At 33.3% G+C, this 72089-nt stretch overlaps 3 protein-coding genes across 5 annotated transcripts; 2 read left to right on the forward strand and 1 right to left on the reverse strand.

Annotated features, from left to right (window-relative positions):
- Nucleotides 1-14830: 14830 nt before the first annotated feature.
- On the reverse strand, nucleotides 14831-23348 carry LOC129002355 (regucalcin-like). The gene is made up of 6 exons (XM_054430095.1): nucleotides 23263-23348; nucleotides 21728-21890; nucleotides 20047-20286; nucleotides 18334-18570; nucleotides 15803-15936; nucleotides 14831-15238 (listed from the first exon to the last, which is right to left on the reverse strand). The coding sequence occupies exons 1-6, from the start codon at nucleotides 23278-23280 to the stop codon at nucleotides 14942-14944; spliced, it is 1089 nt and encodes a 362-aa protein (XP_054286070.1). The 5' UTR covers nucleotides 23281-23348; the 3' UTR covers nucleotides 14831-14941.
- Nucleotides 23349-35381: 12033 nt separating this feature from the next.
- Nucleotides 35382-36596, forward strand: LOC129002361 (uncharacterized protein K02A2.6-like). Its single transcript, XM_054430106.1, has one exon. It carries the CDS (start codon nucleotides 35382-35384, stop codon nucleotides 36594-36596), a length of 1215 nt encoding a protein of 404 aa, XP_054286081.1.
- Nucleotides 36597-59025: 22429 nt separating this feature from the next.
- Nucleotides 59026-70618, forward strand: LOC128983125 (glutamate-gated chloride channel-like). 3 transcript variants are annotated; one of them, XM_054402293.1, is made up of 10 exons: nucleotides 59026-59094; nucleotides 60875-60947; nucleotides 61405-61511; nucleotides 62204-62271; nucleotides 62704-62770; nucleotides 63530-63683; nucleotides 64898-64980; nucleotides 65626-65760; nucleotides 68117-68493; nucleotides 70327-70618. In XM_054402293.1, exons 2-10 carry the CDS (start codon nucleotides 60892-60894, stop codon nucleotides 70549-70551), a joined length of 1272 nt encoding a protein of 423 aa, XP_054258268.1. In that variant the 5' UTR covers nucleotides 59026-59094; nucleotides 60875-60891; the 3' UTR covers nucleotides 70552-70618. The 3 variants fall into 3 exon arrangements, with proteins under 3 accessions (XP_054258268.1, XP_054258269.1, XP_054258270.1); XM_054402294.1 differs by having other exon boundaries at nucleotides 59047-59090; XM_054402295.1 differs by lacking the exon at nucleotides 59026-59094 and adding an exon at nucleotides 59166-59201.
- Nucleotides 70619-72089: the final 1471 nt, after the last annotated feature.

Consider the following 72089-nt stretch of genomic DNA (forward strand, 5'->3'; position numbering starts at 1 on the left):
TTTCAAACCCATTCATTTTTTATGATAAGAGCTCAAGATATAAAAGTTTGAGAAATTCGTTTTAATTTTGCAACCTGTTAAGCTAACACCCGTTCCGAATACTGTAGTACATTGATGATACACTAAACCGTCACGAGTCAGATTTCGCTACAATTCAGAGATGACGTATATTCGCTTTATCTCATCAAGCCCTCTTCTAGTGTGAGGAGTGTAAAGTTTTACAGTCAGTAGTTGATTCGCCAGGGACGAGCACAGTAATAACAAGATTTACCCCTCCACCTTACACCTGACCACCATCGGCAACGTGACTAGGGGCTAATCGTGGTTTTAGAACATTAATTTATTACAAGTGACTTAACAACATTTTATAACCGTAAACGAGCTTACCTATATAATAAACAATAAAATGAAATTTAAATTATTTTAATATGTAATTTCATAGTTTAGAGTTAAGTGCATAAGAGTAACAGTTTACGAGTTATTTGTAAATCAAGGCCTGTCTATGAATGTTTAATTTTTTTGTTATATTTACTATATACGAATTTTACTAACAGTTTATGTAGTTGCAGTTTTCTGAATTTCATAGTTTCTAAAGTTTAAGTTTTAAAGTTTATGCAGTTTGGTAAATTGGTTGATATATTCGTAAACATGCATATAATACTTTTAAACATTTTTATACAATTCTTACACAAACAACAATTAATATATAAAAAGTAATAAATCAGTTAGTAAAATTTACTTCTATAATATTTTAATTAATCTTTTCAACTAACAATTAAAACTCCTCTTGACAACTCCTAAGCAATTATTAGATTGTTATTTTTTTACATTTGTAAATATCGTGAGAGTTTTAGATACACAAAGTAGCATTGTACTCGGGGATATGGTCAAGCTGAATGTAATAGTGATGTAGATAAAAGTCGTCCTGAAATAATTATAACCAGAAAATATATTTCAGAAATAGCTTTGTATTAAAATTAGTAAAAAAATAAAACGATCTATTGAAATTCAACTAGTTGATTTACTAATTCAACAAGCAAGTTTAAGGGCTTTGCTTCACAGCCACACAGAAACAGGTAATACATCTGTACATAGTGATACATAATACACGTGAGACTACAACTCACGGGGGTCAATCCCAAGTTTACAGTAATTAAAATAATGAAATGTGACAAAAAGGATATAAATCCCTTTTTAAATTAAAACACGATACGTAGTGAAAAAATATTAATATATAATTATAAATCCACCCCAACCAAATGGTCACGCACAACCTCATTTGAGAGTCAAAGGTAATCTTCGTTTGACATGGCTGAGGCAGAAATGTTTGTTACTGTAGTATTTTCCAAACAACAGTAAGAAGTTGTGTCATTTGCCACAGCTGGCAGTTTAAACCGGTGTAATATGTCTGACAATGGCCTCACAGTGGACCTTTGTTGGCATCTTTATCCAAACGAGGAATTTAGAGACAATAATGTTTAACTTATTTAACCTGAAAACAGGATAAATAATTCCTTTGACAACAACTTTGTGTGTATATTAAATTTTATATCGATGGATGTTATACAATTAATTGTCATAATAGATTTGAATCACACGTTTCATATCTAAGAAGAGATGTAAATAAAAAATAAACAATATTAGTGATTTTTAAAACATTGAAATTTTTTTCCTGTAGAGCAGTTTTCATTTAAAAAATCCCAATGAGATAAATACAAATGAATTATAAGAAACCCTTTTTTACCAAAGTTTATTTTATCAGATCCAATTGTTTTGCAAAAGAAATGCCAAAAATACTAATTGTAAGGAAAACGAGTAAACAGTAACATGTTTTGAACACTGAAAGAGGATGTAACTATACTCAACGTGTTCACCGGAGTATTTGGATTATTCTGTCATAATCATTAAATATAACACTAACACATTTAGCTTGATGATGCCCTTGAGAATAATCAACCGTACAGTACCATTTAACCGGTATCTCCTAAATGATGCCTCATTATAACATGGTAAAATTATATTATTGAGCCTAATATATGTCTATAGGACTATTCAATTCGAATTTATGATTGCCTTCACACATACACTTGCAAGATGTAATGCTTTTCTGTTAGCTACTGAGTACAGTATGAAAAAGTGGTAATGATAATTAGGTTATATGATGCATTAAATAACACGTTTTGCCATTGGTCTGGTTGGTTCGAAAACTCGTAATATATTAGGCTATGCTAGGTATTAAACAGTTGTAGCCTTTTCTTTAAATAGTTTAAGTTAGATAACTAAAAGATACCATTAAATTCCACTATCTGTATAAAGTGGTTCATATAGGTATTTTTAACTTCTGTTTCGTATTACTTATAAAAATAAGTTCTAAAACCCCGATTCACGTTGCCGAGGGCAGTCAGGTGTAAGGTGGAGGAGGTAAATCTTGTTATTGCAGTGCTCGTCCCTGGCGAATCAACATTTACTAACTGCAAAACTTTACGCTCCACACACTAGGATGAGGCTTAGTGTTGCACAAAGAGTGTGCGTGATCTCTGGAAAGTCGTGCATTTTAACGTTATTTTAAAAATATATTGAAATATACAAAAGTGTTCAATTAAGTTACAACGTTACACATTTTAGTGTATTTTATTCATCATATATAATGCTTTAATTTTATTTAATACTCAATATATGTTAATTTATTTTGAAATAAAATATTGAATCTGTAAAGACCCTAGAGAAGATACATTTCAAAATGCAATACAGTACAGTAATCTGTTTAATCCAACACAAGAACAAGTCTTGGCCATACTATAAATAAATAAATAAGGTCTTATATATAATATATATATCTTCTATTAAAAGGGTTAAATAGGTACCTATAGTACTTGTCAGTGATCCTGGAATTTAGGTCAGCACCAGGACCAGGATCACTGACAAGTACTACAGGTATTTAACCTTTTTATAGTAAATTACGTGATCCAGAAGCTAAACATGTTAAATATCTTCTATATAATATTCATGAGCGTAGCTTGAACTTGTGATGCAGAGACGTCTACGCAAGTTGCTGAGGCCAGTCTCGGGCGAGGACAGGTAGCCAGGCATCATTACAGGACAGCGGTCGTTACAGTAATAATCGTCGTTTAAATATTAGCTTTATTCCACTCTTTCGGTTGTTATGTATTATAGTAAATAAAAAGCATTATTAGGTGTTCTTTTGTTTTAGGTCATGGCAAGAAAATGTTGACCCATAACAAAAGAGATGCGTTGCACATTGAAGGTGACTGGATGGTCCAATGAAGAAGGAGGTGTCTGCAATGGATGCTACTTAGACTAAACGTTGAAGGTTGGTCGTCAAAATTCACTATAAGAGGCAGTGAAGGGATGAACTGCAGCCAAGATTTGTTGATCTGCATGAAAGTTAAACATCAGTGTCACCTAGTTTATTTGCAGCACGAGATGATGTCTTTACTTTTCAAAACAAAGGGAAGTTTATAAGGCAAATCCAGTCAACCATGGTAGTTGCAGCGAGCAGAATTTCAGTACACAATCCCAAGAGGCTGTAAAGATGCACCACTGTAGCTTACTGAGAATTTTGTGAATTGATACTTTTTTTATACCTTTTCAACGAAATGGCGACCACCCAAGTTGGTATTTTAAGCCAAGTATGAATGGAGAAGAGTGTAGGATGAGTGGTGCGGTCTTGTAGTCTTGTTAGTGACTAAGGCCGACATATTCCTTAGACACAGCTGTGAATTAATAGCCCCAACAGCTAATGGCAACTAAGGGACCTACAATTTATAGTGGAATCCGAACCATATTTTTCCATGGTATATACGAATTGGTCTAATTATCAGGATATTACTGCGGATAGTCGTAGTACTCACTCGTGCGGACGTTAATCCACACCAGGGAGTATCACATCCACAGTGCATGCCTATAAATATCCACAATTCGTGACCTCCTAGTAGCTGGATTACAGGACGACGCCACCCGTCCAACAAATATATATTAAAATATATTAAACATGAGTTACTACCCCCAACTGCAGCCAATTGCAGCAACAGTACTGGATGAGGTCACTATAGTTTTTAATTTGTAAATTTAAATATTTCTAACCAAATAAACTGAATGATCAGAATAATTATGATGTACCAATCATCTTTTCACCTATTTATTTAGCTAATAAGGGTCATGAAATTATCGAAGCTAAGTCTCAATGAGTGATACAGTAAGTTTACTATCGCCCTTCTTGAGCATTACTATGAGGGTCAGCTTGACACAAGCCCCATATTAAACAGTGCTTACCTGGATTAAAAGGCTAATTCGTTTTTCAACCACAACGCCTGTGATGTTTCTGCAAATATATTCATTTTCATATTGAATTTCAAAAGGATTTCTCTATGTTACTTGACCACTGATAATTTTAAATTTCATATGATTGATAACTAGTACAATAACACTGTATAGGCAATTTTATCACATGGTCTCAAAGTACTTATGAATTATAATAAGATTTTTCAACAATTCTTTATCCAGTTTTTTTGTGAATTTCTCTATAGGGAAGTAGCTATATTACAACCCTAAAGGTATAGCCTACAAATATACAAGCTCAATATTTGTCACCTTAACATTTTTGCATTAAAAAAAATATTTTCAGAATATTTTTAATACTTCATATCGATTATCTTAGTTAAAAACCTAACTAAGTGATGATTTTTTACGTAAGAGTTCATAAGCTAGAAACTAAATAATAAAATACTCTTCCAAATGAATCCGTTGTGTAATATTCAACTTTACAAACAAGCAAAGAATTCAATTTGATCTCTTACGAGTGTCCAGTTACAACAGTATTGGTCAGTTGGGAATGTCATAATTGGACTGACCACAAACTCGCACGAGATACAACACAATCATCAATATAAACAACTTTTAAGATAAACATGGGTTGTTTATCTTTCCCCTTCGTGGAATGTTTAGAAAAATAAAATTATATTTAACTAGGAAAAACACTATTTTCTTCGTAAATTTGACAAAAAGAACACCGTATAATACGGTGGTGTAATTATACCTGTGCTATAGTTACAGTAAATTTACTCAGCTTTCAACAACAGGTTGAATTTTTACATCCTTAGGAATTTTGTTTAAAGAGAATGAGGTTAGTTTTCTAAATGGGTGTTTCACACTTCACAGTTATAATTTTACACAATATGGTGCATTCCTAGAAAACGTGCATTTTCGTCAACAATATCAGTTCAGTATTGGGTAGAAGTGACACATTGATCTGATTGTTAGTTCTGATATTTCAGAAAGCAATTACTCTGGTCAAATTATTATTTCATACCAAATCCAATTCCCTTAAAATAATAAGATGATATGGTTTATAGACTGTACATTTTTACAGTACAAATAAAGTTGTGGATGCGTATACGGTAATTGTATGGCTTTTCTAGTTACCATAAGCATCATAGTTACCAAAATGATGTAGAAGTCGTCAAATATATTGTTAAAATAATTATGAAGGATTTATTGATAAAGATATTGGTAATACGTACTTTAATACTTTCTTATGTAATGGTGACCATATACTAATGTAGGTATTTTAACCCAAGTATGAATGGAGATGAGTGTAGGATGAGTGGTGCGAACTTGTAGTCTTGTTAGTGACTAAGGCCGACATGTTCCTTAGACACAGTTGTTAATTAATAGCCTATGCAGCCAATGGCAACTAAGGGACAAACAATTTATAGAGGAATCCAAACCACATTTTTTCCATGGTATATACGAATTGGTCTAATTATCAGGATATTACTGCGGATAGTCGTAGTACTCACTCGTGCGGACGTTAATCCACACCAGGGAGTATCGCATCCACAGTGCATGCCTATAAATATCCACAATTCGTGACCTCCTAGTAGCTGGATTACAGGACGACGCCACCCATCTAACAAATATATATTTTAATATAAAAAAAAAATTAAACAAAAAAAACATTAAAAAATTAAACAAATTAAACATGAGTTACTACCCCCAACTGCAGCCAATTACAGTAACAGTACTGGATAAAGTCACTATAGTTTTTGGTTTGTAAATTTAAATATTTCAAACCAAATAAACTGAACGATTAGAAAAATTATGATGTACCAATCATCTTTTCAACTATGGATTTAGCTAATAAGGGTCATGAAAGTATCTAAGCTAAGTCTCTATGAGTGATATAGTAAGTCAATAAATTATCGGCCTTCTCCAAAATTACCATGTGGGTCAGCTCGACACAAGCCCCATATTAAACAGTGCTTACCTGGATTAAAAGGCTAATTCGTTTTTCAACCACAACGCCTGTGATGTTTCTGCAAATATATTCATTTTCATATTGAATTTCAAAAGGATTTCTCTATGTTACTTGACCACTGATAATTTTAAATTTCATATGATTGATAACTAGTACAATAACACTGTATAGGCAATTTTATCACATGGTCTCAAAGTACTTATGAATTATAATAAGATTTTTCAACAATTCTTTATCCAGTTTTTTTGTGAATTTCTCTATAGGGAAGTAGCTATATTACAACCCTAAAGGTATAGCCTACAAATATACAAGCTCAATATTTGTCACCTTAACATTTTTGCATTAAAAATAATAGTTTTCAGAATATTTTTAATACTTCATATCGATTAGCTTAGTTAAAAACCTAACTAAGTGATGAGTTTGCGTAAGAGTTCATAAGCTAGAAACTAAATAATAAAATACTCTTCTAAATGAATCCATTGTATAATATTCAACTTTACGAACAAGCGAAGAATTTAATTTGATCTCTTACGAGTGTCCAGTTACAGTATTGGTCAGTTGGGAATGCCATAATTGGACTGACCACAAACTCGCACGAGATACAACACAAGCATCAATAGCAACTAATAAGATCAAAATGGGTTGTTTATCTTTCCCCGTCGTGGAATGTTTAGAAAAATAAAATTATATTTAACTATGAAAAACAGTATTTTCTTTGTAAAATCATAGACAAAAAGAATTGTATTTATCCATGGTAAAATGTAGAATTTATGATTCTATCCTTTTTTAATTGTTTAAAGTCATTATAAGATTGTAAAATTGGCATTACATTTTCTATTTAGGGTAATATAAACCTAATATTAATTTTACAGTGTTGTAATTATACCTGTGTTACAGTTACTGTAAATTTACTTAGCTTTCAACAACAAGTTGAATTTTTACAACCTTAGGAATTTTGAGTAAAGAGGTTGAGCTTAGTTTCCTAAATGGGTGTTTCACAGTTCACAGTTATAATTTTACACGATAGGATGCATTCCTAGAAAACGCGCATTTTCGATAACAGTTTCAGTTCAGTATTGTGTAGACGCGACATACTTAATTCTGAGATTTCAGAAAGCAATTACTCTGGTGGAATTATTATTTTATACCAAATCAAATTCCCTTAGGCTACGGCCGCACGAGCGTTTTTTCACGCGGTAAAATGTAGCTTATTTTCACGCTGCTTGAATTCCCGTTGTTGTATGCCACACGTGCGTTTTTTTTTTTTCACGCAGTAAAATGTAGCTTATTCTCACGCCGTTGAAGTCCAGGAGCGGGAAAATGCACTCGGAACCCGCAGTTGATTGACGAATTAACGTAATTATGTTGTATATCTTCCTTGGCCGAAATAGTAACCTTGTTTCTTACTAGTGAACAAGAAATATGAATGGTATATTAATTTTGGTACGAAAACAACACTAAAATTATTTTATTTTGTTGACCTTTCATTTAATTATTTACATTTAGTACAAAAAAATAATATAAATATTTTTATTACTTTCACCAGATCTTTGAATATTTTACTACATAAATGCCTCTTTACATTTTTTAGTCCAACTAAATTACTTTCCTTTTAGTAACAAGTTATTAAGTAGTACAGTAAGGTCGACCTATGTTTGAGATAAAACGTGTAGGCATACCGTGTAATTGGCTAGACCCAAAAATAGTTTACGTTATCCTGGAAAAAATTAAATCCATTTATCTTTATTTTAACTTGCTAGAACGACTTGATCAAAGCTGCGTGTTGCTCCCGCCCGTGTGGCCAGGGACAGAGCGTGAAAACAAGCTTCAAAAATGCACCCCAGTCCATCCTTCTGCGGGTCCGCGGCGGGTGATTTTGCAGACGCGCCACTTCTGCGTGAAAAAACGCTGCGTGTGGCATACCTCATTACATTTAATGCTGCTCATATTTCTCGCTTTTTTCACGCTGCGTTCTTGTGTGAAAAAACGCCCGTGTGGCCGTAGCCTAAATATGATGATATGGTTTATAGACTGTACATTTTTAGTGTACAAAAAAGTTGTGGATGCGTATTCAGTAATTGTATGCCTTTTCTAGATATCATAATCATCATAGGTACCATAATGATGTAGAAGTCGTCAAAGAAATTATCAAAATAATTATGAAGGAATTATTGATAAATATATTGGTCATACGTACGTATTAAAAGTATTAAAACTTTCTTATGAAATGGCCATTCGAATGAAGGTTTTTTAAGTCAATTATGAATGGAGAGGAGTGGCACGATCTTGTAGTCTTGTTAGTGACTAAGGCCGAAATGAGATATATGAAGCAGTTCTAAACTATGATCCGCGTGTGAAGTGATTCAAGTGAAACATATTAATAACTATGCATGGTTTGTGCTTTGCTTTACGAAACTATGGTGAAATCTTAATGAAGTGCTTAAAAGCAACGATTGTATGAGATCATTAAGAATTTATATAATGCTCTATGAGAGCTTTCAACGTACTACGAAAAATAAATCAAGTATAAAAGCGAAGTATTGTTTACATAAATATATATTCTAAAATTTAAAACCATTAGGAGTGTATAGAGTTTTTTGCTAAAAAAGCATGACACATATATTGGAACAAATATAAATTAATTTATTTATTTTTATTTTACCTTAAGCGGGTTGAGTTTTATTACAAACTTCGTGTGTTGTACAATCATATTTTTAATTCACGTCATAGTCATAAAATTTTTATGAAATGAGACCTTAAAAGATTCAAGTTTTAACTTTCAAGCAGCCTTCTTTTTATGATCCAAAACTTCATGTTACTGCCTGATAATTTGAACATGAATTTATTGATTGCTTACGTCTACTCTTAAAAAAAATTGGCATACTGCATAGTTTATTTTGTGGATAGATTATAGCCATTAATTGTTATTCAAAAATATTCGCATAATCATCTTTTCAAAAGATAATTAGGCTGAAGCTATTTATTGAAAACGCTTCAAACATGAAAACACTCGTAGTGTCGTGTTTGTTTAATTGAAACCAAGTTAATTGGATCTTTTATAACACTTTCAAAATAACTAATTCATTAAAGACCAAAATAATGAATAAGCTTTGTATTTCGTTAGTAATTAAACGTCATCAAAATTATTGGGGATCAAGTCCTTTTTATATTTTTAACCAATAAACCACATTATATGTTTACAATGGTTATGTAACTTGAAAGAAAATAAGTATAAATAATATTTTCAATGATTATACATATAATAGTATTGTACACCACAACAAATTGATTGCGCAGTTTATGTCTTTATAAGTTTAATGAAATGTTGAGCCATGTGCGAGGAGGCAAAACAGAATGTGTAAAATGTCTCAGACGTGTTTAGCTTGGTTGACTGGTTTAAAAATAAATAAATTCCAAAACCAACGTTAAAACTAAGTGGAGATGAGGTACGAAACCTCATCTTTTACATTACCTTAGTACATTTTCATCACAATTTTATCGTTTGTGTTCTACATATACACTACATTTTGTTTGAATCTGTAGTGTACCATGTGTTCTTTTAAGCAATACTCGTATTTCATAGTATTTTACGTTATACCATTGACTATTGGATACAGAAGTTGTTGTGTTAATAGTCAAAAGCTATACATAACACATTGTATTTATATATTTTTTAGATACTATATAGTTTTCAAGTTTATTAAATTTAGGTAGTAAATGTTGCAAAACTTTAGTTTTAGGCGTTTTCAAATATTTTACTTAATGTGGTCTTTAGTAGGCCTTTTAATCTCACAAAGCATGCTTGTATAATAAAGAAAAAACAATTTAAATATGTTCTCTTATTCATTAAGAGGATATTTAAATTAAAGGGAATATTAAAATTGAAGAACTATAGTATTAAAGTAGCAGGTGAATAAGGTTCTTACTAACAAAAAACAAATGCTTTGAAGTTTTTAAACTTCAATATAAATCATCATTAATTATTGGTTATTTCATACTTAACCTGCAATAAAAAATATAAAAAAAAAACAGTCTATGAGTTGAGCAAGGTTTATTTTTTCGTAGTAAAGCCCATTCAGTTTAAATTAATGCACGCTGAAGGGTTGGCAAGATATAAAAAATGTTGATAAAATTATAACTTTTTTATTGTAGGTATACTTCTCCATTTTTTTTTATTTTTTTTTATTTGATACTTCATTTCAGAAACACTTTGGACTAGGTCCAAGCATATCAATGGCAAGAGTAAGTTGTCATTGTTATTCACTGGTAACTCCGCTAACATGGATCACACACTGAATTCCAAGTACAATCTCTAAAATCCCCAATTTGAGGTAGAGAAGAGTATTTATCGCAAGGCTTGGACACTTCCATTGTCAACTGTCGATTGTCCCTTGATACCCCCTTTGTGTGCTGAGACAATGACCTTATTATAGCAGATACCCGTCCTGCCCACCATCAATGTTCAAATGTAACCACGGGTGTCTTGTAATATGGTGTCAAATGAAGCTCTAAACCGACATATCCTGCCATAGGAGCCTAGACGTTGTAACTCGTAAAACAAAACAAAAAACTACAAAGAAAATTTCTTATCCCACAGTTTACCAGGTATTGAAACTGCAATCACTCTGGTGTACAAAGATATTTTGAGATGGTAAATAACTCTTCAGCAACTGTTTTGAATTATCCAAGATGGCCGCCAGCCTCCAAACATTCAGGAACTAAGGAAGATGTTAGTTTTAATCGTTACCGACCAAATGCTTTACTGGCAGAAATATTACTAAACTGTTTCCTACTCCTTGGTATAATAAGCAAAGAGGGTATTGTTCACAAAATAGCACCGTGAAAATAGGATACGATCATAAAATTGACATAAACTTACAAAAGTACAAAACTTACTGATTGTTATTTACTGATCGCTCCTTTATCAAAATAAACTCCAGATTTCACAATAGGAAGTCTACTTCCTCTATCAAAAGACAATGCTCTTACTTTTATCTATCATACAGATTATAAATACAATTCTAACTTTATTCTAGCAAAATGAATAGTAGACTTTCCCAATTAATATGGTATTTTTGCTTGTGGACCCAGTTTCAAAAATATATTCACTTTAACTATTGTAAGATAATATAAAGTACTAATAAATGCTACAAATAAAGAATGTGTTTATTATTCAACAAGAGTCATCATCACCACAACAACAAACTAAATTATAAAACATGTTAAATGCAAAGGTATATGAATGACACTACAACTATTTACTTTATTCTGGTTTGTAGGATATATTTAAATGATACCGATAGTTGTTGAACTTCTTAAAGTGCATCACTTTCACGAATATAATATCAATAATATATTTGTTTCGATACAAACAGTTAAAGTTTTCCTTTATTTAGGTAAGGCAAAAATTGATTGTGGTGGAGCAGAGAGGAATATAAGACTTAGAGAAAGACCGAGTTTTGACCGCAGCTCGAACTTTAGAGAGTGAAAAATCGTGTAGTGGTTATTTGGTTTTAGCTAATTGTTTTTTTTTTTTTTTTTTCATTCTAGTTTTATAAGTCGTTATTAGATATCAAAACGCTAACCTAAACCAAGGGAAATGTGTAGTCCTATTAGAAATAAACAAAAAATCTTCTTTACCTAATTGGAAATAAAAAAACCATATAATGTGGGATCATATATCTTACCTTCTTACCTTTGATCTTACCTAATTATGGCTTTTATTTTGTAGGCTTATTCTTTTTATTACAAGCATCAGAAACTATCATTTTTTATATTCATATTAAGAGTATGTTCATCGAGGGGAGCGAAGCGAAGTGAGCGAACTCTCAGTACACTCCTTCTTTTGTTTTACAAATACTCCTCTTGAACGGCCGAAGCGATCGGCGCGAAATTTAGCACAGCCATAGCAACCAGCCATTGCAAGGTATGAATCTAAAATGGTACAAATCGGACAACAGAACTTTTCCCAACTTGAATTTAAACTTTTAGAAATTTAACATGGGGGGGGGAATTCGTATGGGTTAATTGGTTGCCATGACGGTATTATTTGCAAGATAATAATATAAAGGTAAACAAAAGTTGTAACATGTGTTTATCAATAAATCATCGTAACTATCACATTACAAAATAGTACAAAAGGGAAGAACAATCGAACTGATACAGTTGAGCATTATTTGCTACATAATGTATAACCAATAAGGAATATAAACCATAGGCTTTTGATATTACAAGTAGACATTTCATTTACATGAACCAGACGTACAATTTACTTTGAATACTGCACATAGGTATTCAATTAATGTGAACCAAATATATCATTAACTTTGGATAGCCCACAGCAATAAGACATTAGATTGACGTGAGCCTGATGCAGTATTTACTTTAGATAATAGAAGTATAAATATCCTATGTACAAGAAACAGAGACATTGACTTTGGATACTGCAAGTCGACATTTAATACTTATGTAAACCTAATGAACTATTGACTTTTATACTGCAAGTAGACATCCGATTTACGTGAACCAAATGTACCATTGACTTTAGATAGGTACTGCAAGTAGACATTCTATTTATTTGAACCAGACGTGCCATTGACTTTAGATACTGCAAGTAGACATTTAATTTATGAGAACCAGATGTACCATTAACTTTAAATACTTAAAAGAGACATCTAATTTACATGTACTAGATTTAGCATTGACTTTGGATACAGTAAGTAGACCACATGAATGTCATTAATGTATAACAGACGTTTTGATTAATATGCTTGCTCCGCTCAATATTGCAAGCAGACAACTGCATTGTACACCAAGTATTAGTAGAGTATTAAAATCGCAAAGTATAACAACATGTTTACCTTAAAAACTATTACTATCAATAGACTTTACAGATCCTATACATGTAGGGGTGTATATTGCAGATGGTGTATATTATTAGTATATCAGGAAAATCCTCAACATTTTACCTCCTCAGTCAAGTATGCCTATTTAGAATAATAAGTTTAAATGAAAATGTATTTCAATGATATTATATTAGTTATTTTAGATAAAAGATAATTGTAGAATATGCTGCAGAAGAGAGCCATACTATTAAAGTGAAATAGTTAAAATCTATTAGGTTGCTACTAATATCCTTGACCTTGGTTATATTCTGTTTCACCTCATATACACACTAAACACTTAAGGCCAACACTTCTTATTTATGACAGTATAAACTAAAAGCAATTGCCAGTAAAGTAGGAATAGGGAAAGTCGAAAAAGCTATTTATTTGTTCAATATTCTCTTTGTCTTTCACAAAAGCAAACTTAAACACCAAACTTCAAAACAGTGTTACTTCAAGCTTAGTTCGCGATACTTTTATGAAACTAAATTAGCATTGTTCTTACTTTCCTCTTGAAAGTATTTCCAAAACAAGTAATGAGTTTGTTAAAAGTTTCACGGTTCTCCCTAATGATTCATTTTCATACTACAGCGAAAGTTTTGTACTGCTATAAAGCTTATTGGCGGACAATCTATTACAAAAGGCTGTTTAAATTACTTTCTGAGATATTGTATGTATATATTTACAAACCTAGTGCTACGCATTACAAGCATGTAGGGTATTGCAAAAAAAACTGTGTAGCCTCATATAAGCTATAGTAGGTAATAATGCTAGCTATTATTAATTTCATTATTGGGATTAGGCTTGAAAGTTCAAATTTTACATCGTGGATCGTGGGTCACGTCTTGGTTTTATGGTTTGGTATGAATACAGCGACTCTGTAAATTAAACTTTTAATATCATTCATAGTTTTCTCCTTCATTAGTAACAAAAACACTAGATTTTAAGTGTTAATATCACTTTAAATTCACCGGCTCCTTCTTGGTAGGTGAGTCTAGTTAGTAAAAACTAGCTGCTGTACCCGTGTTTCGCAACGGGAAGATACCTAATCCAAACCAAATTGTTAAGTAGTTCTAATTTATTAACAAAAAGCCACCAAATGTTTAAAAAGAATATATATATTTTAATTGTCCTATTGTTTACATGAAACTTGATCAATAACATTATTTTCATAACTTACGATTATGAAATATTTTTTTATATAATCAATTACTTAGTTTTAGAATAAATAATCTATAACAAATTTTTAGACTAAACAAACCTACAACATAGTCTTGTAAAATAGTTTAATTTGTTTGGATCAGCTGTCTGAAATTGTGAAATAAGTATTTGGCAGTTTTGATTGACATGTCAACGCAAAGGTAAACATTGTGAATATTCTCATGCTTCCATGGAGACCAATTATTAATATTTACTTTTGAAAACCTCACCTCAAAACTTTGGACATCCAAAGAGCGTAGCCCAAGAGTAACTTAGGAAAGTGAATAGGCCTTTACAAATTCTCAGACATTGTGGAACACTTTTGTGCTTAATTTTGCTCTATTGGTTTAGTATTTTAGACGTACCAGCTGTCCAGATGGACAGACACCACCTCGATTTTATAATAGTAGGCTATAGATGATTCATAACATTCAGAGCAAAAGCAGAGTTCTATAGGAAATGAACTTGATTAACATACAACAGTTTTAATCACAAAACAAATTAGTACAAAATATGCAAATAAATTAATTGAAAGCTAAATATGTCAAGGGCATAAATATGATAAAAATTTGTTAAGGGTTCAAAATGTAGTAACTAGTTCGATTTTCAATTTTCTTCGAATATCTTTCAATAGAGGTTTAGGCAGATCAATTGGTCGGCTTGGACCAGCTCCTTTCGCTCCAATACTGGTTATTTGGAACAATTTTCCAGAATTAGGATAAGATGATTCAAACTCGTCATTCCAGTCCACTCGAGCACTGGTCACAAACAACGTACTGAGGTCCTTTCCGCCAAAACACACAGATGTCGGCTGCAGCACCTTATCTAACACTATCTCCGTCTCTGTTTTGCCGGTGTTTGGATCTAATCTTATAACCTGAAACACATATTTACTTACAATTTAATGGGGGTAGACTTCCGTCTCTGTTGGCACAAACAACCGAGTGAAAAAACTGATCGATATATCTATTATTCGATGTATCGTTTAGTTAGTTATGTAAGGTTATCCTAACTTCACTAACTAAACGATATATCGTATGAAACAATCGAGTAATCGATATTTTCATTCGGTTGTTTGGGCCAACAGATACTAAAGTCTACCCTTTAACGGGATTAAAAGATTTATTAGCTGCGAAATGTATCTGTCCAGTAAGTTTTACCCTTCTCCTACTGATTACTCACGTTATTTTTCAAAGTTTGTTGAAAAGAAAAAAACATAAGAAGAGAGGCTTCAACTTCAATACAGAAAAAAGTTTTGTTTGTTCAGATTATCGGACCGAATCGTTTTTAGGTAATTTTAATGTTATAGTTCAAGTAAAAAAACTAATAACTAAAATAAAATGAATCACTGATATTTCTTGGTAAATAACAATGATTCACCCATGACTAAATGGAACACTGCAATGATTTTTGGTCATAAGATGCAAATATAACGCAATACCTTTCCAGTTCCATAGATTGCTAACCACAGTTTGCCTTCAGAGTCAATAGTCATTCCATCTGGAAGAGAGTTCGGTTTGTCTTCAGTCCCAGCCAAACTATTCTCTTTCAAGTCGTAGAGAACTTTTATTTCTTCTGTTGTGCATAACAAACAGTTTAGATATACTTAAAAGATCGTCTATTTTAATTGTGCAGTCATTTTTGTATACAATTTCTTCATACAGCTTTGATACCTTAGATATAAATACTTAAATTACGGTTGTGTAAAACGAAACAAGTTGATGTAAGATTCAGCGTGTTTGATTCAACAATAGAATATAATTAAGTGATTATATCATAACTAGTGGCCTGTAGGGGCCATAGCCCCTAATTTAGACTACAATAAATAAAACCATATATAAAAAGACAAATATTCGAAATATTTTTTAAAATTATCAATTTTATGTTACTTAAAATTAACAGTGTTTCTTGTTTTATATCTTGGTTTTCCTTCCGTTGGAGTCGTAGGCTATATTAGTTGCTTCTGATGTGTCAATGAAATACAATTGTAAAATAATGATTGAATCAATAACACAAACCTATTGACAAATGGAAACGTGCACACGATTTGGCCTTAGCCCGGAGAACGACGAATCAGAGCTGAAATCATACAGCCAAACATTGCACATCTTTTCTAGTTTAAAATTGAAGATTTGTTTTGTAATCTTACGAATTCTCTTTTAGCTTCCATTTTGAGAACCAAATGTAAAGGTTAAAATTATTATTAATTATTATGAAGGCAACTCCCCATTTTGCGGTAGTAAGTCAGAAATATATCTATGCATTTGTCCCTGAATTTTAAGACAGTAAGGCCCAATTCCCGGAATCTCTTTTTGTGTAGCGGAAAGCGACGCAAAAGCCATTGCACTGTTGTATTGCCTTATGTTTTTTATGAATTTCGAATCATGTAACAGTTCTTTTAGTTAGTCATTTACTTGTGGTTGTGGCATGTCCATTGTGGCAACATGCGTTTAAATGTCCATTTGTGGCCTCCTCTGCGAAGTGAAATGTGCCACAATGCATGCAAGTGCTTTAAGAGGACCTAGATTGTGAGAAGCAACACTCAACTCATTTTCCAGCGTTCTTGTAAAGACAGGTTGTAAAACAGCTTCTGGATTTCTTTCACAGTTAGGCCCTACATGACGTTCTCTTTTGCATTTCTTAAGTCTGTTGAATTCCTGGACACTCTTCCACGTCTTTGCTTCACTCATTATAAAAACGGAAAACAAAAAAATTAAACACAATTCATTTTGAAATATTATTTTCATCACTCCTTAACGAAAGTAACTATTTTCGATAACAGCTGACATCAATGAAAGTAGTCGTTTCCCAAGCTCTAACTTAGGGCGAGGGAAAATCGATCAGCTGATTTTCCCTCGCTCTAAATTTACTTTCCCTCGCTCTCAAATAGTTCTCCATTTATTTACTACGCGCGCTAGTGTTTTGTTACGGTTTAATTTAATGATTTTAATCAGCTGTATGTATTTTTAAAAGTTGTGTTGTTCTTTTATTTTGATGTTTAAACAAAATGTATTGAGAAATATAATACGTAGGTTTCTTTTTAGAAGATTTTATTTTATTTTGATGTTCAATCAAATTAATTGAGAAATAAAATTGTTTTAATATACTGTGTTTGTGTATTTTTGCGTCGTGATGAAAAGTGTCGTTCATAACTCGTACCGAAAGTTATTATCCGGCACTTGCTCCATTATTCCCGTCCTCGACTTCGCCTCGTACGTGAAAATAGCTCTCACATACTCGGCTTCGCCTCGCACATGAAATTGGGGTTCCCTGTGTTCGGCTTCGCCTCACACAAAAACTTGAGCGCGCGCCGGAAAATGCCACTTTCGGTCCTAGTAATGAAATATACTATTACCAACATTGACTTTCGGAATAAATGTAAAAATTGCAAATAAATAAGTAACAGCTGACAGAATGCAGACGTTTTTCAGTCCCCATGCATTTCTTATGGTGGATATTTTACGTTATATCTCGTTTTCTGGTAATTTTATGGGAATTCTGCTATTTTTCCCGAGTCCCTGGGGTCAAGACCTTTAATTTAAGACCTCTCCCACTTTTCTGCGACTTTCCAGACGTCCACAATTTTCTGGTAAAAATTTGGTCTTACAGAATTATATATATAGATGGTATTTTAACGTTTTAAGACACTGATATACTTTGTGTAAGTATGCTAAGCTGTGTAAGTATGTGAGGTGAGTGTAGAGGTAGTTGACCTTTGTATCTTCTTGACAAAGGTCAAGGACATTTAAAAAGATTAATGATCAAGGACAGCTGGTCCCGTTTCTTACGGATTAAGTGCGGCATTTCCTCAGGGTCAAACCAACGACTATCTTGGACTGAAGTAGAGCACAGTAAACATTTTCTTCCCAGTTATAATTTTGTAACTACACATGAATTTACTTGAATTAATTTTCCTTATGTTCTGTACTCAGACACGAATGTGTTACATAATCTGAAGAGGAAAACACCTACCTATTGTACCATCTTTATCATCATATGAATACTCCGTCACTTTGAAGGTCAAGGAATCGACCAAGTAAAACTTGGTATTATCCAAACTCCACTCCAGGCCATTCGGAATTTGCATGCCTTTTACCATTTTAGTCTTCTTCTTCTCCATCCCAGTAAAATCCACCCGGAACATTTCACCCTTGTCTTTTTCAAACTCGTTTCCCTTTGGATCTGATTTGGTCTGTTTTCCCATTGTGCCTAAAACATATAATGGTGTTGTATAAGTTTGGTCTGTCCCCTAAAACAAAGATAATAAGTGTCACTGCTTTGCTATTGGGAAAATCTGAAACACCACTTCTTTTCTGAGCTACAGACTCACTAAAATGTACTCACATACGATTACAAATATTATAATAAACTAGCTGCTGTTTCTGTGCTTCGCAACGGGAAGATGTTCTATATCACTTAATCCAACACTTGTCAAGTAGTACAAATTAAAAAAAAACCACCAAATTTAAACAAAAAAGTATAACATACATTGTATTACTGTCCTAATGTTTACATAAAAATATATAAATAATATTCCTTTCATATCTTAAGACACTTTAATAAATCTAAAGTAGTGTCTAGGTTGATACAGCACCGGTTATAGAATAATTTTTTTTATCCATAATGAGTTACATAGTTTTAGAGTAATTAATGACAAATTTTTATAATAAATAAACCATAATTAGATGTGTGAAATTCATAGTATATTTAATTTGTTTAGATCACCTGACTGAAATTGTGAAATACGTATTTGGCAGTTCTGATTGTTTACACTGAAATGCCAACGCAAAAGCAACCATTGTGAGTTTTCTCATGCTTCCATGGAAACCAATTATTAATATTTACTTTTGAAAACCTCACCTCAAAACTGGTCCAAGGCGCGTAGCCCGAGAGAAACTCACGGAAGTTAGGCTCGTCACACACTGCGTCCGGTCCGGTAAAATCGGATCCGGCATGCCGGATCAGGTGAATTCGAAAACCATTAATTCAAATGGAAGTCCCCACACTGCATCCAGTCCGGTGCTTCAGGTCCAGTCCGGTAAAATTATTTCGGTCGAGAAGCGATAGGCTTCCGGCAAGCTTCCGACGCCGGAGAGCTCGCGCATGCGCAGACAACTTCTACTCACCTCGTGACAGTGACAGTGGGCACTGACAGTAGCAGCAGACGTGGTTTTGTGGTTATTGTTTACGCTGTACGACTTGTTACAAAATGTCATTGGAAGAGAAACTGATTGTGCTAGTACAGGCGTACCCTGAGCTACACGACCTAGGCCAAGAGGACGTTTAGCAAGGGCTGCTGCAACTACGAAGATCTCTTCACTGTCACTGTCACTCATTGCTTTAGGGAAATTTTGTTAACATAAACTACTGTGTGTTGTTGGTTAAACACTTCTTCAGGACTGGTCGCCGGAACTGGAACGCCTGATGCAGTGTGTGGAGATTTGCCGGATCCGGTGAAAAACACCGGATCCGATTTTACCGGACCGGACGCAGTGTGTGACGAGCCAATTAGGCCTCTAGATACGTGGGCAATCTTTGTGCTTAATTTTGGCTGTATCGGTTTAGTATTTTCACAGGTGGCCAGACAGATAGACATCTCAATTTTAAAATACTATAGCAGATAGATAGTCAATCTTAACAACTAATTAGTTACTGTTTAGGGTATGAACACAAGCTGTTTCTCACCAACCCACAGTCGATTGGATGGATCCACTTTGCCGTCGTTGCACCTCGACCCACTGTTCGGCTCATCTACGATGTCCATCAGGTGTACAGGAGTTACATTCACCGTGCTGGTTCCATCCCACTGTATCACGGCCAGGGCTCCCTTCAGAGCGACCACGAACAAGTCTTCCGTGTCCTTCACACGTACAACCAGCGTGACCGGCGTCTGCTTGCTGGGGTCTGAAACTGAATATTCACTATCTGATTATTGTATTTGTAAAATAACCATATTAATTATTGATACTGCCAATGGCATAGAACAGGTTGTGTTTTGTATGTACCAAGGCTCCCCTTGAAATATAAAATAAGTTGAAAGGTCGTCCATCGCTACGTACTATTAAAAGATCAATTGTCTGGGTAGCTGGGTAGTTAAAGTGCTCACCATCAAATATGAAAGTCGCTGGTTTTATTCCATGTCATGTTATTTTACCAGACCCAATTACCAGAAGCCATTTTGGATTAGGCTATCAATGATGCAATCTAACAACAGGTCAACAATAGTAATTAGAACGGCGTTTGAACCAGTCCCTTACAAAGAACGTTAATCAGTGCGACTGGCGTAGAAAGATGCAATAACAAATCCATCACTAGTATTGCATTTTCGGTAGGCCTAAACCATATAGAAATAACTGCGATTTTGTCTGAAAAAATTTCGTGAGTCCTGAGCTTACTAATCACAGTCTACTGTCTTTTACACCTGTTTGAGCTTTTAAAAACATTTATCCGTTTAATCCAATGATATGTCTGAAAACCGTCACAACGTTATTGTTATTAACAATTATACTATTTTTTTATTTTTACTTCAAAGACAATCAAAAATTAAAATGTGAAATAACGATTAATATTTTTAAATAATGTAATCTTATTAGAAAATCTAAGCTAGGTTTTGATATATGTTGATGTCTCACCAAGCTCATACGTACGTGGAAAAGTTCACGGTTGTAGCTGAAATCCTGAAATACAGCATAAAATGTCTGAATGACAAACTCTCATGACAAGTGTAATCCTTTGTGTGAAGATCAGCCAGATTATACTTTCTTATAGAAAAAAAAAACTGTGTTTGATAAGGTGAGCTTTATCCAATAATATATTTCTCATTACTGGATGTAGAATCGTCCAGTCACTAATTACAATGCATTTATTTTCGGTGCATTACTCACCTTTACATATTTTACATAATGATTATTTACCTACAAAAAATAAGGAAGGGAAACAATAGTATTTAAAACAAGAATATTATGAATGATTTTTGTCCCAACAAAAGCTAACTGTGAATGGATGCTCAGGCCATCGTGTATAATACTCTTCAGTTATACATCGATGGCTAAGGCGTAACCAAAAATGTAAACATTCGTATAAAGAAGTGGGTATTATCGGAGAGATAAGAAACAGGACACTTAGTTGGACTGGACACGTACTAAGAAGATAAGATGAACCTATCCTGAAAATCATGAACCCAGGCAACTGTAAAAGTAGAAGACCCAGGGGAATATCAAAAACTAGATGGTGGGATAATCCAGCAAGACATAAGATTCTTGAGAACTCAAGAAGAAGATGCTGAAGACAGATGGAGGCGCTATGTTGCTTAGTACCGACTGGGGTACAATCGGCTATAGAAGTAAGTAAGTTAAGTGTTACCAGCCTTTGATCGTAGCTTTGTGTATTGTGTGGGTCACTGGATCATACGAGTTGACGGTCATGTTCCTCATGTCCACGTAGTAGAGACGCTGGTGACCAGAGTCCCAGTACGGGCCCTCAGCTAGTACACTCCGCTCCTCGATAACCTCCATCTTGTATGAGGGACTCTGGAGAACACAAGTAAAATACATAAATCACATATTCGTTAGTTGTATTTATCCATTATTGTGTGCACCTCAGTCTTTTAACTTTATTAATTGGAATGTTTCTAGTTGGTTAAGGGATTAATCATCGGTGCAGTGATTCATGACCCGCCAATCACAAACGGCTCTTAGTTGTGAGATAATGCTACCCCAATAGCTCGTACAGGTGAGCTGAACCATGAACAAGTAGAATAAATAATATAGACTGTTAAAGGAAGGCTCCGGCATTCACCGCTAGGAGTGCTGTGTAGTTACGGCACACACCGCTGTAGGCGAGGAGCGCAGGAGCCGTATGCTACCAGAAGACGCTGCAGCGGTATTGGGTGTGTTAGTTACCTAGTGGTTAGCGTCTCAGACGTCTGTGCGGGAGGGACGGGTTCAACTACCAGCACATCCACAATACATACTGTATGTTCCCTAAAAGCGTTTAGGTACTTCCTACTGCAATTCCTCGTGAAAAAATTCCAGCAGCTCAGAAATCAAGAAAGAACATAAACAAGTGTTAAATCGAAACTCGACACATTTTAAAAAAACCTAGTTGAACCGCATATAAAAGAACATATGTAAAACATTTAGAATCATACGAATGACATACATTAATTTGGATAGTTATATTAAATTAATCCATTATGCAAGTACAATATACAACTAATTGGTATATCTTTCAGGGAATAAGCAGTTCAAATTTAATGTACGAAAAGGTATGAGTAGCGTTTTAAAAATAACATCAAAAAACTATATAACACACAGTTAGTGGGACAGTAAATTTGGATTATTGCAAAAGACATCTTACCTTAATTTTTGTGCAATGAAAATCTAATAACACAACATTACTCAACAACTTAAGAAATCTCTGGTTATAAACAAATACGTGAAATAAAATATTTTGATACTACACAAACAATGTCGGCACAAACTTATGAAACATATGATGACCAAATAAGAAAAAATAAGAAAATATATTTACACATAAAACCAAGTACAACTGTTGTACATGGTGGAAGGAAAACACATAGGTGAGCTATTACCGTCATATGCTGACGTCACTCAGTTTGCAAACACAATTTTACCAATTATAAAAACAATAACTATCAAATCAAAACAAATGTTTACCTATATGGCAATACAATCAGGTGATTTTTTTGTTTGCAATCTGGGTGACGTCAGCATTTGAAGGTAAAAGCACACCTATGTATTTTCCTTCCACCATGAATGTTATATATCAGTATTTTGAAAACCATCCCTTTGAAACACACGGGCAATCTTCAAAGTGAAAGTATAATCAAAATACAACAGGTAATTTGACAACAAAATATACATTTTAAAGTTCCCCTACCTTAATATTGGACACCATTTCGCTTTGCACGAGTGATGTAACTAAAATGTGTGTTAGACAGAGTTAGATAAGGGAAGATATCAGGTATATAACGCACAGATTAGTGTGTTTCAACAATGATAACGGGGATCAATGTTTTACAAGAGTTTCTAAAGAGATTGTAAACACTTATCTATGATATGATGATCCTACAATGTCAACGAGTCACAGACTCCAATTGGCCTTGCGATATATACGAACGATTTAAAGATTTTTCTCTGCGATTGAAATACTCCAAGCCTATATACCTTGTTTTATGATTAACCCATATACAGTACACAATTTAAAGAAGGTGTTTGTCTTTATATTACGCTAAAACCACTGCAGCAACGATGGCATTTTACATAAAAGACAACAATCAATATAACCTAACCTAACCTAACCTAAGATTGAGGCCCTATTCAATATATTCAATATATCTATACTTATTTAATACGCAAGCAGGATTTTTGTGACAATTACTCCTCCGAAACTACTGAACCGATTGACATATTTTTGGTCTCATTGGAAATAGCGTAACGTGAAGTTGTGCAGGAAACTTTCTTTTAAGGGAAATAATTAGAGAGTAAGGCCATGGGGCCCTTTAAAGTTTCGTATTTCTCCATAAGAATAACATGGGAAACAAACATTGCTATGAAACTCCAGCTGTTGTCAGAAATTAAAAGTCAGAAGAAGAACATACTGTTAATTGTAAACAGTCAATAAGTTTGCTAAGCAGTTTGCTACAAACATTTACTGACTTTGTTGAAATTAAATATTTACTATTTTGATTTTGGGCTGGCGTAAATATTACAATGGAAAAAATCGAGAAAGCCTGAATAAATTGATAGAGCCTACTAAAAAGAAAACTGAATCAACACTATGCTGCATTTCTTAGTAATCATTGAAAGAGCCGATTTGCAAACTATGGAAACATAGGAAAGTCATAGAACACCACCAAGGAGAAGAAATATAAATAATGTTTTTTTAAATTTATAATCATTATTATAGACAACCTAATGCGGCTAAGAGTAAGGCTATTTGTAGAAAACACTACAACACAAGATTGCTCGAATTCGAGCAACAGGGACACTAGTATATATTCAATCCAGAAATGATCGAAGATTCAACTAGCTTTGATAGTGGTTTCTGACCACACTATCGTAGTAAATAACTAGGGTTATAGAATTTAATTTACAAGAAGATGGCCTACAACATTAAATGGTTATTATAAATAAAATGGTATTTTACAACAATTCACTTCAATTGGATACTCAATTAATTAAAATCAGTTGTATTATTATCTATCTGACGACAAGCTTGACAAGTAATGCAATTTGTATCGCTGCGTACACAAATAGTTTCGATAACAGCTGCTGATATCAACAAAACTGATTGTTTCCAAACTACAATTTATAGCAAGGTAAAACCATCATCTGACTTTCCCTACTCCTAAATTTAATTTCTCTTGCGCTTAATCAGTTCTTTTGGCCACTACGTAGCTAGTTCATTTTAACTATTTTATTTTAACTACTGAAATAAGAAGTTTTTCTTAATTTTTTTACAAGTACAGTATCTTTCAATCTTTAAGTAACTTTTAGTGAAAGAGTTTTCCGGCACTTGCCTCAAACATTTCAGTCCTGGGTTTTGGCCTCGTACATGATATTAGGTGTTTCTTTGTATATGTTCCGGCTTTGCCTCATAAATAAAATTCCGAGTGCACGCCGGAAAATACCACTCCGTGCTAATTAAAAAATATACTATTTCACTTTACGCCTGTAATCCAGGTATAATTTATCAAAAACAAATCCTCGAGCCGACTCAATGAGTGGTGAGTTCTTGATGAGTTTATTATAGTTTTTCTTTAATAATAAAAATTGATAATGGAATCAACTTATATCCTAGTATTTATTTTGTAGAGTATAGTAATTAACATGTTAATAGTAATAAAAATCTTATACATATTTGAGATTTAGGATGGTTATATAGTTATGCGTTTGTAGTTAAATTAAAGCATGAATGTCTCATATTGCAAAATAATATAAATCTTCTAGACCCTGTAAGCAATTCAGATGGTAAACACAACTATCAGCGATTAGTAATGGCAAATACTTTAAGCTGTTTCTTTCTTATTAATCTGTGGATTATAAATATGATTTATCACATTCTTGATCTCTTGGTTAGCCTGAGCTGATAACCAATCGTGATCGCTCTTTTCTAACTGTATTCACGGCTAAATATAATCGGTAAACAATTATAAGTTTGACACATGTTTAACTAAAGAATAATTTCAACACTGATTAAAGAATTCCTTCTATATTTATGAGTATTTTTTGTTGGTGCTACATGGTTTATTATGAAGTTGTGTTTTTTCAAAACACTTTACAGTAATCCGGATATGACTGAGCATATTTTTACCAGTAATCAAATAATCGTTCAGTCCAATAATGCCTCGCCAGTGATAATGTCTAATTTCTACCATTCACATTCCAAAAATGCAATTATCTTTATTTTTTTATTTCCTATACTGCGCATAATGCTTACAATAGGACGAAGGGTTTTCTCACTTACCCAGAGGGCTCCAGGTATCGTTCTAACTTGTTCCGTGAGCCCAGTGGTGGTAACACTTTGTTTAGTTTGTACGATGATTTTTACCCTTTTAAAATACATGGCTATCAATTGTGGATCTATAATTGTTTAAACCATGTTCTCTTTTTACTATCAATGAAAAAATTAAATTAAATTAAAGTTCAAACCATTTGTTTTACCAAAATAAAATAGGAAAGGGCTACGTCGTAGTATTGTTCTATTGTGAGATTTATCTCCGCCGAGCTGATGTTGTTGAGCTACGCACACCACAGCACTCTAAATGTTTAGAAGTTAATGAAGTTATAGTTCCACATGTCGTATATCGTGTGGCGAGTTTGCCCATGCAACAGGGAGATTTATGTTCAGCTGTGAGTGAAGGGGTGATAGGCTACATACCGTACATTCTCTCCCCAGTGACATTGCGGAGTAATGTAGTTCCACTGAATCTACAAAGATACTTGCGCATTCCAAGGAACATTGGACTATGCGATACTTCACCGAGGGTCTTCTAACATAATCACTGTCTCATTTAACCGACAGTCGTATTTCACTGGGATTTCAGTTGTTCTAATAGAAATATACTTTGATATTACGGTCCACATTAGTTAATCTAAAGTAATGCGCGAATAATAAAACATACCAAATAATTTGATTGCAACACGCCTACAAATATACACAGAATTTAATAATCCCTATTATGTTTGTTTTGTAATTTTCAGTTTGTAAGGCAATTGAATAAACTTATTGCACCTAATTTTAAACATAGTAGTATGCTCTAGCTATTTATTCTGATTATTAGTCTTTCATGAATTCTACTTATAAAAATACTTCTTAATAATTAATATTTATCGACCATAATTATTTATATAAACTATAATGAATAGGTAATTTAGAAATACGCCACAAGTAGGTCTACAGTTTAAATAAAAAGAAGTGAAAAGATTGTTAAAATATGTTATAAGCTTAAAACAATTTTATTAATTAAAACTCGTATTAATAGTAACATTTTGTGTTGCGTGCTTAATCCCCAGTACATTTGAGAGGTATATAAACATAATATCAACGTTTGAGGCTTAATTAATTGCAATGGCACGAATATGTTACAAATACTAGTTCATCAAAGCTATTTAGAATATCATACTTAGGAGATATGATACATATTTCTACGCCATATCGTTAATTTACTACTCCCTTAACAAATTTTCTTGAAATCAAACTTGCAATCCATTTAATGTGGCTGTTGAAATGGAAAATCAACAGAATCTTAATTCTAAGAAATTTTTAGCATTCGATATTGAATCAGGCTTTAACAATGAACTAAAACCCTTTATCATTCGAGGATAACCGATTTATTAAAACGTATTTATTAAACTAAAAATGCAATTTTCAAATTGATTCCTGAGGTTTAGGTAAATTTTTCGTATGAATCAAAAACCGTTCATAAATTTGACTATTCTTTACGTTTCTGACATTTAGAAGGTTTTATATAAATTGTAAGATTGTAATGTAGTGTATATTTTACCTGGATAGTCGTAGAAGCTGACCTCATGATTTTCACCACACTACTATGACAAACCGATCGTGTAACATGAAGGGATAACAACTACTTTTATATCCAGTGGAATCGATGAAATTGAGACCCAAGTTAGACAAATTGTCCAATTACAACGCAAGAAATAATTTATACCAAACTTTGAAGGCTTACTTTCCTACTATGGCAATTGACATAATATTTATGGTGGCGCGTGCTTTGTTCACGATAACAATCCGTAGAGGGTCAAGAATTTAGCAATAGTTAGCATACAAAACGAAATGTTGCTTTATAAAGTGAGTCGTAATCATTTAATTCATAATTAAATGACTTTTTTCAATTAGATTGTTTTGCTTGGACTGTGATATTGTAAGTTTTAATTCTAATACCACAACCTAAAATATGTTATGATTTACTTGATACGAGAAGCTGAAATAAGAGGCATATTGTATAGTATAGTAAGTCTCATAAAATCAGCAAGTCACAAAAGAAACTAAATATATGGTTGCGCATTTTTTAATTGAAAATATTGAACCTGCATTGTGAAATTTGGTCTAATGAAAGGGTTTAATATTTAATATGTAATCTGATAAACTATCTTTTAAGGTCAACATTAATGATAAACACCTTCATACTAAGATAGATTTAAATTAAATATAGAAGTTGTATACTAAACGATAATTTATCTTATAATAAAAAAATGTGAATTATACTTACAGCGTATGCTAAGAAAAGTAGGAATCCACAAATCAAAACAGGAACGATGACATATATAGCTCCCCTCCATGATATTGCCATATTTAACGATATAATAATTAACACAACGATACCACCTTGTTTAACCTTCGGAATGGAAACAAAGAACCGAGAAAAAAAGACATTATTACTACCTTGTGAATTTGCATATGTTACAAACTAGACAACTATCTTGACGATAAATACTAAAACCAGTTTGCGCTATGTAAAAGATAATTTTTATATGTTTCGTCGAATATTTATTTGGTGACATTGAATCAATTAAATGAAATTTCTTCAAAACACTTCGTACGTTCATAAAATTAAGCACAAACACAATAAATTAAATACAGGGTGGAAAGAAGTAAGTGTTGCAACACTTTTATGTGTTGCAGTAATTTATATTTCCACGCCCTAACAGGTATGGAATAACATACAAATTAAGATGTTTCCAAATATTTGTATTTCTGTAAATAAAAAGTCCATAAGTGCACTAATACTGTTTTTATTTAGTTTTACTGCCATTTTCAGAATGTTGTTAAAATTCCAATAGTAATAGTACGGAATCATTGAGATGAACTATCTGTATCAGCCTTTATCCTGCAATGGAAGTATTAATTTATGATTTTTTATTCAAAAACTTACGTACGCTTTCGGCTTTTTTATGCTAAACTGGACTATAGAGAGTTTCAAATGTTTCTTGAATCTTCTTCAATTAATTACCTAATGTGTTCAACTAATTACCTAAATGATGAATAAAAGCTTACTGTTACTTGCTGTTCTTACATTTCTGAGTTTCTATCGAAAAACACGGAATGGCTAAAGTCTAATCTCCTGTATAAGAACATGTAATTGCTTAAATTATATGGCAACAGCTGCATTAAAAATAACTAGTGCACCTGTTGCAAAGTATTACGGGCGTTATTTCAAAATGAATAACAGTCATAATTTCCGATTACTTAAAAGAGTCAAATCAACGATAATGTAATCAGTCACTCCACTCCAGTTATTGAAACTGAAAACCAACGCTCTTTAGTGTATCACGTGTTTACTATGAACAGCTGTAATTAATACAAATTATTCATCCGTTTAAGTAAACAAAATCTTTTATCCATAAGAAACACATTGGGATTTTGAACGTTTAGGACGTCCTGAACGAGCTCATCAGCGCGGTTTGAACGAGCTCATACGATAACATAGGCAGCGATTTCTTAAAACAAAAACGTACCGGACGTACAGAACGTCCAGTACGCCGGTGTGAAAAGGCCTTTAGGCAACTGGACCTTTTTTGTGTGGCTGTGTGGTCTACTCATCTTTAGTAAACGATAATCAGGAAATTCACAACCGGATAATGAACAATGAAGGTTGTCTTTTAAAGTTACTGTTGGTGCCCCGTGCAAACAAACTTGGCTGTGTATCAAGGAAAATGGAGGACATTTTGAAAAAAAAACCTCAAGTAATTGACATCTAGTACGAGGCGTTTAAGAAGCATTAAAACGTTAAGGGACAGTTATTTAATTTTCATTTAGTAATGTGTGTTTTACAATTATAAACTTTTAGTTGTTGTGTAAATAACTAAAACTAAGTATTTATAAGGTGTTAATAATCATTTTAGAAAGGAAAGATCACTTGGCTAAATTATTTTCCATCATCATGTGTTTAAGTACTACGATAAAATAATAAAAGTTAACTTCACTTATTTTAGACTAAGTATTTGCTTGTGCTTAAAAATTCTTAGGTAAAATTTTCCATGTAACTAACGCCTTAAACAATATTCAATGTATTCAAAAAATAAAAACACCAGTTTAAACTTTGACCAAAAACATAATATGGATGTTAATCCTAATGTATCCTTAATTCACAGGGTAGTACAAGAAAAATTGCGATTTTGGCCATTCAAGAAAAACTCTTAAATTTAAGATTGAAAAATCAAAGAAACAGTAGGTTTTTGTACATAATTTTAAAGACAATTAACTGAAGTATTGTTTAGTAATATTTGACACTCTCTACAGTCCAGCTTAGTATAGAAAAACGTTGGAAAACGTTATTAAATATTTCTTAAGGATCACAAATTTAAATACATTTCTTATCTCAATGACTCTGTACACTTAATTTTGAAAATTTAATGGGGATTCTGAAAATGACAATAAATTATAAATAAAAACAATTTTTAGTGCACTTATGGCCATTTTATGTAAACTAATACAAATATTTTTAAAAACCTTAATTTGTCTGTTATTACATACCTGTGAGGGTATGTAAATCTAAATTAGTGCCATTTAGTAACCAATACAAAGTAGTTAAACATATTAAAACTTTAACACTAACTTCGTTCCACTCTGTACATTAACAATCGGAATAGTAATATATCACAAGCCAAATAACTGACACAAATTAATAGTTCGGTAATAAAATATCATACATAATTTGCACTGAACCGATTCGTATTCCCACTCAATGACTGCGAATGCAAATTTACCATGCTGTGTGTTTCCTGGCTATACGCGTTGTCCATACTAATCAATCAGAATCCCACAAGACCGTAAACAATCACAGCTAGTGAACCACCATCCCACTTTACACTGGTACAAACGAAATTTCAAAAATAGTTCTATTTTATTTCATTATTTAATATGAGAAGTTTTTTAATCGTTGTGTCAATTAATAATCTGGATAAGCCTATATCTTCGGGTGGTGGGTTCAGGATTAGCCCATGAATAAACGTATTTTTTGTAACAATAAGCACCTTTCTAGCATATGGGAATGGATGTAACATTTTCTTCTGTACATTCATCATCCTTTTGAATAAGATAAAGACAATTTATGCATATAGTTCTTCGTTTTAGTATCAATAGCCTCCAGATTGCGAAGAATAACTAATAATGGTGGTTTAAATACCTGATTCCGGCAATCCAAATTGTTGTATTGTTGTATTCCACAACTAGTGAACTGCGTGAACTGCAAGAAGGTCATCATCATGTGTGTACAAGGATGATTACTTCAGGTGAAGGTCGTCAAGATTAAAAGTTATTTACTCATAGGTATAAGTTGTAAGTTTATAAGTTAAGTTATAAGTATAAGGTATAAGTTTTTGACACATAGCACGCACACACACATAAAACCGATAAAATAAAATTGTAAACACGACGAGCCGGTGTTTAATGACAACATAACAACCGTTGCTGGTGATGCAGAAGTTGAGTATGGACTGTAGCACAGCTGGTCAGGTATCACACTCATTTCCTTGTCACTCGCCGGCTCCCTTGTCTCTGCCCTCCCCTCACCAGTATATCTAGCTTGTGTGCGCTATATAAGTCACTATATAGCGCTTATATAGTAGTAGTTGTTTTGTTTCAAACTTTCTGCTGCCTTTAAAAGTACATCAGGCTACGTGGGCAGAACTAGTTAATGGTTTCAGGTCAGTATACAAAGCTAGTAAAACTATATTTTCAGCTAGAATGGAATTTGAAAAAAGTATCAGAGAAAATAGTGAAAGTCTTTCAGAATTTGTAATACGTTTGAAAAATTTAGCAGATTTTTGTAAGTATGAGAACAAGTTTGATGAAAGAATAAGAGACAGATTTGCTGGAGGTATAAATTTTCCAGAGTTTGAAGTAGAAATTAGACAACTGTAATGAGAGTAAGAATGAATGAAAAAGAACTTTTATCACCTTTAGAAAGGTTTTTAATAACTTGAACAATACTACATTGAATTATAATAGATTTGTTTACAAACACAACAAAACAATAATAAAGAATTGAAGACACATGTTTTTTACTACATTCTTCCTCCCTAATGTTAATGAACGTAGTCATTTAAATAATTAGGAGGTCTTCTGCTTCTGAAACTTCTTCTCGGATATGTGTCATGGTTCTCTCCTCTAGAAGCTTCTCGTCTAGGTTGTAAATTCTCGGCAGTAGTATTCATTTCATCTTCTTGATTTTGTGTTGATGATGGACTAGGAAAGTATTCAGGTTCAGATTGAGAAGTGGGTAATAGAGTATTTTCATCACTATCAAAATCGGTTTGCTCTATGTCGGTTTGGTACTCACCTACCGGAGCAAGATGACGTGTAGACACGGTAGTTTCTCTTCCATCAGGCAACTTAACATGAGCATACTCGGCATTTCCGTGAAGAAGTTGGACCTCTTCAACAAGTGGCTCATACTTGGATGTACGATTGAATCTCTTCAAGTAGACAGGGCCGGAATTAAGAAGCCATGAAGGAGCTGAAACACCATTGTTCCCAGATCTACGTGGATGTAAGAACATACGCTCATGAGGAGTTTGATTTGTGGCTGTGCAAAGTAATGATCTCACTGAGCTGAGGGCATCCTCTAAAACTGTCTCCCATTGGTTTATTTCTAAGTTAAGTGATTTCAATGCCAGTTCAATTGTTTTCCATAGAATGCCGTTATATCTTTCTACTTGCCCATTACCTGCTGGATTGTACGCAGTGGTTCTACTAGTTGAGATTCCAAGTGAGTTCAAGAAGCTTTTTAAGTCTTGGCTCAGAAATGATGTTCCTCTGTCCGAATGTATGTAACTAGGAACCCCAAAAGTAGAAAATAATGTTTTTAGTTTCGACTTAACTGTTGACGATGACATGTCTGAACACGGGAAAGCGAAAGGGAACCGTGAAAACTCGTCTACTATTACTAATAAGTAACGGTTTCGACTTGATGAAGGGAGCGGGCCTTTGAAATCGATATTCAGCCGTTCAAATGCAGAAGTGGCTTTAATCAAAATCCCTTTGTGTTTGAAGAATCTAGGCTTCACAGCAGCACACACATTACAGGAGTTTGTTATTCGTCTGATTTCATCGATCGAGTAGGGCAAGTTTTTACTCCGAACCCAGTGGTATAAACGTGTCACACCTGGGTGACATAAATTCGCATGTAAATCAATCAACAGTTTTTCTTGATTTTGGATTGAAGAACATACTCTAGTCAGGGCATCTGCAGCCATATTATCTTTACCGGGTCTATATACAATATCATAATGAAAGCACGACAATTCCAGTTTCCACCTCATTATCTTTTCATTTTTCACTTTGCCATGACGGTTGTTATCGAACATAAAAGAAACCGACCTCTGGTCAGTAATCAGCTTGAAATGTTTACCAACCAAATAGTGACGCCATTTCCGCAGTGCTTCTACAATAGCTTGGGCTTCTTTTTCGACACTTGAATGTCTTTGTTCTGCTGGAGAAAGTATCCTTGAGAAGAATGCGACTGGACGGTTCGATTGAGTCAAAGTAGCAGCAATGGTACTCTCAGATGCATCAGTTTCTACGATGAACTGTGTTTCAGGGTCAATACAGCTTACTACAGATCCGATGATTTCACTTTTTATAGTTTCGAAAGACTGGAGCCCTGCTTTGGACAAAGGGAATGTAGTACGTGCAAGTGGAATCACTTTGGCAGCATAATCTGGTATAAGTGATGCATAATGTGAAAACATACCAAGGGTCCTCCTCAGTGATGCGGTGTCTCTGGGCGGAGGTAAATTTTTCAAAGGATCTAGTCGACTGGGGTCAGGCTTGATAGTTTTGTTTGATATATGATAGCCCAACAAATTGATCGATCGCAGTGAAAATGAAGACTTCTCATTATTAATAGTTAGGTTGTGTTTGGATGCAGCTTCAATAAACTTTTTTAAGTTTATATCGTGTTGCTCTTGTGTTTTTCCACAGATTGTGACATCATCAAGATAGGCGTAAGTGTCTTGTAACTGTTCTGTTCGGATAACTTGGTTTGTAATTTACCTGCCCTGCAGACCTTAGTAAAATGCCCCTGTTTACCACAGTTATGACAACTTGTATTTTTAGCTGGACATTTGAACCTAGGATGTCTTAGATCACCGCAAAAGAAACATTTTTCAGTCACAGCAGCTAGAGAACACTTTTCTAAACTGCTTGAAGTTGCAACATTCTGATTGCTCGCTTGGGTTTCTTGGGACGAAGTTGCATTTACTATAGATTGAAAAGCTAATGATTGCTCATGTGCAAGTTCTAGGGATCTGGCTTGATTATATGCCTCATCTAGTGTCAACGAAACATTTTCTAGTAAGCGCTGGCGAATTGCAGAAGATTTTATTCCAGCAATAAATGTGTCACGGATATAATCATCCCTATTCTTTTCAGCTGTGACAGCTTTAAACTGACAGTCTTTACTCAGTAATTTTAAAGCCTGGAGATATTGGTCAATAGTCTCCTCAGGTTGCTGCTGACGTGCAGATAGTTTATGTCTAGAATATATTTCATTTACAGGTTTTACATAGATACTTCTTAGCACAGATATAGCATCGTTATACGTACCACTTTCACTTATGTACTCGTCGATTTCCGGAGTAATAAAGTTTATAAGTATTTTGAGTTTATCGGAGTCGGATGGTTGTGGTGTAATGCTGGTAACAAAATTCTGAAACGTTTTGTGCCAATGTGTCCATTCCTTACTTGCAGATGATGAGTTTGGATCTACACTAAACTTGTCTGGCTTTAGGATCGTATTCATTTCACAATATCAAGTTATTAAAATTGTGAGATTTAATAATTAAAATTAAAAAGATGACATATTATTGTGGTTTGGAAGAATTGTAGTTCCAGAATGCATGAGAACTGATGTTCTGAAGATATTGCACACAGGACATTATTAAAATTGTAATGAGAGTAAGAATGAATGAAAAAGAACTTTTATCACCTTTAGAAAGGTTTTTAATAACTTGAACAATACTACATTGAATTATAATAGATTTGTTTACAAACACAACAAAACAATAATAAAGAATTGAAGACACATGTTTTTTACTACAACAACGATGGCCTGATGGGGTAAAAGAAAATGGTGACAAGTTAACATCTGAAGATGTTTTTGAACTGGCCACTTTAAATCGCGTTGGAAATGGTCCGAACAAGAAGAGGGGACATTTAAAAGAGTAAAAGAAATTCTATCAAGTAAAGACACAGTAGTGCCATACGAAGAAATGAGACCATTGGTAATGGTCTGTGATGCATCAGAAAATGGATTGGGAAGTGTACTAATGCACAGGTATGAAGATGGAATAGAAAGACCAATTGCTTTTGCCAGTCGTACACTATTGCCCGCTGAAAAACAATATTCAAATATCGACAGAGAAGCGAACGGATCTATTATGTTTGGACTCAGGAAATTTCATCAATATGTATATGGTCGGAAGTTTACTTTAGTAACCGACCACAAACCTCTACAACGGATATTTGGAAATATGCGAGATCTTCCAAAAGTTGTAAATAGCCGTTTAGTGAGGTGGGCTCACCAGTTGAATCAATACAACTATGACATAGAGTACATAAAAGGAGAAGATAATGTGTGTGCTGATGTTCTATCAAGACTTCCGATTGAAGAAGATCAACCTGAGGAGGCTCACATTGGCTTTTTGAATGTTGATAAGGTTAACTCAATCATGTCTTATGACCTCTTGAAACAAAATTCATTTACAGATAAAGCAATTAAAATGGCAAAAAACTTTGTATTGAGAAATACATGGCCCCCTGTTGTTCCTGAAATGTTGAAGTCATACAAACCGAGGAAAGATGAATTGAGTGTAGAAGATGACATATTATTGTGGTTTGGAAGAATTGTAGTTCCAGAATGCATGAGAACTGATGTTCTGAAGATATTGCACACAGGACATCCTGGTATTGTATCAATGAGGTCTGTAGCAAGACACTATGTATGGTGGCCCAACATGGATAAAGATATCGAAGTTTATATCAAGAGGTGCACATCTTGTCAAGAGAATCGAGATAATGTGGAAGAAGTACCATTATATCCTTGGAATGTACCTGATAGAGTTTGGGAAAGGGTACACATTGATCTGGCAGGGCCAGTCAACGGATCTATGTGGTTGGTAGGTATTGATGCTTTGTCAAAGTGGGCAGAAGTGGACTGTCTCAAGACAACAAACTCTTCAACAATCATTCAACGATTGAGATCTTGGTTTAGTCGATATGGAATACCAAGTGAAATAGTGACAGACAATGGACCTCAATTTGTATCAAAGGAAATGGAAACATTTTTTGAGAAAAATTCTATCAACCACATAAAAACAACTCCCTACCATCCTAAAAGTAATGGACTTGTGGAAAGACTAATTCGTACTTTGAAAAGACGGTTCTACACAACAAAGCAGGATGTTGGAGATGGAATGCTAGTTCTTCAAAATGTTCTTTTTAGCTACAGAAACTCGCCTCAGGAAACAACTGGTAGGGCTCCTGCAGAATTGTTTCTCGGTCGTAGACTACCAACAATTTTTGACAATATGAAACCTAATCTTAGAAAAAAGATGGAGATGAAGCTTTGGAAAGAACAATGGAGGGACAACAAAAAAGTTCGAACTTTTGAAGAGGGAGAAGATGTGTGGATTAAGAATGAACATGGAAATGGTTGGTCAGCTGGAATGGTGAAAAATAAAAATTGACTGTACTCATATGATGTACTTTGTGGAGGTGTTATAAAAAGGAAACATGCGGACCAGATGAGAAAAAGAATGGGAGCTGTTGAATCCGTGTAAAAATAAAGGGGGGAAAAGTGTTAGATAGTTAAATGTATAAGTAATTAATACATCAGCTGATTTATTATTATTAAGTTTGTTAGTAAATATTCTGCTTAGGTTGATGTGGTTAAGAATTCAATAAAATGGTTCTTTTATATTTTGAATATCATTTAGTGTAATTCTATAGAGACCTTACTTTATGTTTAATCTATTTCATTAAGTCACAGATAGTAAGGAACCTGTTAACAAATAGATTGCTATATTACAATAAAATAACGTTGACGTTGACATAATAAGAAGAAACAGGAAAAAAAAATAATAATAATAGTGGCTTAAATACCTGATTCTGGCAATCCAATTGTTCTATTCCATAACTAGTTTCGACCTGCTAGTACGTCATCATCAGATGTGTACAAAAGGATGATTACTCACACGAACTTCATAAAGTCTTTGACATATATAAGTAGTGTCGCTATATATATAAGTTTGAAACTTTTCTTAATGGTGCAGGACCCACATAGGCAAGCAAAAGATCCCTTCGAGCATTCTCTGCTCTCTGAGAATCTTCTCCCAATCCTTTTACCTTGCATAACAATAGAAAATGTGCTTCATAATCATCCCACCTACTAGACTCATCATAGCTTTGACATTTGAACTTCTCTATCTTTGATTGAAATGCGTCTTCTTTAGTTTCATACTCATCTTCTTCATTGAAATAACTATTTCTTCTTTTGGTTCGTTTACTCATCGTCGCCAATATAGAATTACACTAAATGATATTCAAAATATAAAAGAACCATTTTATTGAAATCTTAACCACATCAACCTAAGCAGAATATTTACTAACAAACTTAATAATAATAAATCAGCTGATGTATTAATTACTTATACATTTAACTATCTAACAGTCTCAAACACTAGACCGAATAGGTATTTAAATACAACTTCAGCTAACTCAAATGAATACAACAAGAAATATACTTAAAAGCAAACTATTTCCTACAGTTACCTAACAATGTACATGTTCTCTCACTGATTTGAGAAAGCAAAGTGGCCAATTCGCTCACCAGTGAGACAATGTTAACATTGTCTCACTCTAATTACTTTGTCTCACTCCAGATTTGCAACGTGAAGGCACGAAATAGTGAGCGCGTAACATGCAGGCAACGTCGTATGCGCGCGAAATACGTTGGCAGCACTGGCTGTAAATCAGCTGGTCAGCTGTTGTACTTTTGTATTTGTCACTTCACATTAAATGTTATATTAAAAGTTCACTTCTGTGTAAAAATAGGTTATGTTTCTTCATGTTTCTTCACAAATGTTTTTGTTTTATGGTAACTGTAGGAAAAGTATAATGTGCAACTCGAGTTCAAAGTACAATTGCCTCACTCGAGAAACCATTCCTCACTCGCCTACGGCTCGTGAGTAAGGATTTCTCTCGAGTGAGTCAATTGCTCACTTTTCTCACTAGTTGCACAAATAACTATTGTTTGCATTTTAAATTCAACGGGTCTGAGCTTAAGCGATGATTTTATAATAAGAATATTGATACTAAAAACTGTATAGGTATCACAAATATGTAAACAAAACAATAGTATAGGGATACACATAACTATTTTTCCTACAGTTACCTAACAATGTACATGTTATCTCACTGATTTGAGAAAGCAAAGTGGCCAATACGCTCATCAATGAGACAATGGTAAAATTGTCTCACTCCAATTACTTTGTCTCCCTTCAGAATTGCAACGTGAAGGTACGAAAGTGGCCAATTCGCTCATTAGTGAGACAATGTTAACACTTAACTTAACTTTGTCTCACTCCAGATTTGCAACGTGAAGGCACGTTTCATTACCAATTTATTTGTTTTATGGTAACTGTAGGAAAAATATAATGTGCAACCCGAGTGCAAAGTGCAATCGCTTCGCTCGAGAGACCATTTCTCTAAGTAAGGATTTCTCTAGAGTGAGGCAATTTACCCACTTTGCTAACGAGTTGCACAAATAACTATTTTTTCTAATAAAACTCTACATAGTTTTAATAATATTTATTTGTAATAATACTATTATTCCCTAAAACTTTATAAAGTAAAGAGGTTAGTGTATAAGCTACACTGACTACTAATTATTATACACAGTAATAATTATACACTAAACTAAATAAAACCCCGACTTTGAACTATTTGTTTACGTTTTTGTGATCAATATAATTTTCTCAAAAAAATAATTTTTAGGAGTATTTTCTTAAATTTTAGGTTTTTTTGTAAATGATTTTGATAACTAGTTGAGTTGAGTCGGTTTTTTATTTGCTTCCATTTTACGTAAGTTTAGTAAAACATAAAGGAGTGTACCGTGACAGCTACTATTGCAATAATCGCAAACTGTTGGTGAAGGCTTGCTGTCGCCAGCGCGACGATGGTGTATTGTTGTCTCTCTGACTCTAGATTGACATTCTCTGCAGAGAATAAGAACTTGAAATGTATTCTTGTATCTCTGACGTTTATTTCTATTCAAAATGTTTTATTTGTGTGCCCTCTTTAAGTGTACCAGAGAATAAAAATACCACCCACAATCAATGTTTAAGTGTGTCTTAGTTTATTCGATACTCTATGTGATGTCTCCTTTAATCTAGATAACGAGCTAACCTGAAGGCAAGTGAGCGCAGCGAACGAGCTCCAACCTAAAGGTGAGTGAGAGTATTGAACGGACTTCAACCAGGACGTTATTGAGCCATGCGAACGAGCTCACTTATGAAGTTAAACGGGGCAAAGCCCGCGGGTACAGCTAGTAATATATAAATAAACCAGTCATTCGATTATCAGATTTATATAAAATATGAATGTTGCGTTGTACTTTAATTTACCACAAGAAAATTATGCCACATTTAAATTACAATCAGGATTAAAAGATTATTTATTTGTGAAAAATTAACCTGACCCCTTTAAAGGGTTCCTGATTTATTTATATACTTACAGTGTTCTGTAAACCCTATTACAGCTTACCGCAAGACGAGGCCGGAGGATGTGTAGGCTTATCTTGCCAAATTTCCTGCAGCAGGATTACGTAGCCTTGGACCTTGATCCTTCCTAAAGGATTGCCAGGGTCGATACTGCCACAATCAAATCTGTCCTTCACCTCTCTTTCGATCTATTGGGGCTTCAACCTAACCTTTTGTTTGTCTTTGTGTTTGCTTAAAGAAAAGAAACGGCACTTAAAAAGACTCTTGATTGTTGTTTGTTTGGATAGGAAAATACACAATGGAACTTCGTTTATAGGTATTTACTCTACAGTTTTAAAACCCACTCCTTCATGTTCTCAATTTTTTCCATTTTCAGTATTTTCAGCCAAGAATTAATAAAACACAAATGTTAGTAGAAACATTCGCGAATTTCGTTACTTGCAAAAATTAATTTTTATTTATCAAATACTTATATTTTTAAACATCCTCAACAACAAACATTTCCTTTGTTTATATGGACTACTTGCAAACGAGCTTTGATATTCACCCATAATTTATATTTAATTATTAACGTAGCCATTATATACATTCCTTAACGAAAATTCTTCATAGGTACCCTAGCTAAAATTCGCAAGACAAAGTATACATTTTCTGGTGTTCGATATCTTACAAACTCACCATATCTAAATAGTTAAACCAGTCGCAGTTATTCTAAAAAATAATGCATTGAATTTACTTTGAAAAAGCCCTAGATCATTTAAATGACTCAGAGTATATATTTTTCCTACAGTTACCTAACAATGTACATGTTCTCTCACTGATTTGAGAAAGCAAAGTAGCCAATTCGCTCATCAGTGAGACAATGTTAACATTGTCTCACTCTAATTACTTTGTCTCACTCCAGATTTGCAACGTGAAGGCACGAAATAGTGAGCGCGTAACATGCAGGCAACGTCGTATGCGCGCGAAATACGTTGGCAGCACTGGCTGTAAATCAGCTGGTCAGCTGTTGTACCGTTGTATTTGTCACTTCACATTAAATGTTATATTAAAAGTTCACTTCTGTGTAAAAATAGGTTATGTTTCTTCACAAATTTATTTGTTTTATGGTAACTGTAGGAAAAGTATAATGTGCAACTCGAGTTCAAAGTACAATTGCCTCACTCGAGAAACCATTCCTCACTCGCCTACGGCTCGTGAGTAAGGATTTCTCTCGAGTGAGTCAATTGCTCACTTTTCTCATTAGTTGCACAAATAACTATTCAATTAGGTTAGTTAAGAACTGTTGTGTCAAAAACGCATTTTCCTGGTTAAGTTAGCATTTTTACACCGTATAAAGGCTTATAAAACAAGAATAAAATACAATTAGCTAAAACCAAATAACCACTACACGATTTTTCACTCTCAAAAGTTAGAGCTGTGGTCAAAACGGTCTTTCTCTCAGTCTTATATCCCTCTCCGAGTTACCACAATCAATTTTTGTCACACCCAATTAAAATATTCCTTTTTTATTAATATTTTTATAATACAAGTTATAATTTCAACGACATAGATAAATTTGATTTAATTTACAAAATCGACAATTATCAGTACTACTAAATAACCTACAATCAAGAACAATTTCGACAGTACAGAAAGATTTTGTTCTTGAAACTTGGTCCACATATAATTTTAAAAAGCTAATAACTATACCCCATACTGCATTAATTTTACAGACAGTGTTTGTTTTAAACATACTAAACAAGTTTAATGCTCTCTAAGTGCATGGATAGTATTTAACAACTAACAAAAAACGCTCCAAACTACAATATATTTAATATTATACTGATACAATATGTAGCACCGGTAGTTATCTAACTAAATAGCTTAAGTGATTACTGATACTTACAAGTAAAGGGTAAGACCTATCTTCAGAGTAGACTAATTTATGTTTCCTTACATCATTGAATAATGGAATGTCATGTAAAGATTCTATACATACCATGCACGTGTATATTGAAACACATTACATGTTAAAGCTTACCTCCAAGGCTTTAAACAGACAAAAGCTATTTACATTGGATCAAATTAGTGACTTTTAGGTAAGTGAATTTGGCACACCCTAGAAATTAGTGCAATTATAGTTTACCTATCTACAAATAAGCGTGTTAAATCAACCAATTTTCTATTACCGCAGTTGGATTTCCTTACAAAGGACCAGCTTAAATTTTTAATCATCAAGAGAGTAAATAAGATTTTCATTTCCAGCTTTAATCAGTGGATTGGGAGTCTGATTGTCTCCGTAGAACATTTTCTCGCTGATTGAATTAACAATCAACGTTCAAACAAAAGATATTTCTAGATCGTTATTGATCCATGAAGAAATATTTTTTGCCGTCCATTCACTCTGTGGTTTTAAGAATCTAAGGATTCTTATATCCAAATATTAACAAAAATTAGGTGGCATAAATATATATTAAAACTGTTTACAAAATTTTCCGGTTATTTTAATCATACATACAATTGGCTTTGTTGTCTAGTACCTAGGTAATTCAATTAAATGGGTTTGTTTTATGACACCAATCCTATGATATCGGATGAAAACGGGGACAGTATTACACACTATCAAGTTATCGTAGTAGCACAAAACCTAAAATAAAATACAGTGGCTTTTTAGTCCCTCTATTTATCTATTTATGACTACCTGAAGCTTATAGATAATTTGAGTGTATGGAGCAAGACAACTTTGAAGTCTGCGGATATGTGTAAGAGTACCTGGGGACCGAGCTTTGTTCAGGGGAAATCATTAGTTTACTCTGAAAGCAGTTTAAGTATTGCAGATTTCAATTTGTAAAACTGAATTGCTAAATTATTGTAGACTCCACTATCATTGTATGTTCCATTGGACCTCATTTTACGTTTTCAGCTGAACACAACAATACAATCCGTCAAGATAATTTAGTTTATGTACCATGAACAATCAAAGCGCTTAAACCCATTGTATGCTCATTTACTCTGCAACAGGGCGCATGCATACAGTCGTCCCTATTCATTAAATATTTGGATATGAAACAGTAAAAAAATATTTCCCCCCAAAAAAATTAGTCAAAGTCATTGTTACGATTAATGAGGGAGCATTTTTATGCAGAACGATGACTGAGACGGCGGCGTCGACCCGTAATACAGCTACTAGGATGTGCTCGTTGCTAGGAGGTCACGAATTGTGGGCATTTATAGGCATGCACTGTGGATGGAATACTCCCTAGGAGGATTAATCCCTGGTGTGGATGAACGTCTGCACTACTGAGTACTACGACTATCCGCAGTACTATCTTGATAATTAGAGTAATTAGACCAATTCGTTAACTACAAACCAACTAAAAACATCATAGTGTAGAGAAAATTTATTAATTGTGTCATTAAAGAGGAATTTGCCTTTATAACCTTTTTACTAAACGTCTGTAAGTAGGTCACAGAAATGTAGAACACATAACTACTGCTACGTAGATGATCTGTTATGTCTGAATCACGGATAAAGTGTAAGAGTGCAGACGTGAGGTTGTTAGACGCAAACGTGGAAATCCAACAACCCAACTCGTATGTAGCAGTGTTGACGCTACTCGCTGCTAGCTCCCGCCACTTTTATGTGATTTGATACTCTTTATATCACGATCTATCACATCTCATTTACGTGAATACTTTTCCTGTCACGTTTCCCCATACTTTACCCATACCACATGTGATTTTCTAAGATTTTCAAAAGGTAAATACATATTTTCTTACTCGGAAATCAAGTTATTTTGTATGCATTGTGAATCTAAATTACGCAACTAATTTTAAGCTAATTCATACATTGGGATAAATTTTAATTTTTTGTTTACATCCTATGATACTAGGTTCTAGCCCGGAACTGCTTTACACATTACTTCAGGCTAGCCCTAGATACTCGCGGCATTATCAAATGGATGAAATCCAAAATCCATTGATGGTTCGTTTAGTCCAATAATCCCTCGCCAGTGATAATGTCTAATTTCTACCATTCACATTCTATAAATGCAATTATCTTCATTTTTTTATTTCCTGTACTGCGCATAATGCTTACAATAGGACGAAGGGTTTTCTCACTTACCCAGAGGGTTCCAGGTATCGTTCTAACTTGTTCCGTGAGCCCAGTGGTGGGGCCTGAGATAAAATGCAATGTCTACAACTATAGTGGAATAGAATACAGAATAGGACTGGCCTCTGAGGAGGTAGGGGATGCGACGTTGCCACTTCGTTCTTGGCTGGTGAGCTGACTTTCACCTTGACTAGAGCCGAGGAGCGGGCGCGGGCATCCCTCTGACTCTGTCTTCCCACTTGTAGGGTAGTTTAACACTACAAATTATTAATTTTTTTGGCGGTATCGGTTAGTGTTGTCATGTTTTATATCACATGGAAGATACATTCATCGCTTAAATTATTATGGATAGATTATTTGCACAATTAATGACTTAAACCGCTACTAGATTTAGTTTTTGAAAAATATATTAACATACAATTAATAAATATAAAATGAAAATACGTTTTATTTAGGGTCACCATTACAAGTCTCTGGAAATATGTTGCCTATAGTCAAACGTTTGTCAACCCCAATTTTTAAACAAATCGCCGTAAGAATAAGAGCAAATGAATACATATGGTCCAAAAACTTTTATATGTAGCAGTTCTAAAAAGCTTGTAAATTGTTGCCCTGCTTATAGTTTGTTACATAAAACAAATTAACATGGAAATGAAGAAGGTAAAATCTTCCATATTAAACATTTACAGCAATAGTTTGGTTGTGTTTAGGAAACGAAGTTGGTCAATGTTTAGGAATTATCCCAAAGCTGCCTTTATTTGAACACCTATTGTGACCCTCACTCCGTTAATCTTATTATTGCCACTCGACTGAACTTAAACTTACGGAGAACAGGTAGCTCAATAGTGACGAAGACATTTCTGTAATATTGTGATTTGACAAAAAAGTCCGTTAGTTTTATATTGAATTTAAGAAAATTGAACTAACGTTTACATACATTACGTTATGTGTTGCATTAATTAAAATAGTCATACGATATATTCACTCATCTATAACAAAAAAAAAACTTCTAATGTAGGTACTCTAGAAATCCTCAAAAAACATACCAGGTAAAAAGGGAAATAGATAACATAACTGCCAATTTATTGCCAAAATGACATAACTATTTTTATTAGAAAATATTATTACATTGCACTGGAAATTGTTACATAAAAATATTTACAAAAGAAAATATTGACGTATGAAACTTAAATAAAAATTTTAAGGGACAATGACATTTTTATATAGGCCTATCAAGATATTTTCATTACGTAAAGGAACACCACGTCCGACGTTACGATATCGCAAACGTTTCACGTGTACTCGTGGTCGTCCACGTCGCGTACTGTTGTCCGTATTCATTGGGCGAAACACAGCTCATAGACGAATTCTTGACAAAACAGGAGGGTATACTATAAACGCACAGGTCGGCTATCGGGCAGAGACTGAGTGCGTGGCACAACTTGGCAACAGTGGACAGTTTTCTAAAAGCTGATTGGATGCCGCATGCCCCGCCCCACCCGACTCGAACTGGTTTCGGTCCTATTCTGTATTCTATTCCACTATAATTGTATTAACACTTTGTTTAGTTTGTACTATGATTTTTACCCTTTTAAACTACATGGCTATCAATCGTGGATTTATAATTGTTTAAACCATGTTCTCTTTTTACTATCAATGAAAAAATCAAATTAAATTAAAGTTCAAACCATTTGTTTTACCAAAATAAAATAGGAAAGAGTTACGTCGTAGTATTGTTCAATTGTGAGATTTATTTATCTCCACCTAGCTGATGATGTTGAGCTATGTACACCAAAGCACTCTAATGTTTAGAAGTTAATGAAGTTATAGTTCCACATGTCGTATATCGTGTGGCGAGTTTGCCCATGCAACAGGGAGATTTATGTTCAGCTGTGAGTGAAGGGGTGATAGGCTACATACCGTACATTCTCTTCCCAGTGACACCGCGGAGTAATGTAGTTCCACTGAATCTACAAAGTTACTTGCGCATTCCAAGGAACATTGGACTATGTGATACTTCACCGAGGGTCTCACATAACCACTGTCTCATTTAACCGACAGTCGTATTTCACTGAGATTTCAGTTGTAAATAGAAATATACTTTGATATCACGGTCCACATTAGCTAACCTAAAGTAATGCGCGAATAATAAAACATCCCCAATAATTTGATTGCAACATGCCTACAAATAGACACAAAATTTTATAATCCCTATGATGTTTGTTTTGTAATTTTCACTTTGTAAAGCAGTTGACTCTATTGCACCTATTTTGATACATAAATTGGTAGGATTCTCTTGTTATTTATTCTGATTATTTAGTCTTTCATGAATTCCACTTTAAAAAAATGCTTCTTAATAATTAATATTTATCATCCATAATTATTTATATAAACTATTATGAATAAGTAATTTAGAAATACGCCACAAGTAGGTCTACTCTGTTTGAATAAAAAGAAGTGAAAAGATTGTTACAATATGTTATAAGCATAAAACAATTTGATTAATTAAAACTCGTATTAATAGTAACATTTTGTGTTGCGTGCTTAATCCCCAGTACATTTGAGAGGTATATAAACATAATATCTACGTTTGAGGCTTAATTAATTGCAATGTCACGAATATGTTACAAATACTAGTTCATCAAAGCAATTTAGAATATCATACTTAGGAGATATCATACATATTTCTACGCCATATCTTAATGTAAATTTACTACTCCCTTAACACATTTTCTTGAAATCAAACTTGCAATCCATTTAATGTGGCTGTTGAAATGGAAAATCAACAGAATCTTAATTCTAAGAAATTTTTAGCATTCGATATTGAATCAGGCTTTAATAATAAACTAAAACCCTTCATCATTCGAGGATAACAGATTTATTAAAACGTATTTATTCAACTAAAAATGCAATTTTCAAATTTATTCCTAAGGTTTAGGTAAATTTTTCGTATGAATCAAAAACCATTCATAAATGTGACTATTCATTACGTTTCTGAAATTTAGAAAGTTGTATAGATATTGTAAGATTTTAATCTAGTGTAGATTTTACCTGGATAGTCGTAGAAGCTGACCTCATGATTTTTACCACAATACTATGACAAACCGATCGTGCAACATGAAGGGATAACAACTACTTTTATATCCAGTGGAATCGAGGATATTGACTCCCAAGTTAGACAAATTGTCCAATTACAACGCAAGAAATAATTTATACCAACTTTGAAGGCTTACTTTCCTACTATGGCAATTTACATAGTCAATTAACTTTTTTTAAATTAGATTGTTTTACTCTGACGGTGATAGTTTAAGCTCGAATTCGAACACCACAGCCTAATATATGATATTATTTACTTGATACGAGAAGCATAAAAGGCATTAGTAGGTAAGTATCATAAAATCTGCATGTCACAATAGGAATTAATTATCTGGTAGGCCACTATGTTTTTTCAAACGATTGAAGCTGCATTATAACATTTGGTTTTTTAAAAGGGTCTAATATTTAATATGCAATCTGATTAACTATCTTTTAAGGTCAACATTGTTGATAACACACCTTCAAACTAAGATATATTTAAATGAAATATAGAAGTTGTATATTAGATGATAATGTGTCTTATAATAAAAGAATGTGAATTATACTTACAGCGTATGCTAAGAAAAGTAGGAATCCACAAATCAAAACAGGAACGATGACATATATAGCTCCTCTCCATGATATTGGCATATTTAACGATATAATAATCAACACAACGATACCACCTTGATTAACCTTCGGAATGGAAACAAAAAAACCAAGAAATAAGTGGACATTATTACTACCTTGTTGATTTGCATAATATATGTTACAAATTAGACAACTATCTGGAATATAAATAATAGAAATATTAAATCCAGGTTGCACTATGTATGAATTTAAAAGAAAATGTTTTTATACGTTTCGTCGAATATATTTTTTGGTGATATTCAATTAATTATATTCAATTTCTTCAAACTCTTCATACGTTGACGACAACATTAGGCACAAACAAAATATGTTAAATACTGGGTAGAAAGAAGTAAGAGTTGAGAACGTTTATGTGTGGCACTGGCACTAGTGATTTCCATACCCTCACAGGTATGTAATAACAGACAAATAATTAAGACTTTCCAAATATTTGTATTTGCTTAAATAAAAAGTCCATAAATGCACTACATTTTATTTTGTTTTTACTGTCATTTTCGGAATTCTCATTAAATTTCCAATAGTGATAGTACATATTCATTGAGATGAACAATCTGTATAAGCCTTAATTCTGCAATGAAAGTTTGGATTTATGATTTTTTTTATTAAAAAAAAAACTTACACATACACTTTTCTACGCTAAACTGGTCTATAGAGAGTGTAAATATTACAAAAACTTCTTCATTTAATAACCTTTAAAATGATGTATAAAAGCTTAATGTTTATTTGATTTATTATTCTTATATTTATGAATTTCTTTTGAAAAACACGGAACGGCTAAAACATGTATTTGCTTAAATTATGTGGCAACATCTGCATTTAAAATCATGTTTAAATGGAGTTTATTGTAATTTTTAGAATCCTTGTAAAATTCCTAATATGAATATGATGAGGAATTGTTAGGATTAACAACCTTATGAACCTATGTTGTGGTATGATGATAAAACTATGACTATAATCCATGGTGGTAAACGGGCGAAGGTGACTTTGGACAGAGTGAAGTCCGCGTATTCAAAAAATAAAAACTCTAGTTTAAACTTTTATCACAAAACATACTTCAGATGTTAATCCTAATAGATCCTTAATATTCTCATAATAAATCTCACAGAGGTTCTAATATACAATAAAACCCTATTCAAATATTATTTTTAAAGCAGCTATTGCCATATTATTTAAGCAAATACCTGTTACTTTTTAGTACAATGCGATTTTGGTTATTCCGTGTTTTTCAAGAAAAACTCTTAAATTTCAGATTAAAAATCAACGAAACAGTAGATTTTTGTACATAATTTTAAAGGTTATTAACCGAAGCAGTTTTCAGTAATATTTGACACTCTACAGTCCAGTTTAGTATAGAAAAACGTTGGCAAAGGTTATTATAATAGTTCTCAAAAATCACTAATTCCAACAACTTCTATTGCAGGATAAGGGCTTATACAGATGTCTTATCTCAATGACTCTGTACTCTTAATATTGCAACTTAATATTGCAAATTTAATGGGGATTCTGAAAATGACAATAAATTATAAATAAAAACAATTTTTAGTGCACTTATGGCCATTTTATGTAAGCTAATATAAATATTGAGAAAAAAATCATAATTTGCCCGTTATTCCCTAGCTGTGATTGTATGAAAATCTAAATTAGTGCCATTTAGTAACCAATGCTAAGTAGTCAACACATAAAACTTTTAACACTAACTTTGTTCCACACTGTATATTAATAATATTATATTAAATAAATAAAATTGGAATAGTAACACAAGCCAAATAACTGACACAAATTGTTTGGTAATTAAATATCATATATAATTTGCACTGAACCGATTCGTATCCCCACTCAATGACTGCGAATGTGAATGCAAATTTACCATGCTGTGTGTTTCCTGGCTATACGCGTTGTCCATACTAATCAATCAGAATCCCACAAGACCGTAAACAATCACAGCTACTGAACCACCTTCCCGATTTTAACACTGGTACAAACAAAATTTCAAAAATACTTCTATTGAATTTTAATAATTTAATATGAGAAGTTTTTTTATTGGAATGGAACATTCTCTTCTGTACATTCAACATTCTTTTGAATCAGATAAAGACAATTTATACATATATTTCTTCGTTTTAGTATCAATAGCCTCCGGATTGCGAAGAATCTATATATATAATACGTGAAGCCGTTTTTTGTTAACGCAACTCCTCCCTTATTTGTGGATCAATTTCAACGTTTAAGGTGTCAAAAGATTCGTCTCAATATGAAGTTTTGCAATAAGGTTTTAGAATTTTAAAATTCCTACTCTGAAGGGCGTGAGACCCTCTCAAAGGTCGGGTTTTCCCCATAAGAAATACATAGGAGAAATTTAAAAACCAAAAACAGCTGTTTATAAAAAGAAACTCATTAGCTTTTTGGGAGTAAATATTAATGTTTGTAATATTCAGTAGGTTAAGACCAAGTTAAACCGGTAATCAGTTTTGTAGGAAGAAAAGAAAATGCCCCAAGTTCAAAGAAGAAATATTGAAAACGTGAGTAGGAGACAATTAATAATAAGATATCTTATGCGTATGAGGAGAGTAGAAATAGAGAGGCCTGGTCTAACAGACACCCATCCAGATACACATTCACTTTGTGATATGTATAATATTTGCCAGTTCAAAAATAAGAAGTTTGCTACAACAACTCATTTGCTATTGAAAGTTTTAGTGGCAATATTAGACCAAACATAAGTGAAGGAATTAGTGTTTATGTATTCAACGATCAAGTTGTTACGGTCATGTTTATTTTTAAGATTTAGGAAAGGCAAATAATATACGCTGTTCAAAAAGAGAATATGAAAATTGCTATCCAAATCGTGTAGCTACAAGAGTTATCCAACCTATTTTGACAAATGAATCCATACTTTCAAAACGTTGGGACAGGTATTTAGAGAAACTCCACTGAAAAACGTGAGACTGACAGACAACACGTTGAAATATGTTAACCAACTTTCAACGGAGTTGCTGCTTTAGCCTATTCAAAGCAGATTATGACAGTTAAGTTGGCAAAAAATGGACCACATGAAATAGTTAATATCACCTAACTTTTCAGGGTTCTCCACAAAGAAAATTTGTTTGATTAGGGGGATGTCTCAAAGAAATAAAATTACCCAACTTAAATTACTAAACACTGGTTATCAGTAGGCCTAAGGCAACAGTTTTCTTTAATTCTCAATGCTGGAAAAACTTCGTTGCAACATGTTAACTCGAATTGAGGCAGATTGTTTAGCATTCATTAGAAGTTATCAATTAAAACTGAGAGCAGAAATAATGTAGGTGAACCTTGACGACGCAAACAGAGATATTTAAAATTAGTTTCTAACAAGTGTTTAAACAACTCTGAGATGTAGCTACAATTACTCGAATTTAAGCATAAAGTTTTCCTCGGCGTTATGTTTCATACTATGCGGCTCATTGAGCCGCACGGGTTCTCTAGTAACTAATAATAGTGGTTTAAATACCTGATTCTGGCAATCCAAATTGTTGTATTTGCTCTATTCCACAACTAGTGAACTGCAAGAAGGTCATCATCATGTGTGTACAAGTATGATTACTTCAGGTGAAGGTCGTCAAGATTAAACGTTTTTGACCCATAGGTATAATTTGTAAGTTTGTAAGTTAAGTTATAAGTATAAGGTATAGGGGTTTGACACATAACGCGCACACATAAAGCCGATAAAATATAATTTTTAACACGACGAGCCGGTGTTTAATGAAAACACGACCGTTGCTGGCGATGCAGAAGTTGAGTATGGACTGTAGCACAGCTGGTCAGGTATCACACTCATTTCCTTGTCACTCGCCGGCTCCATTGTCTCTGCTCCCCCCCCCCCCTCACCAGTATTTCTAGTTTGTGTAAGTATATATGTCAAAGACTATGATCTTCATGTGAGTAATCATCCTTTTGTACACATCTGATGATTTCCTAGCAGGTCGGAACTAGTTATGGAATACAACAATTGGATTGCCAGAATCAGGTGTTTAAACCACTATTATTATTTATTTAAGTGCTATTTATTTTCTTTTTCTTCTTATTATACCAACGTCAACGTTATTTTATTGAAATATAGCAATCTATTTGTTAACAGGTTCCTTATTATCTGTGACTTAATGAAATATATTAAATATCAACAATAGAATGTGCTTTATAATAAGGTCTCAAACTTTTGTTTGCATTATAAATTAAACAGGTCTGAGCTCAAACTGTGTTTTGTAATAAGAATATTGATACTTTTACAAATATATGTAAGCAAAACAATAGTGTGAGGATACACATAACTATTTTTTCACCACACTTTGATGTTTTTAGCTGTTTTACAAACGTTTATTGGTGGATGAAAGCTACGTTTTGCTTGCTATGCCAGCTGTCATCGTTATTTGGGGACCGAGCAGGTTCTTACATCCCTAGGGCTGCAAAATCAGCTGCCCGATTGCAAAACATGAATGCATATTAAATACACAATCTGTATCCATAGCATTGCGATAGAATTGTTTTATTGTCACCGCTGCCTAGCAACTATTTATTATTATTTTTGCTGATCCCTCAAATCATTTCTTTACCTAGCCTTAAAGTTGTAGTTGTGTTGACTATCAGTGTGCATTATTATTGTGGAGAATAGTGGTAATAGGGTATAGTGTGGTGAAAAATAACGTTCGTACCACAGACCGAAATGGCTTTGCAGCTTTCGATCCGATAAAAACTATCTTGAGCCGGGAAAACCTAATTTTCGGCCCTAGGTACGAAATATACTATTATATCTAATAAATCTCTACATAGTCTTAATCATCTTAATCTGTAATAATACTATTTTTTCCTAGAAATTGATAAAGTAAAGAGGTTAAGTGTATAAGATACACTACAATAAAACCCCGACTTTGAACTATTTGTTGTTTGTGATCAATATAATTTTAAAAACAAAATTTTAAGAGTATTTTTTAAAAATTTTGGTTTTTTATTGTAAATGATTTTGATAACTAGTTGAGTTGAGTCGGTTTTTATTTGCTTCCATTTTACGTAAGTTTAGTAAAACAAAGGAGTGTACCGTGACAACTACTATTGCAACAATTGCAAACTGTTGGTGAAGGCTTGCTGTCGCCAGCGCGACGATGGTGTATTGTTGTCTCTCTGACTCTAGATTGACATTCTCTGCAGAGAATAAGAACTTGAAATGTATTCTTGTATCTCTGACGTTTATTTCTATTCAAAATGTTTTATTTGTGTGCCCTCTTTAAGTGTACCAGAGAATAAAAATACCACCCACAATCAGTGTTTAAGTGTACCTTAGTTTATTCGATACTCTATGTGGTGTGTCCTTTAATCTAGATAAAGTGAAAGTTCAAATGAATACAATGATAATTAAATAATCTATAAATATGAAAGGCAAAGCCCTCACTGACTCTTTCATCACTAATTCTCCTACTTCCCATTTACCTAGGAGGCTAAAATTTGGTACACTGATTCTTTAGGAATAAAATAGGAAAACTAAGTTGTTTTTTTTCTTATCAGACTCTCGGGCTCCCCCCTAGTGGCTCTGGAGTTTCCCATGTTAACCTTATGAATACTCATATTTAAATGGAACTAATAAATCTTAACAGCTGTTTCAATTAAAGAAAAGGTGAGTGAGCGTAGCGAACGAACTTCAAACTGGAGGCAAGTTAACGTAGTGATCGAGCTAACCTGAAGGCAAGTGAGCGCAGCGAACGAGCTCCAACCTAAAGGTGAGTGAGCATATCGAACGAACTTCAACCAGGACGTGATTGAGCCATGCGAACGAGCTCACTTATGAAGTTAAACGGGGCAAAGCCCACGGGTACAGCTAGTAATATATAAATAAACCAGTCATTCGATTATCAGATTTCTATAAAATATGAATTTTGTGTTGTACTTTAATTTACCACAAGAAAATTATGCCACATTTAAATGACAATCAGGATTAAAAGATTATTAATTTGTGCAAAATTAACCTGAACCCTTTAAAGGGTTCCTGACTTATTTATATACTTACAGTGTTCTGTAAACCCTATTACAGCTTACCGCAAGACGAGGCCGGAGGATGTGTAGGCTTATCCTGCCAAATTTCCTGCAGCAGGATTACGTAGCCTTGGACCTTGATCCTTCCTAAAGGATTGCCAGGGTCGATACTGCCACAATCAAATCTGTCCTTCACCTCTCTTTCGATCTATTGGGGCTTCAACCTAACCTTTTGTTTGTCTTTGTGTTTGCTTAAAGAAAAGCAACGGCACTTAAAAAGACTCTTGATTGTTGTTTGCTTGGATAGGAAAATACACAATGGAACTTCGTTTATAGGTCTTGATACTCTACAGTTTTAAAAACTACTCCTTCATGTTCTCAAATTTTCCATTTTTAGTATTTTCATCCAAGAATTAATAAAACACAAATGTTGGTAGAAACATATGCGAATTTCGTTACTTGCAAAAATTAATTTTTATTTATCAAATACTTTTAAACATCCTCAACAACAAACATTTCCACTGTTTATATGGGTTACTTACAAACAAGCTTTGATATTCACTCATAAGTTATATTTAATTATTGACGTAGCCATTATACACATTCCATAACGAAAATTCTTCATAGGTACCCTAGCTAAAATTCCCAAAATAAAGTACACATTTTCTGGCGTTCGATATCTTACAAACTCACCATATCTAAATAGTTAAACCAGTCGCAGTTATTCCAAAAATTAATGCATTGAATTTACTTTTAAAACAGGCCTAGATCATTTAGATGACCAAGAATATATATTTTATATATTTTCAATTAGGTTAGTTAAGAACTGTTATGCTAATCTCAAAAACGCATTTTCCTGGTTAAGTTAGCATTTTTACACCGTATAAAGGCTTATAAAACAAGAATAAAATACAATTAGCTAAAACCAAATAACCACTACATGATTTTTCACTCTCAAAAGTTTGAGCTGTGGTCAAAACGGTCTTTCTCTCAGTCTTATATCCCTCTCCGAGTTACCACAATCAATTTTCATATTTTAATGATACAAGTCATAATTTCAACGACGTAGATAAATTGATGTAATTGACAAAATCGACAATTATCAGTACTACTAAATAGCCTACAATCAAGAACAATTTCGACAGTACAGAAAGATTTTGTTCTTGAAACTTGGTCCACAAATAATTTTAAAAAGCTAATAACTATACCCCATACTGCATTAATTTTACAGACAGTGTTTGTTTTAAACATACTAAACAGGGTTAATGCTTTGTAAGTACAAGGATAGTATTTAACAACTAACAAAAACACTCCAAACTACAATATATTTGATACTACGTTGATACAAGATGTAGCACCGGTAGTTATCTAACTAAATAGCTTAAGTGATTACTGATACTTACAAGTAAAGGGTAAGACCTAACCTTCAGAGTAGACTATTGATGTTTCCTTACATCATTGAATAATGGAATGTCATGTAAAGATTCTATACATACCATTATTACTCTGAGATACCATGCACGTGTATATTGAAACACATGTATATGTTAAAGCTTACCTCCAAGGCTTTAAACAGACACTAGTTAGCCGCCCGTGCTCTGCCACGGGAATATTGTCAAATCAAATAAAATCGAATCAAAATCATGTTTATTTCAGTAAGTAAATACATAGTTACTTACTTTGCCAGTAAAAATTTCATAGTTATGCAATGATATAAATAAATAAAATAATATACTAACGTCATTAAATATGAAATGCCTCTCACATAGGCTACTACCCGTGCGTGAGAGATTTCCGCTATCAGGAAATAATAATATTAGAAATTGAAAAAAAAATAGATAAAATAAAAGACATTAATAATTAACAAATACTGTTTATCTTTGTATTTTATTTAGGGACTGCTTTTTTATATGAAGTAGAACGGATAGTTGGGCCTGTATAAACAATTTATATTAATCAAACCAATATATTAGTTTAACCAAATGAATGTTTTAAATTAATTCGAGTTACATTTGAAAAATAAATGGTGTATGAACTGCACAATGCTGATAACCTAATAAGCTACTTATGCTATGGAGATAATTTGTTATTTTATATTCCTACTTTCGTTGTTTTCTTGTTCATTACATTCGTTGTGCGGAATAAAGATAGTAATTTAAATCACGCATCAGCAGTTGGCCGCATTTCACGGATCTTTGACCCATTCTGTAAGTAACAGCTGCGTATACGTCGTATAGGCTATAATATAAAGTTGGGCATACTTTGGTTCAATGTTAGAGGGTATTAACGAATCCGATGGTAAACGGAGCCCCGGATCTTAAAATTATATAGGCCTATACTACCAGAATGATGATTCATCTAAGTGAGACTTATACACTCACCATTGCAAATGCAGAGTTGTAAGATCTTAGGTATAATTTCACGTTCCATCCATTCCCTAACTCAAACTCAATTACCACTTTCCTTTGGATCATTTTGCATGAAAAGTAACAGATATTTCGAAAATACAAATTTATATTGTAGTTACACGTATTCGTAATCGCCATCTCCAGAAGGTAAAGTTTGGTACTGCTTAACGCCAAACACTTACCTTGAGTAATATTGATCACCAATGATAAAATGTTTGTATGTTTCCCACACATAAGCAATTTTCTACACAACCTGCAAGTGGATTTCACTATGATTGTTCTGGTAGCCGTAGGGAATAAATTATATTGATCGGAATAAACAGTTTTCGTCCCCTACTTTGGGTATTATTTCATGTTCCATACTCAAACCTTTCGTCCCCTACTTTGGGTATTATTTCATGTTCCATACTCAAACCTAAAATCAATTAGCACTTTCCTTCAAATCAGTTCGCAGGAAAACTAATACAGTACCTATACGAAAATACAAAATTTACACCAAAACATAGGCTACAAATATTGTTTAAATAACACATTTTGGTATAATAAGTTAACAAAATACACTTTTCCTTGATCGAAATCATGTCCGTTTATAACAGGAACTTCTAGATTAATAATTACATACCAAAAGTGAGGTTATAAAAATAATAACAAATGTCTGACAAACATTAAACAGCTGACAAATCATTTATAAACTGTGTATTATAATCTTCCATAAGAATTGTATTGACTCGACCTTTGAAGGGCTGTAGTGCTTAGCCCTTAGAAAAAACGTAAATTCTAAGGAAGTTCGGCAAATCTATGCATTATATCCTTTAATTTGTGACATACATCTTGTAGATCGGTCCAGTAATAACTGAGAAAACAGTGTTACAACTGTGTATTAAATATATAGATAAGCTATTTACATTGGATCAAATTATTAATTTTAGGTAAGTGAATTTGGCACACCCTAGAAATTAGTGCAATAATAGTTTAACTATCTACAAATTAAATAAGCGTGTTAACTCAACCAATTTCCTATTACCGCAGTTGGATTTTCTTACAAAGGAACAGCGTAAATTTTTAATCATCAAGAGAGTAAATAAGATTTTCATTTCCAGCTTTAATCAGTGGATTGAGAGTCTGATTGTCTCTGTAGAATATTTTCTTGCTGATTGAATTAACAATCAACGTTCAAACAAAAGATGTTTCTAGATCGTTATTGATCCATGAAGAAATACGTTTTTCCGTCGTCCATTCACTCTGTGGTTTTAAGAATCTATAGACTATTATATGCGCTTAGCTGTCTAGTATGTAATTCAATCAAATGGGTTTGTTGTATCACACCAATCCTATGATATCGGATGAAATGCAGGTACAGTATTACACACTAACAAGTTATCGTAGTAGCACAAACCCTACACTAAAATACAGTGGCTTTTTAGTCCCTCTATTTATATATTTATGACTACCTGAAGCTTAAAGAGCATTTGATGTGTATGGAGCAAGATAACTTTTAAGTCTGCGGATATGTGTATGATATGCATCGTTTTGGTGCATATATTGCTATACAGCCAATAGGTTAAACAACATTTTCATGTCAACCCCATCAGTTTGCACCTATTTAAATATTCAAATGTATGCAGTTGGAAATACTTGAATAAAAATCCACGACTATAACTAAAATCCTTACTTAACTAATACAAATCAAATAGATGTTGCTTGATTTTGAGTTGATGTTGCTTTATCAGTTCAATGAGTTTAAATATCTATGTTCTAAATTATATGTTTATCTGTTTTACGATTTTTATAACCATAGAATAATAATTAAATAAATGTTATGATCCAATCAACCCTATACGTTTTCAGCAGGACATAACAATGACATTCGTCAAACTAATTTAGTTTATGTACCATGAACAACCAAAGTTCGTAAAACCTATTGTTATCATATTCACTGTACAACAGAGCACATACATACAGTGCTCCTTATTCATTAAATATTAGGATATGAAAAATATGTAAAACTCTCCAAACAGTTCTTCTCTCCAACCAAATTAGTCAAAGTCATTGTTGCGATTATTGAGGAGAACTCTGGTGTCATTGAAGCGAGATTTGCCGAGAAATTAGTTTTAGTGCACGTCTGTAAGTAGGTCAACAGAAATGTAGAACACATAACTACAGCTACGTAGATGATCTGTTATGTCTGAATCACGGATAAAGTGTAAGAATGCAGACGTGAGGTTGTTAGACGCAAACGTGGAAATCCAACAACCCAACTCGTATGTACAGTAGCAGTGTTGACGCTACTCGCTGCTAACTCCCGCCACTTTTATGTGATTTGTTACGCTTTATATCACGATCTATCACATCTCATTTACGTGAATGCTTTACCTGTCACGTTTCTCCATACTTTACCCATACCACATGTATTTTTCTAAGATTTTCCAAAGGTAAATACACATTTGCTTACTCGGGAATTAAATTATTTTGTATGCATTGTGAATCTAAATTACGCAACTGATTTTAAGCTAATTCATGCATAGGGATACATTTTAATTTTTTGTTCACATCCTATGATACTAGGTTCTAGCCCGGAACTGTTTTACACATTACTTTAGGCTAGCCCTAGATGTTCGTGGCATTATCACATGGATACAATCCATTGACGATTGGCGTGATTTGAACCCGGGACCTTGGGCTCTGCAGCCCTGAGCTCTACAAGCAGACCAGCTGACATTCCATACACATGATATTAAACAATAAATCGACATTTCACTGGTTAAAAAAGTTAAGTAATCACACAGTAGTTTCTTAGATTATTATCTAATTTTTACTATTTTAGTTTAGGAATGTTCATAATTGCAAAGAGCTTTTCAAGCCCAGAACAATAATGCATCTTATCAAATGTTTTTACGATTAATAATGATGGTTAGTAAAATGTGACAAAAAATCCGAAATTCCAAATTAAAACATTGCAGTTCCACTTCTTTATCACCATTGTGCTTCCAATAAACTTGTCGCATAGATTTCTGAAACCCAAAATACTTTTCAATTAATCCAAAATACACCACCTGTGTGAATGTTGGTGATGTCTTCAAGACTTGGACCATAAACATAGAAGCCACAGCACAGTAGGTCCTTGGGCATGCGCTACTATGGGTGTAGACACAACGTCCCAATAGGATAATGGTCCAATCAGTAGGCCAGGATCGTGACAGGATCATCACGCATCTTCTTCACACACTCTAGGTTGGTAAGTGTTCATTCAAAAGTTTATTTTCCTTAAATTTCATACAACATGTCTTCTTAGATTTAGTGATATTCCATTGGGAGGATGACTGGGTTGCCATTTAATATAAAGTGAGTATTTAGCTTGAAAACATGTCTTTTAAGTATTTTAGTGTTACGTTTTGCCTCTTGTTTTTTTTTCAGAATTCCTTAGTTCACAATTATTATAGTGGGCAGTAAGCAGTTAATCAAATAAGTTTAAGAAAAGTTATCAGGAAACATTGTGGCATTTTTAAAATAGTTGTGTTTAACCATTAGTCTAAAAATGTAATTATTATGTTGTTTTGTGCAAAAAGGCATTTAGGAAAGTAATAGGCATTTAGCTAAGTTAGTTAATTTTCTTTTGGGCTTTGCCCCCCACAGTTAAATCGTAAACAAGAGAAAAAACAGTTTATGATGAGTACAGTTTATAATTTTAAATAGGCTACTTTTTACAATCATAACTTCATTTAGACAATTAAATTACTCTTAATGGTGTGGATATAAAATTAACAAATAATATGTATAGTGAATTAGTATGTAATTTACCAAATTACCTCCTTACATTGAACAAACTTAATCTTAAAAAGTAAAAGGGCATTGCATAATTCTTTTTGCCATGGAAATAAGTTTTGAACCCATTAAATCACGCATTTGGCGTACAAGTCCCTCCTACGGATATGACTGTTTTTACTCGTAAAAAAGTTCTCAAGTTTGTTTGTTTCTTTAAAACATTTCATAAACGTTTCGGATTAATACAGTTGACGAAAAACATTCACTTTTGTTTGGCATTGCTAAAAGTAAGGCATTATAAACAACAAAATAAACGGTATCAGCAATCTGACACATGCTTTCTCCCATTAGCTTGTCAACAACCTTTATCATGGGTAAGCGATAAATGTAACTACCTAACTATGATATTTAAAAGATTAAATCACTAAAGTTGCGTTAACTTTTGAACCTTAATTTTTACAAGAATGAGGGGTTGAACAATTTTGTTAAGAATTATAAGGACAATAACGGACATTTTTCGATCAGAGTCGGTTTTTCTGAAAATGTTATTTTTAATTTTTCATGGGTTTTATCTGAAAATAACAAATTTATAACTTTTGAACTATAATTTTTACAGGAATGAGTTGTCTCCATTTTGTGCAGAATTTAAAGGGCTAAAACATATTTTTTCCAAAAATTTACTGGCCATTTTCGAGAAAATCGGATTTTTCCATTATTTTATGGGAAAACCACCATTTGAAAAAATTTTAAAAATGAAAAAACGCCTGGAGGTACCATAGATTAGGAACTTTCTTACCTAATTTCATAAATATCGGACCACAGGTAGGCTTTAGCTCTGTACACATCCACAAATACAGACACGCTCATACACACTCACAGACATCACTTCGAAAACCACTTTTTTTGGTTCCAAAGGAATCCAAAACGGGTATATCCACTTAAAACTCAAACTCAAAAATTTTTACGAAAAGAATACTTTCCCCTTATGTATAGCGCTATGTATAGCGGGAGAAATTAATAAAGTATATAGCAGAGCACTATGTCCAAATTCAATTACAAAATAAAGGTCGAATATAAGGTAAGTTAGTAAGGTAGGTTGTTTGTGCAGCTTCAATCAAAGATAGCACACAAAAATACATTAAAACGTTTATTAATTTAAATTTAGCTTTAATGAATTATTGTATCACATTTTAAGTTATCACCCGTAATTTATTGTAATAAAATACTATTAAAATGTATTGTTCTGTTTTCAGGAGAAGTTGTAGTTACAATGAAAACGGCAAGACTTTTGGTGTTATGTCTAATAGGGTTCCTAGAAATCGATTGGTAAGTTGTACTACTAACTTTATGCAACTATTTATGTGTGTTTTTATTAATACATTACATATTAATGTAGTTTATCTAAAATAGCATATATGGAAATTACTCACGCACTTCATAAAAATGAAGTTAGTGTACGCTGAAAGAAATTTACGACAAGATTTCATAACCCAAAGAAAAGCAGTTAGTATCACTAAAATTCACTGAACAATAATTTTGGTAAATTTACAAACAGTTACAAAAAATGCATTAGCACTTGGATGAAGCTTTCTTGATTGCAATTTAATTAATTTGTGCAAATACTGTTTCTCAAGATTCAATATGTTCTCAGACAAAACATTTCACAATTTTCAATAACTTAGTCTCAGCACCGAGATTTTACCAAGTAGCTTTAGCTCCAGCTAGTTCTCGAAGTGCTCGAAGTGTTTATTCTGCCAACCTTTCTTAACCTCAACCTTTCTAGGAGCCATTTGCAAGCCACAAGCTCTCGAGTAGAAAGGAAAGAGCTTCTTGACAAATTGTTAGAAAGTTATGATCCAGAGCTTCGCCCATCAGGAATGAATACAGAAGGTGAGAAAAAGTAGTTTGTTCTTAAAATTTTCCAGGTATTGTACACAAATACTCTTCGTATATTATTAAGTATATGGACAAGGTAATGTTTTACTTTATGTTAAGGTTGCATAGAGTATATTATAATTGAAATTGAAAATGTAACGGTGCATATTAGTAGTGTGCGTAGAGATTCTGTTTACATTACATGTACCAACCTCCCCATAATGTTTGAGAAGTTATCTAGTGGAGGTCTAGGAAACTATAGCTACACAATTCTAGTTCTGTGTAGTTTTTTTCCATATCATAATGTTTTGTTTGGTGTTAGATGCTTTAAAGCTAGAAAGTGCAAACAGATCCTCTTATAACTACATATGTCAACAAAAATACAGTATAGTAAGTGTTAGTACGCGATACTTGGGTGCGTTATTGTTGAGTTTCTCCTAAGGAAAAATTTATAAATACCAATGGCACGAATATACAAAAAAAAATTTATATTAGCTCTAGATCTTCATCAATGTCTTAAGATTGAATTTTCTAAATGTAATAAAATTGCTTATTAAAGGAGGCCTTTTGAAGGTCACTTTATTAATTTTGGTTTTAAAATATGTTATCTTATAGAATGAATGAAAAAAAATGCATTTGTTTAGTTTTCATTGGATAGAATGCCAATGAATTAAACGAATTAATTAATCGTATATTATATATTTTAGATGCACCTGTTATCGTGAAGGTGAACATGAGGCTTAAGAGCATCAATAGCATCTCAGACTACGATATGGTAAAACAAATTATAATTTCGTTTCATTACCTATTCAGAAATTTTAGTCTTTACATATTGTTCTTAAGAACAGTAATAAAGAACATTCTTCGTTTTAAATTAGAAAAAATTATAATTTTAATTTGTAACTGAGCCTTTAATATTTAAACTCTTTGAATTGATATTTTTAAAGTATATTCATATTATCTCGTATTCAAATTATTGCTTCCTGTAAACATATACCCAATAAGTATAAAACACTTTAGGTGTTTTTTTAAACCTCTTCTAACACTCCATTTATAATGTGTTACACCTACACAGTCAAAACCAACTGACATATTCATTAATCGTTAGTTTCAATCAAAACTATAACTCCTTTTTAATATATTGCCATAGACCTAGAGTAATATACACATACATAGAGTAAGATACAATTGCCTACATTTTTTTCAGGACTATGGTATTCAGATAATGTTGCGAGAGGAGTGGTTTGATGAGAGGCTTCAGTTCAAGGACAAAGGTACAAATATCAAAACAAACATTCAAAATAAATCATAAGTAGATTTAGAAGTGCAGAATCATAAAACCATTAAAAGAAATAAAAGGTTATTTTGCGTTAAAGTTATTCTAGACTGGAAACAAATGACATTTACACGCCGTCAAATATCTCCTAATACTTATTCTGTGCCTAAACTGGATAAAAAAGTGTTACCAATTTCCGAAGAGGTTCTGTATATTTTTATGAGTACCTGTACTTATTAGCTAAGTTAAGAAATAAATCTCACTCTTATTACCAATTGTTCACAAAACTACACGAAATCAGTCATACTAAAATCAACATTCATGATCCCATTTCAAAGCCTTTATCTTAATTAACTGACAAAACCCCAAATGGCTTAAGGAAGTTAACAGAGAGAGTTGTTACACGCATGTTGACATTTAACAACGTCATTATCATTGCTTCTAACTTGGCTGCAACTTGCTAGATATAGCCTCTTGCGGTTGTCTACTGTTCTCTAATAAATGTCGAGTTCTAAGATATAAGCTTTCAGATTGGTTTTACCACAAATATGCATAACTACTTTACCATTGGTATAACAATGTTACAAGTTTACTGAAGTAAAGTTTATACACATGCCTTAATAGAATTCCCTCTATCAATATCCTTTTAATTTACCTTACAAATGCTCGTATATATCAAATCTCACACTTTTATGTCATAGTAAATTTATATAGTCTTTAAAACTTGTTTATTCACCCTCTGACTTATTTTTTCCAGAATATTTGAACTACCTTACATTTACTGATCCTGCCAAAATATGGACCCCGGACATCTTTATATCTAACGAAAAGGACAGCCATCTCCACAAGTTAATGTCTCCGAATCATTTTGTACGGATATATCCATCTGGACACATACTCTACAGTGCAAGGTATTCTGATAATTCATAATTAAAACACCTATCAATAGTGTTACTACTGTATGCAGATTTTGTGAGCGTAACTAATGTTATTGTATTTTAGCGAATTTCCCATATAGGGAATAAGCTATTACCGTAGTACTCATGGCAAGACCTGGACCCGAGACCGATTTAATTTTTCATTTTGAGGTCCCTAGAGACCAAAAACACCATACGTTCAAATTCATATATATATTTATATATATATATTTATATTTATATATATATATGTGTCCGTTAGCGCGATAACTCGAGCAGAAATGATCCGATTTTGATGAAATTTGGTACAAACGTGTAAACCTACGTTTATTCAAACGAGTTCGCGATCCAGCATAATCGGACCATGGGAACGGAGGTTTATGGGGGGTTTTATGGGGTAAAAATGGGTTTTTCCCATTTTTGAACCTAAAAACAAAATATTTTGCGATTTCTTTCTAAACCGTTTTGTAGAGCTTAAAAAAAGAATTAATTTAGTATATTGAAATGCTGTTGTATGCCTAACGGTCACGGAGTAAATTCAAAAATAGTGTAATTAAAAATTCCCATGTTATTCTTATGGAGAAAATGAAAATTGTTGTAGTTTACTTGTTTATGGGTATATATTGATAAAATTTGCCAAATTTATTTATTTCATCCTATACTATTGACGTATGGTCAAAAAACACTTTTTACCTTCCCCGTAGCAGCAAACCTAAGCACTCGTTAAATCTAATGTTATTTAAATAATATGTCTTATTTATGGAAATATTTTAGTAAAGATGTAATCAGACGATTTGAAATTCGCTTAGTCTGCAGGTTTGCTGCGGCGGGGGTATTTTTAAATTCACAAAGACTAAAACTCTTGAAACTATTAATATAGTAATTATTTGGCTTTTACATTGTTGTGTTCAATGCACCTTGGATGTGTATGGAAAACTCGTGAAGAACAGTGAAAACCAAGTGGAAAATTATCCAAACTACTTAATACAGCATCAAAAAAGGTATTTAATAGTGAATATTTCACTGGAATAACATGGGCTGTTTGAAAAAAACTGAACATAATAAAAATAAACTCCCGTTTCTATATCTAAGACATATGCTCACAATCGTAGTTGCATAGCCAAGGTTTTTTTTGTACAATAATATAAAATAAACTGTTTTGGAAACTAAAAATAAAAAGTAAAGTAATTATGTTTTGTCCCTTCTAGACTTTCTCTTACCTTATGGTGTCACATGGAGTTGGAGAATTTCCCTTTTGACACCCAAGTATGCAGTTTGAATATGTCGGCCTGTAAGTCACTCTTTCTTTATTCCTATCGTATTCCGTATTCAGATGGTTTCAAAAAGCACCACTCATCATACACTCTTCACCATTCATACTTGGAAGCCTACCTCAAATGGTAATTTTGAGCATACCTTATTGATGGTAGTTTAAAAACTCTCTTACATGAAGGTTCCAGTATTCTTCCACTTTATCAAAGAGGAAGATTCCTATAGCTGTTGTTAATGTTCCAGTTTGAGATCATATAAACATCAGAAAACCTGTAAACAATGTTTTACTGAAGATTCGAATTTTTAGTTCAGAATACCCATTAAATGTGGAAACCTATGTAATCTTTTTATTTATATTTTACCAATATCTTCTCAGTAACATAGGCCTACATAACCACGATGGAGCAAAGGTTTAATAATATCTAAATGACACACAGACATACATTTACTAATTTTTCCCACATATTTAGGTAGTAATCTAAAGGCAATCGACTCTGTTCATCAGAGTATTGTTGCAAATTATAATCGAAAATACGATGCAGTAGTTTTCCATGATGCAATGAATATTATGAATTCCCATTAAAATCTAGCACAGACTCTAGCTAGTCTTCAACATTCTTTAACATGTTAAGAAATGTATATGGTCATTTAACTATGTTCACAGACGGATCTACTACGTCAGATGTTAAGTTCTTGTGGCGTGAGTCAGACGCTGTTCAGGTATCCAGCAATATCAACATCATGGGCTTCACACTAGGAAAAGTGTTAACATCGTCATTTCCCTGCAGTACTAACACAGGTGAGTGTACTTTAATCTATGATTGGTTTATTGCTCCGGGAAACAATTGATTTTTCACTTTTTCCTATTTTAACATTGCCAAAAATTTCTACATTTAAAGAATATTATTCTTTAAGAGCATTAGCTCATTAGCCTTTATCATTAGACAGTAATGTATTACAATACATTTAGTAGGCAAATTTAAATACGCAATTAGGGTTTTCCATGTATGTTCTTCAGTCGTAGACTTTTACAAAATCAAAAACAGTTGGTTAAACAACATTAACAAGAGTGAGGCATTCCATTCCAAAACTCACTTATCGAATTTTTTTTTCAATTTTGAGATATTGCAATCACTGTATTCGTTAGAAAAATTCTTATTCGCTTTTAACATTAAAACTTTTCAAAGCTCCATTTTTCCATTACTAATTTAATGTAGAAAATCAGGTATCTTTCCAAAACTAACATATTTTAAATCCTTTTTATAATTCTACCATTACAACCAGCCGATTAAAATGCTTTATTTTCATGACGTTCACCTAAATTTGTAGCCTTTCAAAATTCCATCTGGCCAATAACTTTACTCTAAATTGTCACGTGACTCTACAGAGAGTGTCAGAGAGTGACATGCCAAAACACAATCTTTACAGGTGTGTCATAGCAAAACTTACTCCTTGAAGATTTTGAAGCAGGCAAACAGCTGATCGGTTATAGACAAAATATTTTAAGAGGTTCCAGAGATAACTTTCTACCAAGGTAACCCCCTAAAAACAAAAAAAAAAAAACAAGAATTACAACAAAGAAACTTTTTTGTTTGTTTGTGTAAAGTTTGCTAAACTGCAATGAGTGAGTTTTGGAGTGGGGTGCTGTATTTAATCATAAGTGATATTTTTAGTCTTAGTAAAGTAGATGGCAAAATTGAAGTGTATTTTCTGTACTGTGTTCTTCTTTACTTTTCTGCCCCACAATAGGTTTCAAAAGAAAAAGCTATTTAACTATTATAGCAAACCGACCCACCTTGTGACTCAAGGTTGAAACCTTGTTCGTATACCCATACACTAGTGCATTACCCAATGCCCTAAGACCCAGTAGTTCCTAACGCCCAATTTTACGATTGGTTTGTTGTGCTTAGATTTTGGTTATGTATATTTGACAATATTGCATCGGAATGTTTACTTAAATATAAAAGAAGTGTGTACTGAGTTTTTTTCCTACCTGAACCATGTTTCTAGTTTTTATTTTAGCTGTAGTTGTACTGATGTTTTCCAGTAATGTAACCCTGCATTTTGTGGAAATAAAAATTCTTGATTCTTGATTCTTGATTCTACTGATAGCCTTAGAGCAATGGTAGCTTGAAACAGCCTAGATTTTAATTTTCTTCTTTATTTTTAAAATTTTGATGTGAGTAGCAATTTTGGAAAACCCGTAAGAGTGGTTAAATATGTATAAGAAGTGTTTTAGCTAAGATAATATACAATTAGTCTAAGACGAATTCATTATCCAGTATGCAATAGTGTTTCTGTAGGAAACGTTCACATGTTTACTTTCAGCCATTTGGGCATAACAGTACAATACAGAGTTTTTATTGGCTGTGGAAACTTCACAGAGGCATTTTTTTTTATTAAAAAATGATCAGCTAAAAAGCAATAGTCCACTGCGCATTTTCCTTGCCATCTATATATATAAAGTCCAATATATGTTTGTTTGTTTGTCCTTTATGGACTCCAAAACCACTCGACAGATTGTAATGAAACTTTCAGGCATTATTAAGCATTATTAAAGGATGGTTTGTGTGAAGTTTGGTGCAGAAAGGGTTCCGCCCCAGTGGCTCTGGAGTTTCCCATGTTAACCTTATGAGTACTTATATTTAAAAGGAATTCAAGAATCTTAACGGCTGATTCACTAAACAATTTGATTCTGTGATGTTTAATAGCATTAAAAAGTTAATAGGTTTACCATCAGGGTGCAGCAATATTATTTTTTGTAAATTCATGACAACAGCTATTTGTAACCAAAAGGTGAGTGAGCGTAGCGAACGAACTTCAACCTGGAGGCGAGTCAGCGTAGCGAACGAGCTAACCTGAAGGCAAGTGAGCGCAGCGAACGAGCTCCAACCTAAAGGTGAGTGAGCGTAGCAAACAAACTTTAACCAGAGCGTGATTGAGCCATGCGAACGAGCTCATCATGAAAATGAACGAGCATTTGACATAAAACCACCTGTCGATGACGTCCGTCGGGCCAGCTAGTAATTTATAATTATCGGCGTGGTAACCAAGACAATTTCATCATTTACTTTGCTCAATGGCTCAATCAGCGTCTCCACACTATCTACCTTGTATTATAATGCAACATCACCAACTGACCCTGTTCTCTGCAGGAGAGTACAGTTGTCTGAAGGCAGAGATGCACTTCAAGCGCGACCTCAAGTACTACATTCTGCACACGTTCCTCCCAAGCACTGTGCTGGTGGTCGTGTCCTGGGCCTCCTTCTGGATGGACCGTCGTGCCGTGGTGGCTCGTATCCTGCTGGTACTGTCCACGCTGTTCGCTATGTCCTCCCTCGCCACTGACATAGAGGCCTCCGTGCCTCACGTCCCCTACGTCAAGGCCATGGACCTCTGGGCAGCGGTCTGCTTTACATTTCTGCTCGCTGCGCTGGTAGAGTTTGCCATAATCAATGCCACCAGCCCTGGCGATGCTGAGGTTACCCTAGGAGAGGTCAGGAACGATGATGGATCCACCACCGTCGACATGGTATGTGGATTTAATATTTTGAACTACTTTAGGTTTTTTTTTTTTTGAAGGTTTTCCCATCCCTTACCCAATTTTTTCCTGCATCATGTCATGTTTTGCAATATAACGTTCCATTACGAAATCAGTGGAAAATCTTTATACCTCAGTAACTCTTAAACTATTCCTAATTGAATTATCTTATATCTTTATCTATTGCACGGGTTGGTGTCTGCCTTTTTGACCACTTTTACCCATATTTTATCATCTCATTCAAGACAGATCATCATAGGTTCATGAGATCATTGTCCTACATGTTTTCAACCATTGGAAAAATATTCGATCATTATTATATAAAGTATTATTTAAAGTTGTTTTCCAAAATAAGAGAAACCAGTTAACATAATAGGTAATAATAACTCCGATTACGTATATAATTGAAAGTATTTTATTCATTGAGTGATCAACCATATTTGGAACTAACGCAAGCTAACTAATAGGCAAGCTTGTTATTACTCATTAAACAATGCTAAATACTCAAAATTTGTAAAATTTCATTCAATTTTTTTTTTTTTGCTGTTAGATAAATTAGCGTGAGGTTGAAAGTATGTCGATTTCGACGGGTTTCACCTAGTTTTGTATATTCGTATATTTTTTGCTAAAGAGGTGTAAACCTTGTGAATTATTTGAGTGTAAATTTAATTACTGGTGTTTGCATTATTTTTCAAACTAACTTTATAACCCGTGTTTGGTGTTTTATCTAGCTCATCAACTACAAGCTAACAAAGGGACCATTTTGTAGTGGACGAAATAGAGAGGCTTCTCAAATCCACAAGCGGCCCCAGTCGATATCGAATGTGACCTACACGGTTTTTCACTTAGCATCCTCATAAAATGTTCGAGGGGTGACCATTTCCATTTTGACCCTTTACTTTGCTAAAACCTTTAGAAAACAGAGAACTCTGTTTAAAACTATTACTCTTTCAGCCGACTTTTAGTCTCTTGTTAGTAAATAGTACATTGCGATATCATTTTATTGAAAATACACTTGACATGCCATGTGGATTGTTTAGTACATAAAACTTCAAAAGTAGTAATTTCGGAATAGAAAAACAATATTTCATTTTAGCCAATCTATTCACTATCCATCCATTTTTTTGTAAATAATTAAAATGAAGAAGTTATACTTTTTTATAAACAAGACAAATCCAATTAGGAAGAAATTTCGGTTTTTGCTGTGTATCACCAGCAATGAACCTTTTGGCATATAAATACAGTATCAAAGATTACTGAATTCGTCAGAATTGTATGTTAAATAAGTTAATAACTAATAAAATTGAAATTGAAGAAATTTATAGAAAGTTCTGCAACGTCTCAAGCATATGATCTTATGAATGCATTTTTACCACTTCCCAGAAAAATTTTTAAATGGTTTTTTTTTCTTTAAGGGTCGTATAAAATATTATAATATGAAAATAAAAATATAAAATAATTCCATAGATTTAAATGCTGCCTGATTGGACGCAATAATCGCATTCACTAGTCAAATGCTCTGAAAGTGAAAACCTATTTCATAATTAAAAGTTTTACTTTTTTAACTTGTAGACAGCCTAGATATAACTTATGAATAGTATATATTTTATCTTGCAAATATGCTTTCTGTATAGCCGTTTCCGTAATTTACCTTGTTTCAAGGGGTGTTTAAGTTTTTATATTGTGTATTTATTTGTTTAAATATACTGTACTAGAAAATGTTTCCCTAATATTAACCGGATTGGTGTTATTTTGTTGCAGTATAGTGCCATATGTTGGTTATTTTGAGTAAAAAAGTTTTTCATATTTATTATCCTGTTTTAGAAACCACTAGTCCGAAAGTCCACTGACTCCACCCAGCCCCCCTGCAGTCCCACCGTGCAGGGGACGGAGCCCCCCTTCTACCAAGTGCTACTTCAGAGATTACCAAGAGACCCCAGCCGTATTGACTCCGTCGCTAGAGTCTTCTTCCCTTCTGCCTTTCTTGTGTTCTTTGTGTTATACTTCCTCACGTACTACATATTTGACAGTCCGAGCACACTGGATTAGAAAACTTTACCAATTTCAATAAGTTAACATGTGTTTCGCTTAAGTTATTAAAATACTTGTTCTTAAAGCTCTTTACAATATAGTGGTTTTGTAATATAGCCCTTTGTCTGTTGACATTTCGATTGAAAACCACGTCGCAACCTACTTTATTTCAGAAAGAATGAATATGAAATGGGTTTATCGTATCAGTCTTTACAAAAGTAACTTCCTTGATATAAATTTCTTTGTTGTGATATAATCCTATGGACGTAATTACCATTTAAATAGTCCTTATAACTTAACGTATCAGTGATTTTCAAAATTATTGATAAACCTACCAATTTTTTTTTCAAGCTACATTAAAATGTTAAATTTAATTAATTGATTAATGTTTATTCATAAATTAATGGTCATATATACGATTGCTACACAATCCAACAAAAACTAAAACAGAAGCAAATTATACTTTTAAAAATTTGAATAAAAGCTAAGTTTTCAGTAGCAGTCAAGTGACATAAACGGCTTAAGTGTTAATTCGTCTCTAAAGCGTTGCTAAGCAAATAGCCCTCTTTACGGCCGCTAAGGTTTTATAGGTGGTTTTATTCTCTTTTTAATTAAACACATTATCCCAGTTTGTTTGAAAGAGCTATACTCAGTTTAGGTTGTATAAAATTGTACGTTTTGAAAAATTAACAGACCATTTTACCTATTTTCTTTATATCTTTACTATTATAAAATTAGGTGATGTCTGTCTGTCTGTCTGTCTGTTTTTGCGACTGACACGGCTAAATACCAAACCAATACAGACAAAGTTAAGCACAAAGATGGTCAACAAATCTAGGAATGTCTTAGGCCTATTTACTTCCCTGAATTCCTCTCGGGCAATTCCTTCTTTGGATGCTCAAAGTTTTGAGGTGAGGGTTTCAAAAGTGAATACTGGTCTCCATGGAAGCATAAGAAATTGCAAAATGTTTACCTTTGCGTTGATATTTCAATGTAAGCAATCAGAACTGCCAAATGTATATTCCTCCATTTCAAAAATCTGATACAAACAAATTAAATATAATATTTTACACAACTGTGGTAGGTTTGTTTAGTCTAAAATTCTCACATAGATTTGTTTATTAAAAAACTACGTAATTGATAATGGAAATTAATAAAAGATTCTATAACCGATGCTTGCTTTGCATTCGATTTATTCTAAAGTGTATAAGTTATGAAAATAATGTTTTTGATATATTTTCATAAACAGTACAACAATTACAATGTTGGTTTTACAAGTTTGGTAGCTTTTTGTTCATAAATTCGAACAACTTAACAAGTGTTTGGATTAGGTAGTACAGTCCATCTTCCCGTTGCGAAGCAAGGGTACAGTAGCTAGTATTTTATACAAGGAGAGTATTTATGCCTTTACTTATGTATTTTAAAATTAATTTGCATTTAATGTCTTATATTTTTCGTTTTAATGTTATCAAAATGAATACAGCATTCATATTTTGAATTAACTATTATTATTTACAATAAGTCAGATATGAGAGCAAATGTAAGTTTCAAGGCTG

Source organism: Macrosteles quadrilineatus, unplaced genomic scaffold (assembly GCF_028750875.1).
Source record: "Macrosteles quadrilineatus isolate MER2022 unplaced genomic scaffold, UCM_ALF_1.0 Scaffold_1__1_contigs__length_201487025, whole genome shotgun sequence".
Lineage (NCBI taxonomy): Eukaryota > Metazoa > Arthropoda > Insecta > Hemiptera > Cicadellidae > Macrosteles > Macrosteles quadrilineatus.

Excerpts from the sequence above, each read along its gene's own strand:
- LOC129002361 (XM_054430106.1), top strand. The coding sequence starts at position 35,382 with ATGCGAGATCTTCCAAAAGTTGTAAATAGCCGTTTAGTGAGGTGGGCT.
- LOC128983125 (XM_054402293.1), top strand. The coding sequence starts at position 60,892 with ATGAAAACGGCAAGACTTTTGGTGTTATGTCTAATAGGGTTCCTAGAA. Across the intron at positions 61,512-62,203 it reads ATCAGGAATGAATACAGAAG|ATGCACCTGTTATCGTGAAG; the intron begins GTGAGAAAAAGT and ends TATATATTTTAG. Across the intron at positions 64,981-65,625 it reads CAGTTTGAATATGTCGGCCT|ACGGATCTACTACGTCAGAT; the intron begins GTAAGTCACTCT and ends CTATGTTCACAG.
- LOC129002355 (XM_054430095.1), bottom strand. Across the intron at positions 20,287-21,727 it reads ACACAAAGCTACGATCAAAG|ATAGTGAATATTCAGTTTCA; the intron begins GCTGGTAACACT and ends TACAATAATCAG. Across the intron at positions 15,937-18,333 it reads TGATAAAGATGGTACAATAG|AAGAAATAAAAGTTCTCTAC; the intron begins GTAGGTGTTTTC and ends TATGCACAACAG.